Here is a 66,433-nt window from a genome sequence, read left to right on the forward strand (position 1 = left end):
TACCTATCAAAGGGACCATACTCAATATAGTGAAAATAAAGGTGTTATTTATTGGACGTTGGCATACTATGTACCACAAGTGACATTTCCTCTTCTCAGAGGGTAATGAAAATGTTTTTGAATTGAAGCTCCTGGTCTCTCTAAGTTATCCTTAGTGCCTTCCTTGTCACCTTGGGAACTTCCTTAGAGAGGAGGGTGTCTGCATTTTGACCTGGGACTCCACAAGGCTCGAAAGTCAGAAAAGCAGTGACTCGACTCATATTAGATGAACCTTGTCTGCCATCAATCCTGAATTTCTAGAGCGTGCGGCTGACTACTCCAGGCACCTAACGTAGGAACGATTCTCTTAACCTCTTCCTTCCCTCTCCGGAAAATTCCAGCATGGAATGTGCTGCTTTAGCACCCTCCTCGAGAGGGAAGGAATTTCAGGCTAAGGCTCTGGGAGGACTCTGGGTCTTAGCCTAAGGCGTCTACTAATTTACAGGAACAGAGGCAGTTTTGACGAGTTCCTAGGGAGCTGTGCTGGACTTAGGGCAAGCATGTGGTATTGGGTCCCAGGAAAGGTGTGCAAGACAGCATTTTATCCTGCAATGGGATGGGAGGTGCGTCCAGGTAACTAATGGTAACCGGGCGGGGCAAGCTCACGCCGCAGGAGCTCCGCGATGGCGAAAAACTACGGCTCCCATGATACTCCAGGGCTGAGTCCGGCTTTCCGCCCGCCCACTGGCTGCCGTTCCCGCGAGCGGTGCCGCCGATTGGCCCCGGCGGAGCGGGGGCTTCCCCGCTAGCAGGTTAGTGGGCGCCACCGGCAGCAGACGTTGACCGGGCGCGCGATGGGGGGGGCGGGGAGGATTGGGGCCCGCGCTCACTATTCTGGAAACTGCCGGGCGCCATCGCCGTAGCGTAGCCGGGGACCGCGAGGCGCGGGGCGGGCGCAGAGACTGCGTGGCGCAGGCGCAGTGCGGGGCTTCTCCTGGGTCCCCAGACAGCTGGAGGAGATAAACAGAGGAGGAGGAGGGAGGGGAGTGCGTGTGTGAGAGCGCGCGAGGGAGTGTGAGTGTGTGTGAGCGCGGGTGTGAGGCGGTGCGCAGGGGCGGGTGGAGGCGCTGTCCGGCCCCGGCCAGGCGCCAGGCGGGGAGCATGGGACGAGGCTAGAGCAGCCCGGGTCCCCAGCCCCCTTCCCGGGATCCGCGCCCCTGCTCCCGGGAGAGGGGCCGGGCCCCCGGACCGTCATGGGCTCCTGAAGTTGCGCCGCTGCTGGTCCCGGGAAGAGACCTGACAGGTACGGATCGCCATCGCCCCATCCCCGCTGCAGGCGCCGAGTCGGGGACGTGCTCCAGCAGCCCCAGCACACGGGCCGCTTGCTCTGGGCCGGCTCCCGTGCTGGGGGCCTGAGCCCGACCGTCTCGGGACTTCGGGGTGTCCCGAGAAGGGGGCAGGCCTAGGCAGAGTGGGCCGGGGGTGGTAGGCTTGCAGAGGGCTGGCTGGGAGGTAGGGAGCAGGCAGTAGGGGTCCCGGAGGCCCCACCGGGGCAGAGGTGGAAGTCGTCCTATCACGGGACTTTTATTTATTTATTTTTGCGGAGTTTTTGACATCTGATCTGGTGCTGGTCACACTCAGGAAGAAAGAGGCAGGTGGAAGTTTCAAGAGGTCAAAGACCTGACCTGCTCTTTCCGTGTGTCTGTCTCTACCTCTCCTCTCTCTGTTTCCCCCTTGCCCCTTTTCTCTCCCTCCTTCCCCCTCTCCCTCGTGTGTGTGTGTGTGTGTGTGTGTGTGTTCGTGTTCGTTCAGGCTTCTGGCAGCCGCAGATGCCTTCAGTGGCTCATCCTGGCACCAAACTGAACTTTGCCAAGGTGTTTGCATCATCGACTGTAGCGCCCAGTACAAAAGGTCTCTGTTTGGGAGTGGGCTGTTAGTACTCATCTCTAAGGGTAAATAAGTATAGAGACAGAGAAACTGCGTATCAGCAGAACCCCTCTCTGAAAAGCTTTAGTAGAGCTCACCCCCCCTCCCCGCCCTCCCCCAATTTGGTGGTTGGAGTAACTGGGTGACTTCTGGTTTGCCCTTCTCGGCAGGTGCATAATCACCACTTCTAGAAAACAGGTATGAGGGGGGTTACGACTTGTCTTAGCAGCTGAATGTATTTCTTCCGAAGGTCTCTGATTTTCTGAAATCTCTTGAGCTGTAATGTATTGGTGGAGCAACTTGAAAGTTTTGTTCTCAAGTTTGAGTTTAGAAGCTTGGTGACAGTGGCCGTAACTTTTCCATTCCTCCCAAGGATGGGGTGGGTGATTGGGATAAAATGTCAGGTAAGTGCTCTTTTTGTGTCTGCCTTTTAAAACAAGATCTGATGGAGCCCAGGCAGGCCTCGAAGTCATCATGTAGCTCATGCTAGCTAGCTTTAAACTCTTTATCCTCCTGCCTCCATTTCTCAAATATTGGGATTATAGTGGTATTATGTCACTACACTTGGCCCAAGTGTTTCTTTTCTATGCTTGCTTGCTTTCTTCCTTCCTTTTTTCTTGGATCTTTGAGACAGGGTTTCTCTGTGTAATAGCCCTGGCTGTTTTCGAATTTGCAGAGATTGCCTCTGCCTCCCAGGTGCTGGGATTAGAGGCTTGTGCCACCACCACCTTTCTAAACAAAGCCTGCTAGATCTCTGGGAGTTTGAGGCCAACCAGGGATACATAGTGAGACCCAGTCTCAAAAAAAAAAACCCAAGTATAAATAAATGAACAAAGCCTGTAACAGTTTTGAGAAGAAAATGATTCTGGGTATCTTCTGAGGTAAGGATATTATTTATATTAGCCCTACGCAGGACACAGGTGTGCTCTCTGAGTGGTCAGTCTGTACTCATACAGTGAATGAATGAACCCTTTGGACTATTTCTGGTTTGAGTTTTGGCTTATTTTTTCTTGTAGGTCTTGTATCTTATTAAGAATTGAATTTTTGCTGTTGAGTATAATATTCAAGTTTTGTGGGTATTTTTTGTTTGTTTGTTTGTTTTGGGGACAGGGTTTTGCTATAGCTTTGGAACCTGTCCTGGAACTAGCTCTTATAGACCAGGCTGGCCTCAAGCTCTCAGAGATCCGCCTGCCTCTGCCTCCCAAGTGCTGGAATTAAAGGCGTGCACCATCCACTGCCAGGCGTACCCATGTTTTTTTTTTTTTTTTTTTTTTTTTTTAAGATTTATTTTTTCTTTATATGTTTGAGTCTTTAGCCTGTATGAAAGTATGTGCACTGCATGTGTGTGGTGCCCATGGAGTCCAGAAGAGGGTGATGGATCTCCTGGAAGAAGAGCTACAGAAGGTTGTGAGCTGCCGTGTGGGTGCTGGGAATTGAACCCCAGTCCTCTGCAAGAGCAGTCAGTGCTTTTAATCATTGAGCCAGAGAGTAACTAGCTGGACTGAATCTGAGGCTTAACAGTTGATTTCTTCATTGTTAAGCTGTATTTCATTTTCTCTTTTCTTTTGAGACAGGCTCTTGCTGTGTAGCCTAGATTTACCTGCTCAAGGCAGATCCTCCTACCTCCAGCTCCTTGAGTGCTGGGATTGCAAGTGTGAGCCATTATATCGGGCATAAATGGTTGGGTTTCTCTCCTTTTAAAGACTGTTTTTAATATAGATTTTAAGCATGAACACGGGTGTAGTCTTTGGTTGCCTCTTTCCTAGTCTTAGGTTTTAGTGTAGTTTTGGCACTGGGGGGCCATGAGCATGCTAGGCACGCCCTCTGTACTGCACAGCTGTATCACCAATCTTCTGTGTTTCACTTCTTAAGAAAATTCACTATCACTCTGAGAGAGAGCTGTGTGTGCACACATGCATGAAGGTACACACCACTGCTTGAATGTCCCGTCAGTGTGTGAAGCCAAGTGATCAATTCTCTACTTACTGTGGGTTCCTGGGATTAAACTCGGCTTGTCAGACTTGCACAGCAAGCACTTCTGCTCTCTGAGCCTCATTGCTGGCCCTTTAGAAAATCTCGAGATAGACTCTTGGTCAGTTGCTCCTTCTGGGTTTACTGGTCCACGCAGGTCTCGAACTTGTGCTGTTCCAGCCTCAGCTTTCTAAGCAACACTGGAGTTATAGGCCTGCTTCACCAGGTCCAGCAAGTTGTCTTTCACTGGCACACTAAAGACAACCCTTTCTGTCACGATTTGGATTAAACCGAATGTAGGTTCATATCCTTCCCTCTTTTCATCTTGGGAGCTCGTACCTTAGACACATCTTATGGAGGGAGTACTACTTTGGGGTTACTTTGGCAGAATAATACAACAATAGCCTTTATTTCTTCCTGGGATTCCCTCCCTGGTGGCCACTGAAGGGAAGAGAGCATATATGATATTCTGACTATGATGGCAATGTTAACAATATTTGGCCAGTTTTGGAATTGTCACAAGTGGCATTTTTCCCCCTTTTAAACAGAAAAGCCTTATTTTGGGTTTTGGTTTCTGGGTGTTCAGTCATGACTGCTTGGTGGGCTCCATGGTGGCAGGAGTAAGTGACAAGGTTTTTACCTCATGGCAAACAAAACGGAGCAGAAGGAGGGTGCCGGGTAAAGGGTAACATGCCTACTGCAGGCCTCCACTGACCTCTTTCCTTCGGTTATGCCCCACCCACTTGTTTCATCTACCTCCCAAAATAGTGCCACCAGCTGGGAAGGAAGCAGTCAACACAGGAGCCTGTGGGGGCTATTTCTTCTTACTCATAACGATGCACAGACTCATGGCCTTTGTATGCAAAATTCATTTAGTTCATCTTAAAGAAGTCTTCACATCTCAACATGGTTCAGAAGGCCCAGTCTGAACCAGTGAAATGGCTCAGCTCCTGCAGGTGCTTGTCTGGCAAGCCCGACTACCCTGAGCTCAATCCCCAGATCTCTGACGTCCAAGTGATGCTCACGCTCACACATATGCACATTAAAAGAATGAAACTGAAAACACTTCTGTCTCTGCCTCCCAAGTGCTGGGATTAAAGGCGTGCACCACCACTGCCCATCTATTTTTGCCGTGAAGGCACAGATTGGAGACTTAAGAGACTTGGTTAACCCGAGTGGTGGTGCACAGCTTTGAGTTCGAAGCCAACCTGGTCTACAGAGCTAGTTTCAGTATAGTCAGGGCTGCACAGGGAAAGGAAACCCTGAAAAACAAAATCGAAAACAGAGAAAGAGTTGTTTAAATTCACACAGCTAGTTAGAGGAGAGCCTGGAGTGCTCTAGCACTGGGCGTCCTCTGTAACTGGTCTAGGACAAGAGCTAAAGAGTAGGACTGAGACTATGGGAAAGGGACCTTCTCAGCATCCTACAAGGTAGACAAACTCTGAGACTTGGCTTTAATTTGCCTTTTTTTTTTTTTTTTTTTTTTTTTGCCAGGAGGGTAGGGATGGAGGACAGACAGAGTGGAACCGAGTCTCCGGTATCCCAGGCTGGCCTTGAACTTCTTCTGATCCTCCCACCTCTATCTTAGGAATGCTGGTATTATAGGCGTGGGTCACCACAGTTGATTCTATTTGGTGCCAAGCATCAAACCCATGACTTAATTCAGAATAGGCAAACACTGTGCCAAGTAAGCCATGACTCTAGGCCTCTACCCACCCACCTTTGAGACAGCTGGTCTGTCTAGGTGGACGAGGCTGGCCTTAAACCCATGGGTAAGCCTCTGCCTCCTTGGTCCTGGAAGTACAGGCATGCACTTTATTTTATTTTTTATTTTTTATTTTTTTTTGGTTTTTCGAGACAGGGTTTCTCTGTGGCTTTGGAGCCTGTCCTGGAACTAGCTCTTGTAGACCAGGCTAGTCTCGAACTCACAGAGATCCGCCTGCCTCTGCCTCCCAAGTGCTGGGATTAAAGGCGTGCGCCACCACCGCCCGGCCCAGGCATGCACTTTATGCTCAGTAGAAAATTCAGCTTTCTAAAACCCAAGTGTGCTGCCGTAAAAGCAAGAACTTTGCCACTTTTGTTTTGGTCTTTTGAACTGAGCTCAAAGGTGACTTTCACCTTGTAACCCTGACCAGCCATGACTCATCTTTTTATTTAGCTTCCAAGTGCTCAGAGAGCCACCTGCCTCTGCTTCCCTAACCTGGGATTAAAGGCAAGAGCCACCATGCCCGGCTTGTCACTCGGGTCTTCTAGAGGATTCAAATTTAAGTAATTGGACTAAGCAGTCTTTGGTATTTTTAAGCTATTTTCCCATGAAACCATCCTACCGCTTTCATTTTGCTCTGTGAAAAGCTGACGTGTATTGATTTTCTGCTTTTCTGGACACTTGCGAGACACTTCTCAAATACCTCACTCAGTCCTTTCAGAGCCCCTCCCTGGAAAGGTAGACAGGATCATCATTCCTGCCTGAAGAAACGGGCTCCACAGGGTCAGGAACTATCCCAGAGGTGGCACAGCCAGGAGTGAGGGGCTGTTGTTCGAACCCACGTTTGCCTCTTGTTAGTTATTAGAGAGGACAGAGGTCCTCTCTGAGCTGCAGATGCAGGTCCCAGCCTCTGAGAAGCTAATGGGTTGAAATGTGAAAGTGTTAACAGGGTCCTTTTCCCTGGACCTCCCCGGTTTTCCTCAGGAGCCAGGCTTGGGCTTTAAAGGGTACCACTCTATTGGCTTCCTCGGGGGTGACGTCAGGCCTGTGTGGAGGAACCCTGAAAGCCCTGGGCTAATTCTTTGTACTCTTAGTAATAGCTTCAGACTCAGCTTCATGGCATTAGTGAGCAAGCCTGAAACCTTGAAACCCGAGTAAGGGAAGGATGCAACCAGCAGGTCAAAGTGTGAGAGGCCTGGTTTCCAGAACGTTCTCAGCCCAGCCTGGTGGTATGAGCCTCCTGTCCCTGCTGCATGAAAGGCTGGTCTGGGAGGATCGAAAATTTAAGGCCTGCTTGGGCTCTAGAGTGAGTTCAAAACCAGTCTGAGCAACCTAGTGTTTTCAAAATAAAACAGTGAAACCGGGCTGGACATGTAGCTCGACGGTAGAGCACTTGGAGGAGGTCCTGGCCAGGTGACCAGGCCCTGGGACTGCTAAGGAAGGAGGGGAAGAATAGAAAATTTCCAGACATAGTTTTTTTGTTGTTGTTTTTTGTTTTGTTTTGTTTTTTCGAGACAGGGTTTCTCTGTGGCTTTGGAGTCCAGACATTCTTAAAAGTGAGGTGGCGCACGCCTTTAATCCCAGCACTCGGGAGGCAGAGGCAAGCAGATCTCTGTGAGTTCGAGGCCAGCCTGGTCTACAAGAGCTAGTTCCAGGACAGGAACCAAAAACTATGGAGAAACCCTGTCTCGAAAAATCAAAAAAAAAAAAAGTGAGGGTCAAGGGTCACTGTAACTTTTTTATATTAAATACCCTCTTTTAGGATAAACACACTCACAAGTGCTGGAACTGTGCCAGAGCCGGATGCCAAGAATAATGACCCTTAATCTTCCCTGTAGCCATCAAGGGAGGGATTAGCCCCATTTTCTTGCAGTGGGGGCGGGGAGCAGACTAGGACCTTGGCCAGGGAGTTAACCCAGCGACTCTTAGGCACAGAACTACAGGTTCTGTTAGGACCAGAACCTGGTCAATGTCTACTTTTATTTACTACCCCATGTTCTGTTTTCAAGCAGAATAAAACTGCTTTAGGGAATCTCTTTCAGAATGGGAACCAGGCTGTTGAGCAAGCTTCCTCAGTCCACACCTTGGTGCATGGGTGCCGGCAGCTTACCTGGTTCCCTCTTGAGTCCCACATCTGGACGTAGCACGGCTTTGAAGGGAGTGTTTCCAAGACCATCGCCGACTTTCCTCTGACCCTTTTGCAGACTGGAGTTAGAGGGTGGAACTTAGTGGCTTCCCTGCAGGAGGTAGGAATTGTGGCTGGATTTGGAAAGGCACAAATTAAAGACCAAATCCAAAACAGGCTGCTCATAAACCTTATCAAAACATGCTTTCTTTTTTTCTTCTTTGCTGTCTTCTACCGCCTCATGGTACCTAAGATATGGGCCACAGAAGGTGGACTGGGTAACTAGGAAAAGCAGAGTTTTGAAGACTCAGGGAAATGCCCACATGGCTCAAATGGCGTTATAAAGCCCATTCGGGCGAGGAGATGTCAAGGTGAGTTTGCTAGCTGCTTCCCAGACAGTGAAACATTCCCTCAGATGGACTTGTGCAGAAAAAGCTGCTGTCAGTCTCCCATGGACTCTGAACCAGGAGACTACGATGTTTCCAGAGATGCTCTCTGCTGATAGGACTAGTCTACAAGCCGTTTTCTCCAAAACTGTCCTTGAATTGATCATCCATGACCCTAAAGTGGCATGTTTTCTGATCCTAACCTCATTTTATTTGATACAGGGTCCTTCTGTATAACCTAATGAGCCCTCAAAGCCCCAATCTTCCTGCCTCCAGTTCCTAATGTTGGGGTTTTGTAGGCTTGCACTCCGTGCTGGCCTTTTTTTTTTTTTTTTTTTTTTTTTTGGTTTTTTGAGACAGGGTTTCTCTGTGGTTTTGGAGCCTGTCCTGGAACTAGCTCTTGTAGACCAGGCTGTTCTCGAACTCACAGAGATCTGCCTGCCTCTGCCTCCCGAGTGCTGGGATTAAAGGCGTGCGCCACCACCGCCCGACTTGGCCTTTTCTTTTCAGAGGCAGCAGTTCACTGGATAGCCTAGGACAGCCTTATACTGGTGATCCTCCTGCCTCTGGAGGATGTGCTGATACTAGAGGCCTGAAGTAGCACTCTTTAAATTTACAGGGTTTTTTTTTTTGTTTGGTTGGTTTTTCAAGACAGGGTTTCTATGTGTAGCTTTGGAGCCTGTCCTGGAACTTGCTCTGTAGACCAGGCTGGCCTCAAAAACAAAGAGATCCACCTGCCTCTGCTTCCTGAGTGCTGGGATTAAGGGTGTACACCACCACTGTCTAGCAAAATTTGTGTTTAAGACTAACAAAACCAAGATAATTGTTTTTTTCCCGGAAGTGTCGATACTGGGAATTGAACCAGGGTGCCTCATGTTCTAAACAGTTTTTTATTAGTACACTATACCTCAGCCAAGGTAATTTTACCTTCTTACTTTTTTTTTTTTTTTTTTTTTGGTTTTTCGAGACAGGGTTTCTCTGTGGTTTTTTTTTTTTTTTTTGGGGGGGGGGTTTCGAGACAGGGTTTCTCTGTGGTTTTGGAGCCTGTCCTGGAACTAGCTCTTGTAGACCAGGCTGGTCTCGAACTCACAGAGATCCGCCTGCCTCTGCCTCCCAAGTGCTGGGATTAAAGGTGTGCGCCACCACTGCCCAGCTTACCTTCTTACTTTATCTAGTAAGAGATAGCTGGGTAGTGATGGCGCAGGCCTTTAACCCAGCACTCAGGAGACAGAATCAGGTGGATCTCTGCCTCCGAGAGAGCTAGTCTACCTACCCTGGTCTACGAGAGCTAGTTTTGGGACAGCTTGGGCTGTTACACAGAGAAACCCGTCTTGAAAAGCACAAAAGAATAGTAAGAGATGACATTCATTTTAGGCAACTGTTCAGACATGATCTGATTAAAGATGATAGAAATAGTTGTTTTATGACCAGTAGCCCGGGCTCTAGTGTGGGACTAGGTTGACTTCCCATTTAATGACTTAGTGACTGGCAAATTGACTTTCCTGCCTCAGATCCTGCTCTGGGGTAAGAGTAACACCTGTCCCAGGGATTGCTAGGAGGGGTCGAAGGTAACACCTGTAAACTGTTTCGAAAGCTGAGTAAATTCATTTAGCAGCTCAGTTTCAGAACTTTTACCTGTGTACTCTCCCATCGCTGGTTACCTGGCAGATTAGGAAACTGAATCTTAGAAATGCCGTACAGAAAAAAGCTGGGCTGTGGTGGCGCACACCTTTAGTCTCGGTACTCGGGAGGCAGAGGCAGGCAGATCCAGTTTGAGTCCAGCCTGGTCTACAGAGCCAATTCTAGGATAGGCTCCAAAACTACACAGAGAAACCCTGTTTGAAAAGAAGTGCTGTACAGAAATTAGATTGTAGAGTTGGGATTTGAGCCTCGGGTCTGTTGGATTCCACAGCTTGTCTCTCCATCACGTTTTGACACTTGTACCAACCTTCCAGCTGGGCCCTTGTGACGTTGCACACCCCTGTGGGATTGCTCCAGCAGGGACACCACTGCAAGCGGAAGAAAAGGAAACTTGCATACATCTTTTGCACAATTCATAATGTTGAAAGGGGTCAGCTGTCACTTGGACTGGAGGTGCCTCCATATTGTGGAACAGGCATGTCCGGGGGGCCTGGGAGTACGTGTGGTTGAGGTTCCATCTTTCTTCTGCAGCTAAATTGCAGTGTGTCCTGAGAATCATCAGTTGTTGGAAATGGTTTTGTAGCTCATCTCCGAGGCTTCCTGTTTATTTTGTGTTTGTGCATGCTCGTGTGTATGCACAGCTTTGGAAGTTAGTCCTGTCCTTTCACCTCATGGGTACCAGTGATAGAACTCAGGGCATCATACAAAGTGGTAAGTGCCCTTAATTCATTGAGCTCTATTGCCATCTTGCCAGCTCTCTTTTTTTTCTTTCCTTCTTTTTTTTTTTCTTTTTTTCCCTTCGGTTTTTTGAGACAGGGTTTCTCTGTGTAACAGCCTCGACTGTCCTGGAAATTGCTCTGGTAGACCAGGATGGCCTTAAATTCAAAGATTCACCTGCCTCTACCTTCTGTGTACTAGGATTAAAGGTGTGCTCCACCGCCATTTGGTTTAGTCCATCTCTTTCTCTCTTTCTTTCTTTCTTTCTTTCTTTCTTTCTTTCTTTCTTTCTTTTTCTTTCTTTTTGGTTTTTCGAGACAGGGTTTCTCTGTATCTTTGGAGCCTGTCCTGGAACTAGCTCTTGCAGACCAGGCTGGCCTCTGCCTCCCGAGTGCTGGGATTAAAGGCGTGCGTTACCACCGACCGGCTAGCCCATTTTTCTTTCTTTTCTTTTTCGTTTCCTTTTTTGAGAGGGTCTCATGATGGTTTAAATGAGAATGGCCCCCCAGTACTTGGTCACTGGTTGGAATTATTTGGGAAGGATTAGTAGGTGTGGTCTTGTTAGAGAAGGTGTGTCACTGGGTATTAAGCTCATGCCATTTCTTGGACCTGTGGATCAAGATGTGAACTCTTAGCTACTGCTCCGGCACCATTTCTGCTGCCATGATGGTTATCATGGACTCTAACCCTGTGGAGCCATGATCACCAGATCAAGTGCCTTGCTCATGGTGTTCTGTCATAGAAAACTAAGATAGGTCTTAAGGTAGCCCAGGCTAGCTTCCAACTCACTCTGTTACTGAGGCTGGCCTGATCTCTGCCTTCCTCCCAAATGCTGGTTTTATAGCTGTGCACCACCACTCCCAGCTAATAATTCTCATTTTATAGACAGACGAAAAATTGGGCAGAGTGCATTCTCTCTCAGTTCCTATCAGTTAAGGTAGAAGCTGGCCAAGGGCATGATGGGGATAGATAGGATCCCAGCCCCTCCTGGTCCTTCCTCAGCACCATGGAGTGTGTGCTTCAGTCTTCCTTAAGTGGGGATGAGAATAGCCTCATGGCTTCCTCATGGGATTACTGTGAAGCAAATTAAAAGCATGAGCAAAGGTAGTTGGGCAGGCATAATGCATTGTGTACACAGCTAGCCACGCTGTTTATTCAGTCGTTACTGGCATCTGCCAAGTTCAGTCTTGGGAACATTATGAGATGAATCAGGTGAAGAGCAGGCCTTGAAGGAACAGAAGCTGCAAAACCACAGTTCAGGGAGGAGATGGGAGGAGTTAAGAACCAGCTTTCTTTCTGAGTTGTGATTTTGAAGTGGAAAGGAAAAGAGTTTGAAAGCTTTTTTATATATAGTTGAAATATTCAGATGCCAGAAATAAAATGACATAAAAATTATAGTTCAGCTGTTCTTTTTTCATTAGTTTTTGTTTTGTTTTATTTTGATTTCAAGACAGGGCTTTTCTCTGTAGCCTGGGTGTCCTGGAACTCTCTCTGTAGTCCAGGCTGGCTTCAAACTCATGGAGAGGCCGGGCGGTGGTGGCGCACGCCTTTAATCCCAGCACTCGGGAGGCAGAGGCAGGCGGATCTCTGTGAGTTCGAGACCAGCCTGGTCTACAAGAGCTAGTTCCAGGACAGGCTCCAAAACCACAGAGAAACCCTGTCTCGAAAAACCAAAAAAAAAAAAAAAAAAACTCATGGAGATCCGCCTGCCTCTGCTCCCCCCCACTAGGATCAAAGGCATCTTCTATCACTGCCCAACTAGAAAGAGGTTTTTTTTTTTTTCTCTGTGTAGCTTTGGAGGCTGTCCTGGAACTCACTCTTAGACAAGGCTAGCCTCGAACTCACAGAGATCCGCCTGCCTCGTGAGTGCTGGGATTAAAGGCGTGCGCCACCACCACCTGACTAGAGAGAGTTTTAGAGGGACCTGAGATGAAGAGCTCCAGTCTTTGTGCATGCTAGAACTGGTCTACCCTGAGATGCATCCCCAGCCAGGGTCTCTTCACAGCAGCCAGTAGATGAGCACATTGTATTGTATCAGTATAGTGGAATACTGTTTAGCCAGAAAAAGAAGTGAAGTACTGACAGTGCAAAATGGATCTTAAATAAAATTATGATAAATGAAAGAAACCAGACAGCCATATATTGCTAATGAAACATCTGGAGTATAGAGAAGGCCGTATAGTGCTAATGGAACGTCTGGAGTAGGTAGATCCGTCGAGACAGAATGGAAAATGGTGTTTGTCAGGCTTTGGGGATGGAGGGGGATGGGAACTGACTACTTGCTGGGTGTGGAGTGATGCAGATGTTCTGGAAGAAGCTAGGGGTGGTGGTTGTACAACAGTATGTGTGCTGGAGACCGTTGACTTGTGTATCCAGAAATGATAAGTCTTCTGGAATTCTGCTTCAATTTAAAAGGCCACATCCTTTTGCTGTCTTCTGTTCTGCCATCTCTTATTTCCAAGCTCTAAACATTTCAAGGATTAGATCATATGACATCACCATTTACTGGGATCTTTCCAGAAGCTTATTCTTTGGCTAGTGAGTTGGTGGGTGCACATGTGTGCTGTGGTTATGTGTGAATGTGTCTTTTGAGTTATATGTGAAGGCAAGAAGTCAGCCTCAGGTGTGGCCCACTTTATTAGAATTTTTTGTGTGTATATGATATGTGGAGGTGTGGTCACAACCATGCCATGTGTGTGGCTCAGAGGACAACTTAGAAAAGCTGGTCCTGTCCTGTCCTCTGTGGACTCCTGGGATACACACGAGTTGTCAGGCTTGCATGGTGAGCGCTGTACCTGCTCTGACGCATCTCACCTCATGTTGTACCCTCACAGCCACCACTTTCTGAGGTACAGTCTAGGCCAGCCGGCTAGCAAGCTCCAAGAATCTACCCGTCTCCCCTATCTCGCAGCCTTACAAGAGCATGCCACTCCACACAGCTTTAAGTAGATTCGGGGGATGGAACTTGCAAACACTTTATTATTGGGTTATCATCACAGCTCCCCCCACTGTGGGTTTTTTTTGTTTTGTTTTGTTTTTTGTTTTTTCAGATAGTGTTTGTAGCTCAGGTAGCCTCCTGCCTAAGCCCCTAAGTTTACAGGCATGCACTACCAGGCCTGGAGTTTTTTTTTTTTTTTTTTTTTTTTTTGGTTTTTTGAGACAGGGTTTCTCTGTGGTTTTGGAGCCTGTCCTGGAACTAGCTCTTGTAGACCAGGCTGGTCTCGAACTCACAGAGATCCGCCTGTCTCTGCCTCCCGAGTGCTGGGATTAAAGGCGTGCGCCACCACCGCCCGGCCAGGCCTGGAGTTTTTATTGCTTTTTTTTTTTTTTTTTTTTTGTCAGATAACCATCTCTACATTTGATTTATCTATCGAGGCATTGAATTGCTTTTCTTTTTGTCCAGCACTTCTGTAAACATCACTGCATGAGGTTTTGTGTGGAGTTTCCTTTTTAAAACAAAGTTACAGTTTTCCTTCTGATCTCCCAACTCAAAGCTATCAGTAAGGACACCAGGCTCTGTCACCTACAGTCCTGTGATGGGATCCCCAATGTCAGCTTTCTTCCTGATAGACGGTGTAGCAGGACTTCCCGAGTCCAGGCACTGTTGTGTACGTTCACACTCAGAGCTGCCCACTGAGGTAGGTATGCCTACTCTGTTTTCATTCTGCAGATGTGCAAATTGGACCTCACATTGAGAGGGCTGGAATTTATGCCTAGGTGCATGATTTTCTTTTATGTGAATCGGTGTTTTTCCCGCATATATGCCTCTAAAGGGATCAGATCCCTTGTAGTCGGAGTTACAGACAGTTGTGAACTGCCATGTGGGTGCTTAGAATTGACCTGGGGTTCTGTGGAAGAACAGCCAGTGCTCTTAACCACTGAACCATCTCTCCAGCCCCAACATGCTACATTCATAAAATCCATTTTGTGTTATCTGTTCTGCTACATTATCTAGGCAGACAAAGGACTATGACCAACATAAATGAGTTGTTCTTTATGTTTGCGTGTTAACATAGTCCTTGGTTCCGGATGGGTAACTCCTGTGACTTTCTTCAAGGCTCGCCAGCCTCACCTCTTGTATTGTTGGTACCCTTTCCCTTTGCATTAGGAGTAGATCGTTTTCTCACCAAATCCAGCTATTGTTATTTTACTTAGTATTTAGTATGTGCATATGTATGGTTACACACACACACACACACACACACACGGTTATATGGGTGTGCACATGCCACAGTGTCTATGAATGTCAAAGGACAACTTCATGAAGTTAAGATTTCTTTTTCTGTGTTAAGTGTGGGTTCTAGGAATTGAATTTAAGTTCCAGATATGCTTGGCAAGTCCCTTTACCTGCTAAGCCATCTTGCTGGCCCTGAATATTAGTTTCTTATTAGTGTTGTCCTCATAGAAAAAAGTTTTCTAGTAGCCAAAGCTAAAAAATTGCAGGTAGGATGGGGTTAAAGGTGACATGCTAGTGATTTTCAGCCCTTGGGAGAATGCCTTCAGAGAGGTGTGACATCTGCATAGCCGCTCAGCTCATTCTTCTGTTGGCCATTATGTCATGCGTTTTCCTCTTGCTGGCCCGCCTTAGACGAGTCACTTTCTCCTCCTTTCATGAGTGTCTGTTCAGGCTGCCCTGTAGCATCCTAATTACAGATCATATCTTGAAAACCTTTGTCCTCTGGCTAGAGAAAGTCTTTACTGAGCTTTCATTTTCTCTAAACAAATTAGCTCTCCATGTTCTTCCAGCTCTGAGCGTGAAAGTTGGGGTGTGGCACTCAGCACCCCGCCTCAGAGTGGGGAGAACATGCTCTCCTTTTCTAGTGGCTTCCACACTGTCATGCTCTTCCCCGTGGCTAATGTCTTGTTCAGTGCTGGCTCTAAAACGTACGAATAAATTAGTATAAGTAAGATTCAGTTAATCCTTCCAAGTCCACCTCATTAAAATTCTTGTGCTAAAATTCTTGAAATTATTAATTTCAGCTATTATGGAATTTGCATACCTCATCTGAGAATGAATTCCCGTTAGTGCCGTCTTTAGTGTTTGATCATGATGTCATGTATGTCGCTGCTGGGTGTCGGTGTCCCCCTTTCCCAAGCTTCTGTACCTTGTGATTGTTTGTGATCTGAAGATCAGAGTGCGGAGTTTGCTACTGGTTAGCCATAGAGGCCAGACAGTGGTGGCACACCTTTAATCCAGCACCAGGGAGGCAGGGGCTGATGGATCTCTGAGTTCAAGGCCATCCTGGACTACACAAGATTGATTCTAAAGGAGAAACAGAGCTCATACCTTTAATCCCAGTGCTAGGGAAGTGAAGACAGGAAGGGAAATGAGGAATATAAGGTAGGAAGAGAGAGGAGCTCAAGCATTCAGTCTGAGGACATGGAGAGACAGGATACCCCATTTGGTCTGAGTATTTCATATTCCATAGTGGCCGACTGCTCTGCTTCTCTGACCTCTGACTCAGGTAGTAAGAATTATTACTAGAATTTGAGCTACAGTAACTGATCTGTTGACTCTCAAGAATGTTCGCGGAGGTAGCACTGAAAAGTTGGCCATGATTTCATCTTCTTATTTCATTATTTCATCTTGAAATAAGTTTTGATTTATCAATCTAATTCTTTGTTTGAGAGACTTTTGGGTGGAAATATGAAACTAGTTGTGCCCTTGGTAGATAAAAAGGCATTTCTTCCTCTGTAAATCTTTTATCAAGTTAGGTGTGCCCACCAAAATTTTGTGGGAAGGCACTCTTTGTTGGTTTTGTTTGTTTGTTTGTTTGTTTGTTTGTTTTGAGAAAGCCGGGCTGTATTCCAGGACGGTTTTCCAGTGTGTTACCATTTCTTCTCAGGACAGGGCAGACATGGTCATTACAATGCTAAGTAGGTATTAGTTGTATCAAAGTTAACGGCTTTAAATCCATATTTTTATTTTACCTCCTAACTGACTGGTTTCCTGTGTGTCTGATTTTTTTTTTTTTTTTTTTTGGATTTTTCAAGACAGGGTTTCTCTGTAGTTTTTGGTTCCTGTCCTGGTACTAGCTCTTGTAGACAAGGCTGGCCTCGAACTCACAGAGATCTGCCTGCCTCTACCTCCCGAGTGCTGGGATTAAAGGCATGTGCCACCACCGCCCGGCTTCTGTGTGTCTGATTTTATTCCTCCCTTTTCTATATTTCGAAGCCACACATGAATCTTAACTAAAATCGTTTGTTTTGATTCTGAGCTCTGTTGTAAGTGCTGTTTCTTTCTCAGTATTCTCCATGTTAAACACCTGGTTACTGCTGCAAAGGAAGCTGTGATTTGGTTGGCTCTTTGGATTCTCATGGTGGCCTTTGCTGTGGAAGAGAACATAGCATTGTGATTAAGGACACGGGCTTTGAGCTGTCAAGCTTGGGTTTGAGGTCCTTCACTTGTGACACTGAAACAGCTACATGCCCCTGAATCTGCTTGCTTCTGTTCAAAATGACAGCAGGAAGCTGGGTGGTGGAGGCGCATGGCGCTAATCCTGGCGCTTGGGAGACAGAGGCAGACAAATCTCTGAGTTGGAGGCCAGCCTGGTCTGTAGAGCAAGTTCTAGGACAGCCAGAACTACATGGAGAAACCCTGTCTTAGAAAAACAACAAACAAAATGAAAACAACAATGTGCTTACCAGCTTTTTGCCATACAGAGGTTGAAAAAAAGCCATCCCAAGCTCTAAGCAACTTTTGGGGGTTTTATTCCTTCCTAATTAAAACTAAACATGCCTTGGTGAGTAGACCCGTGGCTTGGTTGTTAAAGTACTGGCCGTGCAAGCAGAAGGCTCTTCAGTTCCTTTCACCAGAAACCCAGGCATGGTGATACCCACCAGGAATGCTAGCACTGGGGAGGCAGAGACAGGAGAGTCCCTGGTCAGCTAGTCTGCCCATACAGTGCGCTCTAAGTTCAGTGAGAGAGCCTGTGTTAATAAAAAAAAACATGGAAAGCTATAAAAGGAAGATACCCAATACCAATCTCTGGCTAACATGTGTTCCTTCCCCTTCTCCCTTTCTAATGCTCGCAACCTTTTAATATAGTCCCTCATGTTGTGGTGACCCCCAACTGAAAATTTATTTTGTTGTTACTTCATAACTAATTTTGCTACTGTTATGAATGTAATACAAATATCTGATATGCAGGACATCTGATACTCGACCCCCAAAGGGCTCCCGTCCCACAGGTTGAGAACCACTGCTTCAGAACACTTTGAAAAGTAGAATGAAAAAGTCTTATTATAACCCCAAAGTAGTGATATTTCACTTTTAACACTTAGCTGAGGTATAGTCTTTAAGGGCTGCACATAGCATAGACATTTTCCCTTCATGGCTCTCATTTCTTTTAAAAAAAAAACACAAAAACTTTATACTGCATTGATTTTTATGTGTGGAGTGTGTATATGTGTGTGACTGCACACCTGGTGGCTGGAATTTCTCTTTCTATCATGTGGTTCCCAGGGATTTAATTAAGGTTGTCTGTCTTGGTGGCAAGTAACACTGAGCCATTTTGATGACCTGTGATTATCATTTCTAATCTCTATGATGTTATGTGGCAGTACATTGTTTTGACAGACTGCTAATATTGAGAACTGGTGTGTTTTTTTTTTTCAGCAACAAAATCTGTGATGAATATACTTGAATTTTCTTTTTGCATTTGTGTTTCCTTTTGCTGTATATTAAAGAATTGGATTTCTTGCTCTTTTAAACAGAATTAGATGGTATAGGAATAGATATGATGGGATAAAGGCTAACTATGCAGATACTGAGGAAGAATTTCTTTTATAGTTTATTTATTCTTATTTTATGTACATTGGTGTTTTGCCTGCATGTCTGTGTGAGGGTGTCAGATTTTGGAGTGACAGACAGTTGTTAGCTGCCATGTGGTTGCTGGGAATTGAACCCTGGTCCTCTGGAAGAGCAGCCAAGTGCTCTTAACCTCTAAGCCATCTCTCCAGCCCCTAGGAATTTATTCAGTTGAATCATGGGCTTTGTCATTGCACATTTCTTGCGTTCTTCTTTTTAAAAAAACCTTTTCTGGGCCAAGGACACCACAAGAAAACCCACAGAATCAACTAATCTGGGATCCTAGAGGCTCCCAGAGACTCAATTGCCAACCAGAGAACTTGTGTGGCACTGACCTAGGTCCTCTGACTAGGTTACAGTTGTGTAGCTTGGTCTTGTGGGACTCCGATCAGAGGGAGCAGGCGCTGTCTCTGGCTTGGACCTGCTTTTGGGACCCTATCCTGTTGAGTTGCCTCATCCAGCGTTAATAGGGGAGGATGTGCCTAATCTTTCTGCAAGTTGATTTGCCGTTACTGGCTGATATACATGGGAGGCCTTTGCTTTTCTGAAAAAAAAGGAGGCGTGGATAGGGGGAGAGAAGGGAAACTGAACAGACTGGAAAAAAAATTGACAAAAAATACTTAGACAAAAAAAAAAAACACCTAAATCTCAAAAAAAAAAAAAAAAAAACCCAAAAAATCAAAACATTTACTAGGGACTGGGGAAATGGCTCCATGGTAAAGAGCAGGTATTGCTCTTCCAGAGGACCTTGGTTTGATTAACACATTGGTGACAACTGCCTGTACCTCCAGCTTATAGAGATGTGACTCATGTGTATGTGCCTACACAGAAGCACACACACATACATAATTTAAAATAATAAGTTTTTTTTAATTAGTAGGTAGGCCTGGAGAGATTGCTCAGTGATTGAACCCCCCCCCCCCGAGAACCCAGGTTTGATTCTGTGCACCTGTCGCATGGCAGCTTATGACCCACCGCAACACCAGTTCCCCGGGGATCCTGCAGCTCCTGGTCTCCAGACGTACATGCAGGCAGAATACCCCTACATGGAAATTTTTGTTTGTTTGTTTTTCGAGACAGGGTTTCTCTGTAGCTTTGGAGCCTGTCCTGGAACTAGCTCTGTAGACTAGGCTGGCCTCAAACTCACAAAGATACATGGAAAATTTTAAAAAATTATTGGATCTGGGAGGCAGAGGCAGGAGGATCTCTGTGAGTTCGAGACCAGCCTGGTCTACAGAGCTAGTTCCAGGACAGGCTCCAAAGCCACAGAGAAACCCTGTATCGAAAAACCAAAAAAAAAAAAAAAAAAAAAAAAAAAAAAAAAAAAAAAAAAAAATTATTGGATCTGGGTGGCGGTGGCACATGGTTTTAATACCAGCACTTGGAATGCAGAGGCAAGTTATTCTCTGAGTTCCAGGACAGCCAGGGCATGTTACACAGAGAAACCCTGTTCCGAAAAACTAGAAAAAAACAAATACTGGAGCTGGTGAGATGGCTCAATAGGTAAAGCTCCTGCCACACTAGTCTGGCCACCCGGGTTCCTGAAGCTCACTTAAGGTGGGAGGAGAAAGAAGCAATTCCACAAGGAGATCTCTGTCTCCACATACACGTGCCCACTGCTAGTCACAGAGTAGCTGTAGGAAAGCTGGTCTAGTATAAAGGATTTTACAAAGGATATAAACAAATGGGTGTATAGGGCAAGACCTGGAAGTGGGCCTGGAACTTCCCTGTGTCAGTTCTCTGGAAGCCCCCTTTTTGAGGTTTTGATTTTGTGAAACTGTTTGTCTATGGTACTGATTTGTGGGAGAGTCTGGCTGAGGGTCTCAGATCTAAAGTGTGATAGTTCAGATCGTTCGCCACTGGTGTGATGGGACAAGTGGACATCGACATTTGTTTTCCCATCTTCCTTCCTGCATCCACAGCCATTCCTGGTGAGGCATCACGACTCTTCATGTGCTTGCTTAGTGCTCCCTGTGGTTATGAGTCACTGTGCTTCATCTTTACCCACTCAGGGGTTCTTGAGTACCGCTGAGCAGGGCCAGCCCCCCATGTCATAAATTACTGAGTGGGCTAGTGGGCTGTCTTAGGAGTGGGACCAGGCTTGTGAAGGTACCTATTCCATTCCCATGGCTTGATGGCACTTTTTGTTTTCCTTGCAGGTAATTAAATGCTTGTCTTGTGGACCTGGGCTTGGTTGGAATGTGCAAGGGTCTTGAAGATCCTTCTATAGCTTCCTTCTGTTGAACCATTAAGAGAAGATGGCAAAAGTCAACATTACTAGAGACCTCATTCGTAGGCAAATCAAGGTAAGCAGCCCGGACCTTCTAACCAGTGCCTTAGACACTTTTTTCTCCTACAGTGGTTCTCAACCTTCCTAACGCTGCAACCGATTAATACAGTTTCTCTTGTTGGGACCCCAGATCCTAAAATTATTTTCATTACTACTCCTTAACTGTAATGTTGCTTCTGTTGTGAATTGTAGTGTGAATCTCTGTGTTTTCTCGTGGTCTGAGGTGACCCTGTGAAAGGGCCATTCCAACCCCAAAGGGGCTGCAACCCAGAGGTTGAGATCCACTGCCACCCTATAGATTCATTTAAAGATGACCCCCCCAAAAACAAAACAAAACAAAACAAAAGACAGGTCTACAGTGGTGACTTACCTAAAATCACATAGCCTGCTAGTAGCAGACTGAGGACAGAATCAAGGTCTCCTGTCTTCTCAATTTTTTTCAAGTACATGGAATTCATGGAGGCTCCCCTGTCCCCATATTTGTGTCTCCATTGCTATGATTAATGTAGGCTGGTGAGCCATCAGTGTGGGGGTGCACATGAGTATAAGTTCTAGCCTCTTCACTGCTGCAGCTGCTGAGTTGCAGACATACTAGAACCTGAGGCCAATCTTCTTTAAGGTTCCCTTGCACTAGAGCCTGTCCTGCAGTCTCCATGTGAAGGCAGCATTACCTGTGAGGTGCGAGACTGACTGGACAGGTGGGTTCAGTTAGCGAGGCAGCTCCAGCTCCAGGGAGACTCCAGAATGGGACGACTGAAGCTTAGAATAGTGTCGAGCAAGGCATATATACACCTCTGGGAAGAACCCCAAGAGCCTGAATAGTGGAACTGCCTGAAGACTGGTCACTCTGTTTGCCTGTACTCTAATGTTTTTGTTGTTGTTAAGTGATAGTACCTTTGAAAAGGTAAATGCTAGAACTTTCTTAAACTAAAAAGAAATTCAATTACATAGGAGTCAGTGGGGTGTGGTGGTACACACCTTTAATCTCAGCTCTCAGAGCAGGTGGAGCTCAGTGAGTTCAAGGCTGGCTTCAGCTACATAACAAGTTCCAGCTAGGACTACATACTGAGACCTGTTTTCAAAAGCAGACTTATGTAGACTTCGGTGCATGGAGTTTCATGTGGATGAACTGAGTGTAATGTGTGCCCCGATAGGAGCCAAGAGCTTGGTGTACATTAGTCTGCATTTGTCTGCTTCATCTGATATTGCTGAATACTTAATTTTGGTTTAGGAGGTCTTTGGGGGATTTTGTTGGACTGGGTGGCCAAGACAGGAACTGTTTTTAGGGTTCAGTATCAGAAGGCAATTTTGTATACGCATGTGTATGCACTTACACGGTGTATCCTAGAGGCAATGCTCTTCCATCCAAAATATGGAAACATTCTGTTTTCTTTTGTTTTTGGTTTTTTTTCCTATTCTTTCTTATCTTTTCTGTTTTCTTATAGTGCCCAGCATAGGGTTGATAGTATAGAAAAGTTAAATATATTGGAGACTGGAGAGATGGCTCAGTGAGTTTAAAGCACTAACTGTTCTTCCAGAGGACTTGGGTTTGATTCCCAGCATCCATATGATGGCTCACGGCTGTCTACAGTTTCAGTTCCAGGGGATCCAACACCCTCTTCTGACTTGCACCTAGCAGGCTTGCACATGGTGCATAGATGAACATGGAGACAAAACACCCATTCACATAAAACACATTTTGAAAAAGAAAGCTAGATATTAAATAATATTGAACCAAAGAAACCACAACTTTGTTTCTGTCCCTAGGAGCGGGGTGCCCTGAGCTTTGAACGGCGATATCATGTCACCGATCCATTTATCCGGCGGCTGGGCCTGGAAGCAGAGCTTCAGGTAAGAGATCCAATTTTCAGCTAGGCGGTGGTGGCGCATGCCTTTAATCCAGGCACTTGGGAGGCAGAGGCAGGCAGATCTCTGTGAGTTTGAAGCCAACCTGGTCTATAAAGCGCATTCCAAGGACAACTCCAGGATTTACATAGAGAAACCATGTCTAACACCAAAAGAGAGAGAAAGAGAGAGAGATGGAATTTGCATCCTAGATCCACACGGTCTGTTTCCCATCCTCTGTGTTCAGGTCCACCTGCTGTGCCAGGGTTAAAGGTGTGCACCACAACACTTAGCTGGGTTTGTGTTTTTAATTAGGTGTATGTGGGTTCATGTGTGTACAGTTAGTTACTCTTGGATGCCAAAGCATCAGATTCCTCTAGAGCTGGGGTTATATTGTGAACCACCCTAAGTGAGTGCAGGAGCTGAACTGACAAGTCTTCCAGCCCCGGATTTTCTTAATATTATTCTTAAATTACATGTATTATGCAGTCATCCCCTGCTATGCTTTGGGAGGAAGGGTTTCTCGAACTTCTCACAGGTACAAGTATCTTCAAATGCTCAAGTTTTTGTACAAAATGATGTGTCATTTGCATATAACCCACAAACATACCCCTGAATACTTCAAATCTTTAGATTGTTTTTAATACCTAATACAATCCTTTATCATTTTAGGATAATGATAAGGGAAAAAATGTCTTTACATGTTCAGCACAGATGCAGATGCCATAATCCTGACTCCTGTTTTCCCCCTGTGCCTGGTTGAATCTACCCATCAGGAACCTGTTAGTACTGGAGCCAATTACGTATCTCACCTCCTCAATTTGCCTTTATTTCTTTTCTCTTGTTACTATTTCTGAAACAGCATTTATTTGTAGCCTAGATTAGACTTGAATTTACCCAAGACTGTTGTTGAACTTCTGACCCTTCTGCTTCCATGTCCTGTGTTGGAGTTGCAGGTGTGGGCCACCAGGCCTGGTGGTGATTGCCTTTTATTTGTGTTTTGTTTCTTGTGTAATTTGAGCATAAATTCAAATTAGACGGAGTCAAGTTGGCATGTCAAAGAAGCGCTGTAGCCTGTATATAAACCGTGGCATGGAAGTGGCAAAGTGGGCCTTACAATGTCTGTGTCTGTACTGCTCCGGGTTGTCGTGCGCCCGTTTTTGTGTAGAGACAGAATTTTAGATCTTTTTGTGTACCTAAGAGTAGAGTAGCTGACTTACAGCTACTCAGTATTGTCAATTTCTTGGGACAGGATTTCGCAGTACACCCCAAAGCTGCCCTTGAATTTCAGAACCTCCTGTCTCAGCTGCCTGCTGCTGGGATTAGACACAGACCCCAGCAACACTGGGTAGCTGCTTAGTTTCTTTTTTAAATTTTTACATTTATTTATTGTGTGTGTGAGTGGGGCACACACACCTGTGGAGGCCCAATGACAACTGGAAGGAGCCATTTCTCTCTTTCCCTGTGCAGGTCCCAGGGACCAAACTCAGGTGCAGGCTGGGCAGAGGGGTGCTGACACCCTGAGTCCTCCCATCTACCCTGTTTTTTTTCTTTTCTCACCTTGCTTTCAGTGTTACATTTATGTCATCATTGCTAATTCAAGGTCATGAATTTTATATTTGTGTTTTCGTCCAATAGTTATATTGTTTTAGAGAATAGGTGTAGGTCTTTGATCCATATGTATGTGTATGGAAACTAAATTCAGTAAGGAGATCCATTGAGGTAGGAATCCCAAAAATAAGGTCCCTAAGGTGACCCAACTTCATCCTTAAGGTTTTAATTGTGAACCTAGCCTTGAATACTGAGGCATCTCTCCAGCCTGACACTAAATTCTTTAGTTGTTCATGATGGTGTCCTGGATCAAGCCTAGCACTTGCACATCTCAGGCAAGTGCTGCGCCACTGAACTGCATCCCCATCCCATGCGGCGTCCAGTTGTCCCAGCACCATTTGTTGCAAAGACAGTTGAATTGTGTAAAGCTTTGACCAAAATATCTGTCCTTATCCCAGTACCACTGTGAAGCAACTTGGGAAATTAGGGCATGTGAGCCTTCCAACTTTATTCTTTTGCAAGATTGTTTAGCTATTCTGAGTTCTTTGCATTTCCATATGAGTCTCAAGTACACTGCCACCTGTTCTTATAAATAAAGTTTTATTGGAGCACAGCCACACTCATTCATTTATGTATTGTCTGTCTGTTTTAGTGATTCAACAGCAGAATTGAATGATTCATACAGAGACCATATGGTATACAGAACCTAAAATATCTATTGTTTGGCCCCTTACAAAAAAAGTTGTCGACGCTTCCTTTATATAATGAAGTAAATTCATGTTGTAATCACCTGAGAAGGAAAGTAGGAAAGCGTCTCTAATTCCCTCATGTATTCAGGCAAACAGTGTGCACTATATGTGCGGGCGATGTATGTAGACCCTGGAGGGAAGCAGCAGTGAGCACGGCCTGTCAGGAGAGGCAGTCGCGAGGTCCCAACACCTGTTTTATGGTTTCATAGCACTCAGCCACTGCCTGACTAACTTGGCTGACCTGTGTAGGGATTTTCCTCTCTAGAGTTCCCTGTATTATTTACACAGTAGCACTCACATGTAGAAACATGCCTACTATATGCTCAGTGCTTGGTAGAAGTAAAACGTAAAAAGACTGCAGGGGTATGAAGTAGATGCGGGCTCAGTAGAAGGAAAAAGCACCTGTTGCGAGTTAGGACTGTTGCCTTCCCTACATGAATTTCTGTTACATCAGGAATTGAAGTATGTAACTATAGATAGATCATTTTTTGTGGAGTAATGGTTGATTCTTTTTGTTTTGTTTTGCTTCGAGACAGGGTTTGTTTGTGTAGCCCTGGCTGTCCTGGGACTCACTCTCTAACCAGGCTGGCCTTGGGTTCACAGAAATCCTCCTGCCTCTGCCTCGTGAATGCTGGCATTAAAATTGTGCACAACCACTGCCTGGCCCAGCATATGCTAGGCAAGTACTTTATCACAGAAAGAAAAGAAGAAAGAAATAGATAGATAGATAGATAGATAGATAGATAGATAGATAGATAGATAGACAGACAGATAGATAGATGATAGATAGATAGATGATAGATAGACGATAGATAGATAGATAGATAGATAGATAGATAGATAGATAGATAGATAGATAGATAGATAGATAGATAGACAGACAGACAGACAGACAGAGATTGGTACTATTTAGTTGATATATATGTATATTTCTCTTTCTCTTCTTCACTCCTCTCTCCTTTGTAGATCATAATGGCACAAGAGTCATTTAATATCTCTGAGATTTAGTCCTTATTTATAGAAAGGAGTACTGAGATCATAACTAAATGCCTATGACTCTACCTAGCATCATCATACGTGGGTGCTGGGAATTGTACTCCGTTGCTCTTAACCACTGAGCCATCTCCCCAGCCCTTCCTCTGCATTGTTTTTTATTGTCTCTCTATTAAGTCCAGACTGTCCTAGAACTCATTATGTAGATCAGGCTGGCCTCAAACTCACAAAAATCTTCCTGTCACTGCCTCCCCCAAGTGCTGGGGATTAAAGGCATGTATGTGCCAACAAACCCAGATTTCCACATGAGTTGTTGAAACAGGGTCTCTCACTGAACCTGGAGCTCCCTGATGAAGGCTAGATTGGCTGATCAACGAGATGTTGGAATCTGCCTGTCTTTGTCTTTGCCCTTCCCTCTACCTGGGGCTATAGGTAGGTGCCACCATACCCTGCTTTTACATGGATTCTGGCTATCTGCCAAACCTGATCACCTAAGTCCACTTGGTGTAAGGAGAAAATTAACTTCCATGAGTTCTTCCAATCGCTCCATACCTGTGCATGGCACACATGTACACACGTATGCACATATCCAAACATACATGCTAAATGATTGTCTGTGTTTGGAGAAATGTCTCAGTGGGCAAAGTCCTTTGCTACCAAGTTCAAGGAACTGGAACCCATATGGTAAAAGAGAACTGACTTGAGAAAGTTGTCCTCTGACCCTCTGTGGCCCATGTCCCTCCCAGAAAGTAAATACATAAACATACCTTTTTAAAAAATGAGTAAATAGCCAGCCAGTGGTGGCACACACCTTTAATCCCAGCACTTGGTAGGCAAAGGCAGGCAGATCTCTGTGGGTTCGGGGCCAGCCTGGTCTACAGAGCAAGTTCCAGGACAGCTAAGGCTTTAGGACGGAGGAGAATTTCTTGCTATTCCCAGTTTCTTAAGGCAGCTGCAACCTTGGCTCCTGGCCCTTTGCCCTGCCTCGTAGCCAGCAGTGGCTGGTAGTCCTTTCGCGCCTCATCTGCCTACTTCTCTGTAGCCAGCACAGGTCTCTGAATGTAAGGATTCGTGTGATTGATTGAGCCCGCCTAGACGGTCCAGGATCATCTTCCCATCTCGGAGTTCTTCACTTTAACCACATCTGCAGAGTCCTTTTTAAAAAATATTTATTTATTATGTGTACAATATTCTGTCTGTGTGTATGTCTGCAGGCCAGAAGAGGGCACCAGACCTCATTACAGATGGTTGTGAGCCTCCATGTGGTTGCCGGAAATTGAACTCAGGACCTTTGGAAGGGCAGGCAATGCTCTTAACCACTGAGCTATCTCTCCAGCTCTGCAGAATCCTTTTTGCCACCTAAGATAACACTTGCAGGTTTCAGAATTATGGCTGAACATAACAGGAGGCCATTATTCTGCCCACAAGTACTCAGCTTTGCCCTCACTGAGTGACAGTCATTCAAGGCCCTGGGTGGAGAAACTCTGACTTCAGGCACAAGGATAGAAATGATTTTGACCCAGATACAAGTGTGGGGTTGCAGCCAAGAGAATGAGAAGGCAAGAGGCCGTAGGTCAGCGGGTGGCTGACAGGCTCGGGCAGAGGGTATTTCAGTGGTGTGTTCAAATGCGTGGGGAGGGAGGAGGAACCTGTGCCGGGAAGAAGACAGACTCAGGCTCTTCTGCGTGGACAGCAGGGATAGATGTGTCCATACCTCTTAGAGCCCCTCACTAGTCCCCTGCATTCATTCGGTCAGTTAAGCAGCAGATACCTGCTAGGCACTGTGGCTGGCCTTGGAGATGCAGTACAGTCCACAGAGCCTGCTTTTGTAGAAGGAAACAGTCCCAGAGCTGCAGAGCCCTATTGCAGGGTGGCAGTAGGCTCTGGCAGGAAAGGCAGTCGCCACAGCATAGGCAGGGCATCATGAAGGACATCTGAAGAACATGTTGGAATCACTGGTTTGGATGCTTCGAACTACAAGTAATTGCCCACTTTTAATTGTCTTCAATAAACGAACTGAAGAGATAGGCGGTGGTGGCGCACGCCTTTAATATCCCCCCCTGCGCCCCCCACACACACACTTGGGAGGCAGAGGCAGGTGGATCTCTGAGTTCTAGACCAGTCTAGTCTGCAGAGTGAGTTCCAGGACAAGCTCCAAAGTTACAGAGAAACCCTGTCTCGAAAAACAAAAAACAAACAAGCAAAACAGAGGGGCAGGAGGAAGTAGGTGTCAGAGTTTGTTGCTGTAGTCAGTCTGGCTTCATTTTAGACTATGCCCTCAGCTAGCTTCTGGGTGGATTTTGCCCTCGGGCTACTTTCCCTCAAGGTGGCAGCATATGCCACAGTTTCAGGAGTCAGTCACAGACACACCCCTGGCCCTTGTGTATTCCAGCTCCTCCGGGAGGGGAAGACTTTCTCTAGTAGTGCCTGTCACCTGTTTCCATCTTGACATCTGATTCAGGGTCCGTGTTCATCTCTCAGTTGATCACTGTGGCTAGATAAATGTTACTATTGTCTACATACTGTTTGGTTTAGGCCTAATTCCTGAACCCTTCACTGTGATGAGAAAAATGGATTTGTGCTTCCCAGGACGCTTGGTCTGATTTCAGGCAGGAAGCAGATAGCCCAGTTGCATTCATGGTCTTAGGGAGGAGGGGGTGAAGGGACAGAAAGATTGCCTAATCATTTCATTTTTCTGCTGTGAACTCTGGGGCTACCCCTTCTTACCATTTCTCCCTGCGCTTTCATCATTCACTATTGTCTGCCTCACTTTCTGTTTCTTTCTTAAGATTTATTGTTTTATTTCATGTGTATGAGTGTTTTGCCTTCATGTGCCTGAGGTCAGAAGAAGGCACCAGATCCCCTGGAAACTAGAGTTACGGGTGGCTGTGAGCCACCAAGTGGGTGCTGGGAATCGAACCTGGATTCTCTGCAAGAACAGTAAGTGTGTGTCCACTTTCTCTCCAGCCTCTCTCTCTCTCTCTCTCTCTCTCTCTCTCTCTCTCTCTCTCTCTCTCTCTCTCTCTCTCTCATTAAAGTAAAACCCTCAAGATAAATACTCTAGCCCAACTTAGCTTTCTGTGTTAATCTCTAGGTTTTCTGACTTTGGTAGGGAGTGAGGGTGGAGGAATAAATGAATGAGACATGGAACTGCAAAGATACCACAAACATTGTGTCCCTGAACTTGTCCCCTGAGGGAGCTGTACCTGTGCCTTCCAGGGATGGGGCAGAAGTTTTTGGGTTTTTTATTTCTACTTATTCATGTGTGTTTTTCCTGCAAAATGGGATGATAAAGTCTGCCCTTTATAGCTCAGGTGTTCAGTGTCAACTGAGACTTTGTGAGAAAGTCATTTATATGCTGTGAGACATGGGATATAAAGTTCTGTTTAGTTCTGACCACCACGTGTCCCTTACAAATACTGAAGGAGAGACTGGTTTGCTTGCTTTATCCCACTTCTAGGCATTATGCTTCCCAGGAGACTGTCCAATCAGCTCTCTTCCTAACCCTCTGTTCCCTCCTCCAGGGTCACTCCGGATGTGTCAACTGTCTGGAGTGGAATGAGAAAGGAGAGTAAGTATGTGCTGGAGGGGCCAGAGAAGGGGTCAGGGAGGTTGGGAGAAGAGGGCTCCTCACTTTGGTACTTCTAAGGAGATAGACTACTGCCCATGACTGCCAACACAGTAAACTATTAACCCAAATGCAGATGGAAGTTTAGGTGAACTTCCAGACCTTGCTTTACTTAGGTCTGTGTATTGGGAGAACCTTGGAAAATTCTTAGCCAAGTGAAATAGAATCTACTAATATTTACAAGCTAACCTTAAACTCTGCAACATCTACTGTCCTTTGAGTTCTGTGTGCCTACCTCCTTACCCTCTGGGAATGGCGATAGGGAAGAGGCACCCTGGGAACTTGAAGTCAGAGCTTCTAACTCTGCCCACAGCTTGCTGGCTTCTGGTTCCGATGACCAGCACACCATTGTGTGGGACCCACTGCATCACAAGAAGCTGCTCTCCATGCACACGGGGCACACAGCAAATATCTTCTCTGTCAAGGTGAGTAAAACACACCCCTCTGGGCAGAACTGGGCTGTGGACGTGCTGTGATGGTATAGTGTGTACTGTGGATCCTAGACTTGAAGCTGTCCCTGTGGTCTGAGTATTATAATGACAGTGAAGCTTAAAGCCTGTCTCTTTATGTTCTTCTGAGAACCAACTGGCCAGCTCAAGATCCATTTCTATTTATTACATTTTTATCTTTTTGTTTGTGTGGCGGTACACGTGTATTGTGGTTTACACGGGTGTCCTGGTACATGTGGAGGTCACAAGAAAACTGGGTGGAGTAAGTTTTTGCCTTTCACCCTGTGGGTCTTGGGGTTCATGAAGATCATCAGGCTTGGTGGCAAGTACCTTTACTCACTGAGTCATCTTGCTGTCCCTCCGTCCATTTATATTTATGTGAGTAGCATGCCTCCTGGAAGTTGTAAGAGCAAATTCCTTGTCTTTTCTAAGCCCGTTTCCTCTAATGAAAAAAAAGGAGCAGCTAAGGAATGTCTTGTAAATTCATGAACAGATGAATGAGTAAGGTGACAAATGGGCAGGTCGGACTGAGAGATGGCTCAGCTCTTAAAAGCACCTGCTGCTCTTTCAGAAGTCCTGGGAATCCAGCTTCCAGCAGCCCATATAGTGGCAGCTCACAGCCACTTGTAACTCTAACTCCAGTATATCTGACCCCCTCTTTTGGTTTTTGTAGTCTCTCTCTCTCTCTCTCTCTCTCTCTCTCTCTGGTTTTTGTTCTCTCTCTCTCTCTCTCTCTCTCTCTCTCTCTCTCTCTCTCTCACACACACACACACATTTGAATTTTTTAAAGAGATTTTTATTTGTATTTTATGTGTATGAGTATTTTTGTCTGCATGTATTTTTGTGTACCACATGTGTGTACAGCACCCAAAGAGGCCAGAAGAGGGCATCAGATCCCCTGGAACTGGAGCTACAGAGGGTTGTGAGCCACCATGTGTGTACTGGGAATCAATCCTGGGTCTCTGGAAGAGCAACCAGTGTTCTTAACAGCTGAGCCATCTCTCTAAGCCAATATTCTTAAAACCTCAAAATATTTTTTAAGATGGGCATAGTGGCAAACTCCTTTAACCTAGCACTTAAAAGGCAGAGGCAGGCCGATCTCTGAGTTCAAGGCCAGCGTGGTCTACAGAGTGAGTTTTATGTTTGTTTGTTTTTGGTTTGGTTTGGCTTTTGGAGATGGGGTTTCTCCCCTGACTGTCCCAGAACTCACCTTGTAGATGAGGCTGGCCTTGAACTCACAGAGATCTGTCTATCTCTGCCTCCCCAGTGCTGTAATTAAAGGTGTGTGTCAATAACATCTGGCTAAGATTTTATTGTTGTTTGATAAAAGAATAGAGCCTGAGGGCTGGAGAGATGGCTCAGAGGTTAAGAGCACTGGCTGCTCTTCCAGAGGTCCTGAGTTCAATTCCCAGCAACCACATGGTGGCTCACAACCATCTATACTGAGATCTGGCAACCTCCTCTGGTATGCGGGCATACATCGAGGCAGAATGTTGTATACATAATAAATAAATAAATCTTTTTTTTTTTTTTTTTTTTTTTTTGGTTTTTCGAGACAGGGTTTCTCTGTGGTTTTGGAGCCTGTCCTGGAACTAGCTCTGTAGACCAGGCTGGTCTCGAACTCACAGAGATCCACCTACCTCTGCCTCCCAAGTGCTGGGATTAAAGGCGTGCGCCACCACCGCCCGGCTAAATAAATCTTAAAAAAAAAAAGAATAGAGTCTGAGAGATGACTCAGTGATTGGGAGAACTTACTGCTTGTGTAGAGGACCAGAGTTGGTTTCCCAGTACTTCTGTGGAGCCCACTATTGGCTGTAACTCCAGTTCATTGGATCTAACTCCAAGGGCAGGCATACGGTTTAAAAAAAAGCTCCTCTATATAAGATAAAAATTAATCTCCTAGCATAGATCTTGTAGCTTTGCTATTCTGCCATAGGAAATTAATCTTCACCCTTGGTCAGAGGGAACTCAGCTGAGAAGAGGTGGGCAGGAGTCTATAGACCTTTGAAAGCCCTGCTATGTGAAATTTGTCTTTTTTCTTTGAGACAAGTCTCATGTAATTCCAACTGGCCCCGAAACTCAGCTTGTAGCTGAGGACGACCTTGAACCTCCTTCAAGTGCTCTATAAGAAGTAAGTTTATTTGGTGCTGGGATGGAACCTAGCACTTGGCAGATGCTAGGCAAGTACTCTACCCACAGAGCTATAGCATGAGTCTACAGTCCGCTCCTCCCTGGAAACTTGCTGTCTTGATCCTAGAGAGCAAACCTAGAAGTACGCATGGGGCTTTAGAATCACGTGTGGAGATGGAAAAGGACTGTCTGCTTGGGGCTCCATGAAGAAAGTTGTTTATTTTTTTAATACAGGGTCTCACTCTGTAGACCAGACTGCCCTTGAACTTATAGGAATCCACCTGCCTCGCCTCCTGCATTCTGGGATTAGAGGCATTTGCCACATGTCTGGCTGAAGAAGGTTGGACAGCCCTTTGGGTGTTTATCAGGGTGCGGGGGTCTCTGTAAGTGTCAGACAGGTAAACGAACCACGGTGAGGCGAGAATGAGAACTTGGTGTAGATTGACCTCGTCAGCCCGGATCAAGACTTTGGGGAGTCTGATGCCAGGTGGTTTATTCACAATAAATTTAAACATGGTATAATTTGGAAAAAAAGTTTCCTGCTGTAATACAATTCCTGGTGCGCAAGGAGGCATAGTTGCATGGAAACTCAACTCAACTCAGGGTACATGCCGTCTCTTCTAAGAAGATGGGTTCTAGAGATAGGCTGCCTGTACTGACTAGCTTATAGGCATAGGGAAGGCTCTGACCTGGTCTCAGTCATACGGATATCATAGAGGCCATTTGGGCTATTGGCCACTGCTGGTCCTGGTTGTGGGAGTTTGGGGGAGCCTCTGGCTATACAGTATTGCAGGGTCATTTAGATTATTAGGTATTTTCCTTGAAGCAGAACAGCTACAGCTTGGCTCGTGACTCCACTGACCAGCCCGTACTGTATAGTAAGACATACATACACTTACTAGTCCTTGGTGCGAGACACAGCTCTTTATCTGCTTCTTCTGGCATTTTTGATGTTTTAAGAATACATTTTCGGCCGGGTGATGGTGGCGCACGCCTTTAATCCCAGCACTTGGGAGGCAGAGGCAGGCGGATCTCTGTGAGTTCGAGACCAGCCTGGTCTACAAGAGCTAGTTCCAGGACAGGCTCCAAAACCACAGAGAAACCCTGTCTCGAAAAACCAAAAAAAAAAAAAAAAAAAAAAAACATTTTCGCTGGGCGGTGGTGGTGGTGTATGCCTTTAATCCCAGCACTCGGGAGGCAGAGGCAGGCGGATCTCTGTGAGTTCGAGGCCAGCCTGGTCTACAAGAGCTAGTTCCAGGACAGGAACCAAAAGCTACGGAGAAATCCTGTCTCAAAAATCAAAAAAAAAGAATACATTTTCAAAAGTATGTTATTTATGTATGTATGTGATATGGGAGAGGGGCATGGGTGCCACAGCAGGTGTGTGGAAGTCAGGACAGCTTCTGGGATTGGTTCTCTCCTTCTTGTGGGTTCCTGGGATTGGTCCCAGTTCACCAGGATTGTTTGGGAAGTGCCTTTATCCACTGAGCAATCTTGCCAGCCCTAGTTTTTCTGTTTTTATGAAAAGCAGAGAAAGGACTCTTGGTTTTTCGAGACAAGGTTTCTCTGTGGTTTTGGAGCCTGTCCTGGAACTAGCTCTTGTAGACCAGGCTGGTCTCGAACTCACAGAGATCCGCCTGCCTCTGCCTCCCGAGTGCTGGGATTAAAGGCGTGCGCCACCGAGGTAGTCAAAACACCAACCATAGGCACTACAGTATTTCACCCATGTGCTCCCCCCAGTGGCAGCCATGGTACATTACAAATGCGGCTGCAGTGAGGGCTCACCTGTCTGTGCTGTGGCTAGCTAGGATCTGCTACCTCCAGGCAGAAAAGTGTAATTTCTTCACTCTTCCAAATAAAAACTAAAAAGAGAGAAAGAGAGTTGGGGTCTAGCTCTGGTCAAGCCCTTGCCTAACATTCTCCGTGCAGGTGTCTGTCCCCATTACAAGGAAGGAGGGGGAGAGATACTCAACTGATAGCCACGCCAAACCCTATCTTCCCCAAGTTAGGAAGATAAAGCTGTGTCCTATTTGTCCACGAGGCCACGTTTGCAACTGCTTTGTTCTTGCCACGTGTCATCTAGAGTGCTGTGTTCTCCACTTCACTGGGCCACTTACAGTGGCCAGACCTTCCCCACTGTCCGTCCTCTAAACTCTAACTACTCTTTGTCATTGTCAGGAGTGCTATGCTGAGCACTTTTGCCCAGATCTTTTCTTTTGTTTTATTTCTTTGAAGTGAGAGTTTTAGGTCAAAAGAAAGGAATAGTTTTGTTGTAGTTCTGGTTTTGTTGCTTTTTGTCTTTTGAGATGAGGTTTTTCTGTGCAGTTCTGGCTGTCCTGGAATTCATTCTGTAGACCAGGCTGGCCTGAACTCACAGAGATCCGCCTGCCTCTGCCTCCCAAGTGCTGAGGTTAAAAGTGTACACCACCACTGCCCAGCAAGATAGGAATAGTTTCTAATCTTTGTTACCTGATTCCCAAATTTTTCCGCAGAAGGAATTGAACATTTTTTTTTTCTTTTTCGATACAGGGTTTCTCTGTGGTTTTGGAGCCTGTCCTGGAACTAGCTCTTGTAGACCAGGCTAGTCTCGAACTCACAGAGATCCGCCTGCCTCTGCCTCCCAAGTGCTGGGATTAAAGGCGTGCACCACCACTGCCTGGCAGGAGTTGAACATTTTATTTTTTTATTTTATTTTATTTTATTCTATTTTTTTGGTTTTTCGAGACAGGGTTTCTCTGTAGCTTTGGTGCCTGTCCTGGAACTAGCTCTTGTAGACCAGGCTAGCCTCGAACTCCCAGAGATCCGCCTGCCTCTGCCTCCCAAGTGCTGGGATTAAAGGCGTGCGCCACCACCGCCCGGCTGGAGTTGAACATTTTAAACATCTCTTAGCCCATACCCCTCAAAGGTAGTTTTCTTTGTGCTAGGCTTGGTCTTAGTTCTTACACATCCTGTGTGAATGTTCAGCACAGGACGCACTCCCAGCCTCCCAGTTGTAATGCGGTTGTTTTCGGTGTCAGCAAGGGAACGTGTTGTTGACTGGTATTTGGAAATCCTTAGTAAGTGAAGTGAAGGTTATCGTCCACTCGGTTTCTGCTTGGAGAAGACGCAGAGAAAAGGGGCTCCTTAGGAAAAGCAGCTTAGTGTAAATTGTGACCACCCTAACCACATGAGCTTGTATATAAAATAAGATATCTTCATTTTAACCTTGAAGGCTGGTAGGCTGCTTCCCATCCTAAGTTATTTTGGTGAGTTGATAAACTTATTTTCTTAAGTGACTTGAGAGGGAAAGGACATGCTGACATCCAGGCCAGTCTCCTTCAGTAGCCAGCTCCACCCTGACTCCTGCCAATCATACAATTTTTTCTGAGCAGTTCCTGCCTCATGCCGGAGACAGAATCTTGATCACGGGGGCAGCTGACTCCAAGGTTCATGTCCATGACCTGACGGTAAAGGAGACGATCCACATGTTTGGAGACCATACAAACCGGGTGAAGCGCATCGCCACAGCACCCATGTGGCCTAACACATTCTGGAGCGCCGCCGAGGATGGGCTTATCCGGTAAGTGTCTCTGCGTAAAATGGCGTGTGCTCTGCCTCAGTGGAAATGGCTTGTGCCCCCTGCCATAATGCCACCTTCCACAGACCTGGCACCTCTCCCTACAGTTCCACAGTTCCAGTGTCCTGTGTGGCTGCATATTTGCCTCTGACCTTTTCAGACAAAGATGGTGCTATTGCCCCTCTTTCCTTTTTGGGGTGTTGGGACTCAAACCCAGGGCCTTTTGCATACCAGATAAATTCTGTACCACTGAGCTAAACTACCACCACCCGTTCTCGTGGGAAGGATTGGGACAGGTGTCGCTCTGCAGTCCGGGTTGTACTTGGGCTGGAGATCGTCTCTCCCCAGCCTCTCAGGTGTTGAGACAAGCGTGCTCATTCTCAGAGGCCTCCACTCTGTTGTTTGGAGAGAGAGATGGTCTTTCTGTTACTCAGGCTGGTTTCCAACTCCTGCCTCCGTGGAGCCCCTTTGCTTCCTGAGCAGATGGGGTTACTAGAACAGCCCAGCATGCTCTGTGATAGCGCCACTGCCCTGCTGTAACTGCTTCCTCCAGATGCGGCCTCACAACTTTCCCCTCACTTCTCCAAACTGCTTCAACTGGCCACCCTTTCTTATCTTCTCTATGCTGCTGTAGAGAACCTTCTAAGTAATGTGTAAACTCATAACAGTGTAGTTGGAAGCAGACCTCTGAAGCCAGGCAGAACAGGTCAAATTCTTGTTCTTTCAGTGTTAAGTCTAAAAAGGCCACTTTACCTCTGAACTTTAGTCTCTTCATCTCTAAAATAGGAATAATCATAATATCCCCTTTGTTGATCTGAGTATGACAGTGGAGAACATCATGTAAAACACACGGTACTTGAATGACAGCCTGGGTCAGTGGCATGTTCAAGAAGCACTTGCTGACCTGTTCCCAGGGCCAGCCGGGAGGAAACCAAGCAACCTGAGCATCAAGTAGAAGAATCTTTAGGACCTAGACTAGGCACAGTAGTGGAGACATCCTAGCAGTTACGTGATCATAAGCTGGGCCTTCAAGAGCAGACGAGAGGTGGGTAGGCAAGAGGTGGCAGGGTGGATTTGCCACACATATAGGGAGATAAAAGTCGCATACAAGGTGCAGGATGCTGTAGTGTAGGCTGGGGACCCAACTCAGTAGCAGAGCGCTCACTTAGCATACTTGAAACCCTAGCCCGGGGAGAGGGGAGAGAAGGCTGATTATAACTAGACCACATAGAAAGCTGGTGTGTGAAATTGGCTCTTAAGAGCCGGACTGTGGGCTTTCATAAACTCGGGCTGCAGGCATCAAGTGGCAGAAGAATGATGTCAGACTATTTAGGAAGAGCATTCCAGTTAGGATGGCCTAGGAGGACAAATGAATTGTGTGAGGCAATTAGAGGCGGCTAGGCAAGAAACGGGTGATGCCGCGCCCCATTCTGGAGGTTTCTGTGTAGTGGCAGCAGGGGTGTGCTCCTGCTCTAGATATTTGGGCTTTTCCTTTGCCGTCCAGCTGGGGCTGTGGAGCTGGCCTGGCTTTGGTGTCCACAGGCAGCTCTCAGGTAAGCTTTGTCTCCTTCCTCTCACTGTCCTGTAGCCCTTGTTCCCTGGAAGAAAGTAAGAGGAGCATAACAGAGAGGTGTGGGGGCTTGGAGGTTTTTGTTTAGTTGATTGATTTTTTTTTAAAACAAGATCTTCCTATGCACCCCATGCTATCCTCACTGTGTAACCCAGGCCTTGAACTCATGATCTCCTGCCTCAGCCTCCTGAACACTAGGGTTACAAACATGTGCCATGACACCCTGCTAACAAATAATTTACATGCCATAGTCTTAGCAGGTTGTTCCTGCTCTGTACTTCGTAGCTGTGATACTCCAGATAGTTTATTTGATTTCTTGGTGCCTCTGTGTTCCAGTGGCACAGGGCTGCTGGTTCACATGAAACACTCAGAGAGTATTGGATGAACAGCGCAGTTTCCCGCAGTATTTTTTGCAATCACTGGTAGAATAGCAGTAGCTGTAATGTTGACATTTATAAGATCTGAGCTGTAGTATATACTGTAAGGGATTAATTTAGGATAAATCAGAATGTGTTAAGAAGCCTACTATAAAGCCAGGTGCAGTGGTGCACGCCTTTCATCCCAGCACTTGGGGGAGGCAGAGGCAGATGGATCTCTGTCTCTGAATTGGAGGCCAGCCTGGTCTACATAGTGAGTTCCAGGATAGCCAGAGCTACACAGTGAGACCCTGTCTCAAAAATAGAAGAAGCTTACTATAGGCAGCTGGCTCGCATAGGCACCATCTCCTCTTGCATCACAAGGCCTTGGTTCTCCCTGCTTTCTGCATAAGAACCCTAGCCTCTAATTATGTCTTCTCCCACAGCCAGTATGATCTTCGGGAGAACAGCAAACACTCAGAGGTGCTGATTGACCTGACGGAGTACTGCGGCCCGATGGTAGAGGCCAAGTGCCTCACAGTCAATCCCCAGGACAACAACTGCCTGGCAGTAGGGGCCAGTGGGCCCTTTGTGAGACTGTACGACATCCGAATGATCCATAACCACAGGTACGACCAGTAACCCTGTGGGCCCTTTCTCTTATAGTGATTTGCCTGTAATTCCCTCCCATGAATCGCTGTGTGTCTCCTGATAGTTATCTCACTGTTGTACAGTTATTTACCTGTGTGGGGGTCGGAGGGACATAGTTTCCCAAGTGCCATGGTGCATGTGTAGAGGTCAGAGGACCATGTAGTCCTGGGGTCGCTCGCACTCGGGTCGTCAGACTTGGCAAGTGGAACCATTTCTGCAACCCCAGAGTTAGTCTTGTTTTCTCCCCTCTCCCTTGTCTTTTGTTTTTTGAGATAAGGTCTTGTTCTGTGGTCTTGACTGGCTTAGAACTCACTATGTAGACCAGACTGACCTTGAACTCATAAAGACAAGCCTACACTGCCTCCCACTGCTGGGATTAAAGGCACAGGCCACTACATCTGACCACAGAGTTAAGAATCTTACATGTGTAATATTTTGTATGTATAACTTTATTTATTTATTGTGATACTGGGATTAATATGAGACTAATATGCTTAGCACATGCTAAGCAAGTACTCTACCACTGAATGACATACTTGTCCATATTTTACTTATGAAAAAAGTTCAAAGAGTAGAGCTGGAGAGATGGCTCAGTGGTTAAGAGCCACTCTTACCAAGAACCAGTATTTGATTTCCAGCATCCACATGGTAGCTCACAACTCTAATTACAGGGGATCTGACATCCTCTTCTGGTCTTTTGGGTGGAGCACCTTTACTCACATGGTGGAGCACCTTTACTCACATGGTGGAGCACCTTTACTCACATGCTCATTCCCTCACACAGATGTAGTCACTTCATCTTTCAAGATTTATTTATGTATACAGTATTCTGCCTGCATGTACACTTGCAGGCCAGAAGAGGGCACCAGATCTCATTACAGATGGTTGTGAGCCACCATGTAGTTGGGAATTGAACTCAGGATCTCTGGAAGAACAGTCAATGCTCTTAACCGCTGAGCCATCTCTCCAGCCCCAAAATAAAATATTTTTAAACAGAAAAGAAAAGGTAAAGCCGGGCAGTGGTGGCACCCGCCTTTAATCCCAGCACTCGGGAGGCAGAGGCAGGCGGATCTCTGGGAGTTCGAGGCCAGCCTGGTCTACAAGAGCTAGTTCCAGGACAGGAACCAAAAGCTACGGAGAAACCCTGTCTCGAAAAATCAAAAAAAAAAAAAAAAAAAGAAAAGGTAAAATCATGAATGGTGGCACACTACTATAATTCTAGCACTTGGGAGGTAGAAGGGAAAGGAGCAAGGTTCAAGGTCATCTTTTCTACAGAACTGAGTCTGAAGTTCAGCCTCACCTAACTAATGTGACCCGGTCTCAGAAAAGATAGAAGGAGAGGGCGGCCTCAGACCCAGCAGTCTCCACAGCCTTGACTTTTCCTGATCCTCGGACAGGTCTAGCCTGCTCTACTTTACTGGTGAATATGTCCATAGGCATCTAAAGAGCAAACCTTGGAGCTGCTTGGAAGGAAGAGAGATGCCTTCTCTAGCTCTGGGGACACAGCTGTGGGTGTCCTCTGAAGTGGGACCCACCTAGCCAGGGACAGAGCTAGAGCTTTTTTTTTTTTTTTTTTTTTTTTTTTTTTTTTTTTAAATATTTATTTATTATGTATACAATATTCTGTCTATATATATGCCTGAAGACCAGAAGAGGCCACCAGACCTCACTACAGATGGTTGTGAGCCACCATGTGGTTGCTGGGAATTGAACTCAGGACCTTTGGAAGAGCAGGCAATGCTCTTAACCGCTGAGCCATCTCTCCAGTTCCCAGAGCTAGAGCTTTAACCTCCTGATTTCCTTCCCTCAGAAAGAGCATGAAGCAGAGCCCCACTGCCGGCGTGCACACCTTCTGTGACCGGCAGAAGCCCCTTCCGGATGGTGCGGCGCAGTATTATGTGGCAGGTAGGACCCATCCTGGCTCTCAGGTAGACCGGGGCTCTTTCTGGGGACTGTCCATGGGGGCAAAGGGGAACAACAGGAAATTAAAAAACTTGCCGGGCAGTGGTGGCACATGTCTTTAATCCCAGCACTCGGGAGGCAGAGACAGGCAGAGCTCTGTGAGTTCGAGGCCAGCCTGGTCTACAGAGCGAGTTCCAGGACAGCCACGACTATTACGCAGAGAAACTCTGGCTCAAAAAACCAGTCATCATCATAGAACTCTAGAATCTAAGGAAGGAGGTTCAAAATCACAACACTAATCTGGAATAACTAGTAAGCGTGAAGCCAGTCTGGACTACATAGCGAGACCCTGTTTCACATACAGAATGACTCAATGAGGGAACACGTATAAGTTGCTGGCCATTGCCTATACCAAGTGCTCGATACTGTCTCTGCCTCCATGATGAAGTTGATTGCTAGCATTTTCTATTTGGCTGTCTTTATACTGTTCCCTGCCTCTGTAAGTGAGTGTGGAAGTTTCATCTTAGAGTTATTGTATTCTTCATGACAGGTCACCTGCCGGTGAAGTTACCTGACTATAATAGCCGTCTGAGAGTGCTGGTTGCCACTTATGTGACCTTCAGCCCCAATGGCACAGAGCTGCTAGTCAACATGGGAGGAGAGCAGGTAGGCTCTACTGCCTGGTGAGACTCTCCACCAGCGTGCCATCTGTCGTAGCAGATAAAGCAATAGCTTCCTTGTAAATGGCATTGTGACATGTGAGGGTAACATGATATCATTCAGCTTACAGCAGAGTTACCCTAACCTAGTGTTTATTTTCCTATTTTTAAGTGAACTAGACAGATAAGATATTTTGGATAAGAATGTAGGCTTTGATCTGCTTCATTTGGTCTGCCATGAGAAAGATGGCTCAGCAGTTAAGAGCACTGGCTGTTCTTCCAGGGTTTAATTCCCAGCACCCACATTGCATCTCACAACTATCTGTGACTCCAGTTCCTTATGCCAGTGTACATAAAATAAAAATAAAATAAAATAAAAGTACTTACTGTTGAAGACCCCGGATAGAAAGAAAGAATCAGCTCTCAAGTTACTTTCTGGGACTGGAAATGGTGGTGCACACACCTTTAATCCCAGCAATTGGGAAACAGAAGTAGGCAGATCCTTGGGAGTTTAAGATGAGCTTGATCTTAAATCTTACATCTTGAGTCTCAGGCTAACCAGAACTACGGGAAACAAACGGGGGAAAGTTGTCCTCTGACCTCTGCCCAGGCCCTGTCACGTGCACTCTGCATGCACATGTGCATCATACACTCATGTTTTAACAAGAAGATGAAAGAGAACATACACTTGGAAATTGACAGACCATGGTTAAGGATGTTACCTACTTGACAGAGTGCTTGCCTAGCATGCTCAAAACCCCAGTTTGATCCCTAGCACCACATAAACTGGGTAAACCAGGTATGGTGATATGTGCCCTGTCTGACGGGGCGGGAGAGAGAAGGAGAGAGAGAGAGATGATGGTGGGCTAGGTGCTTGGAACTCAGGAGGCTGCTGCAGGAGATAGAGACCTCAAGGCCATCTTCAGTTTCATAGGAAGACTTGCATCCGATCGATACGCCTGTTCTCAGATGCCAGCCTGTTACTTACTAGGTCTTCACAGTGCCTTCAAGCACTCGCCTGTATTTTCCTGAGCCTCAGGTTCCTCTCCTGCTGTTTTCTAGAAGCAGACAGGGAAGTGAGGCAGTGACCCATTGCAAAGCAAGGTGTAAATACACACACAGGAGAGGGGCTGGAGGGTGGGTGAGCGCTGGCCTGAGGGCGCATGAGGATGAGTGGAAGGCCTAGCTGAGGAGTCAGGGACAGCACACCTACATGGTCTGAGTCCTGGCTATGCTGTCCTTTACGGCCCTGGGAAAGCGTGAGATTCTGAGTCTCTGTTTCTTCATCTGCAGAAAGGATGATGATATTAATAGCCTCTTCAGTTAACTTTCTGGAGCAAGTCCATATAGAACATTTAGCAGAATTCTGGAACAAAATAAGCATTAAATAACACTCAGTAAGTATTAACAACAGATAATGTTTACTTCCTGAGGGAGGTAATTGGCAGTGTCGCTGTTAGGAGCTTTTCACTTTAGGATCTTATTTAAGGACGTGCTCCCAGTTAGTGACTTATTCCAGCCAGGGCTCTGAGTACATCATCCAGCTACCCCAAGAGTCAAGGTTAGGAAGAGTTCCCTGCTTATGAATCTTGCTAGCTCTGATTCCATGCTCAGTGTTCTCAGTGAGTTAAGGACCCTGGTCTTCAAGCTGCCAAGACCTGGCCATTGCTTCAGCTACAGCTCACCTCATGGCCCTGTCTCTTTACTCCAGGTTTATTTGTTTGATCTGACTTACAAGCAACGACCATATACCTTCCTCTTGCCTAGAAAATGCCACCCAGTGGGTAAGTTCTGCCCTTGGGAAACCTCTGCTGAGGTGGGTGGGATCTTGAGTACTGTCACCTGTGGAGAAGCCTCCGACCTGTGTCCATGTACTCGAAAAGGAGCAGACCTTGTGAGAGGATGATCCCAAGAGGTCGGAGAGGTCTTCCCAAGACTTTGTACCCCACCCCCAAGGAAGGTGGCTTGGCTCTTAAGAATTTGAAATAGTTCCCCTTCTCATCCTGGCTAATAGATTTCTTTGGGTTAGAGCTGATGCATGCCACCCCATCCCCAGCTCCTCCCTCCCTCCCCAGAGTCAGCAGTGGAAAATGTCAGATAGAAGTTATGTCCTTTTTAGCCAGCAGAGGGCGCGCGGGCTTTTCTTTATACCATTGCCTGCCTGTCCTGATTTGCTTTCTGGGGCTGGGTTTGACCTGGGAGAACAGTCTCACAATGGAGCCGTCAGATCCTATGATGGAAGCCAGAGGGGTGCAGAGGAAGGAAGCCTCCTCCTGAGTTGTACTTTGCTTTCTTTTCATCCTGCCAGAAGTCCAGAATGGCAAGATGCCTACCAACGGTGTGTCCAATGGTGTATCCAATGGCCTACACCTTCACAGCAATGGCTTCCGGCTGCCAGAAAGCAAGGGGTGTATCAGGTGAGGGCAGCTGACCTCTGTGGCCATCCATGTCTTAGCTGCACCTTTTGGACAGGAGGGAGAAACATGTCCTGTAAACATCTTTTCTGGGGGCTGGAGAGATAGCTCAGCAGTCAGGAGCACTAGAAGACCAGGTTCCATTCCCAGAGCTACACAGCAGCTCACAATTGTCTATACCTCCATTTCCAGGGGATCCAGTGCCCTCTTCTGGCCTGTTCAGGCACTACACACATATGGTACACATTGATAAAGGCTAAACACCCATAACACAAAAATAAATCTCAACAAAAATTTATAACCCACATACCGCTGCCTTCCAGAACCCAGATGTGAATCCCAGATGTTGGAGATTGGGCCAGAGAGGCTTCTTAGAGTGGCCAGTGTTCCTGCTGCAGCTTCTATCTGGGAGAGGCTACCCCCCCAGACTGGAGCTTGTCCTTCTGTACAGTGCTTGGGCCAGGGTCTGGAGGCATTGAGCCTTCCTCCACCCACATGGTCCTCCTGGTTAGAGTATTTCCCATCCCTGAGCATATTCCTGCCTCAACTCTTCCCACCCCTCTCTTGGCCTCAGATGTTGGAATTTTCTAGTCCCTGAGAAGAACCAAACTCTCCATAGAGAGTCATGGGAAGAAGTAGGATGGTCTAGGGTTAATTCAGGTAACATCAGTGGCTGGCACCTAAGCCCAAGCATTTGGTTAGTGATTGCTGTATGCCTGTCCAGGCATCCTTTCTCCTGCCTCCCTTATACTGGCTCACAGTATTTGGATTGTACACATTTTCTCTCGCTGTAATAGGTAGTAACAATCTCAAAGTGAGAGCGGCCTTTTCTGGATAGCAGTGAGATCCTAGGGTCCACAGAACCATGCATGGCCCTTGGATAGCGCTACTAACCTTTAACTGGTCTGGCTTGGCTCTCGTCCCCTTGCAGCCCCCAGGTGGAGCTGCCCCCATACCTGGAACGCGTGAAGCAGCAAGCCAATGAAGCCTTCGCCTGCCAGCAGTGGACCCAGGCCATCCAGCTGTACAGCAAGGCTGTGCAAAAGGCACCTCACAATGCCATGCTCTATGGGAACCGAGCTGCTGCTTACATGAAACGCAAGTGGTGAGTGGGCACCGCAAAGGGACCTGGGTCAGAACGAGGACTGAAGCAAGTGGACCATGGAACCAAATTGCTAAGGCAACCAGAGAAGGTGGCATCGGCAGCCTGCTGCCTCTTGGGGCTCCTTGAATGTAGGCCACTCCTTCCCATCTCTAAGGCCGAAGGTAGCCGGGTCCATATTTTAAGCACCGAGAGATTAGTGGTCGTGTTCACAGGAAATTCAGTGCTTTGTTACAGCGTGTGAATGAAGTAAGGCTTGAGACATTGTTGATACTGATTACTAGAGAATCTGGCCTTGAAAGAACAATGGAATCTCGGTAGGTGCAACTGAGGAGCTTGGTGAACTCAGTTTGTATCCTCAAAAATGATTCTGCAGCTAAATGGTTCTGCATTTGTTTTCTGGGTTCTTGTAGCCACTCACTGGACCAAGTACAGACTAGACCTAGAGATCGGAAGTCAAGTATAGATTGTGTTGGGTTACACTGGCTGGAGGCAAAGGGGTAGGACCATAGCCTAAGAAGCCCCTCAGACCACCAGGGCTTCAGTCCTGCCTATAGTACCGTCAGACAAGCAGGCACGCAGACCCCATCCCCCAGCCAGGGCCAAGACTAGAGATGGATAGAGCTGGGCCCACAGCCATTTCTGCTCCGTCTGGCATCCGTCGGCTCTGCCCAGACAGACAGGCCAGCTGGTGTGCCATCGTCTGGCTGAAACTAGGCAGGCCTGGGGAAGCTTAAGAAACCCACCCAAGTCAGCAGGATGGGGGCGGGGAAGATGCCACACACACAGAAGTCAGCTTAAGCATCAGGAGTTCCCCCAGGCATCGAGTGGCACCCAAATTCAAAAGGACTCTTTGGGGATATCTGAAGTGTGTCGCCGCTCTGTTCCAATGGTTGGGTAGGACGTGGCGGCCCTCATCTCAATGTGACCGGGAGCTCTGCTTCAGGTCGGTATTTTTGCTGAGAAAAGTTGGTGATTTCCTCATTCACAGCTTTTTTTCTAAGCTCCTACTATGTGCTAGGTACTGGGCAAACAGTTCTGTCACTCTGAGTCCCTGTGCCCTGGAGTGCCCAGCTGCTGGACAAGGATAAAGTCTGACATAGTTCAGCATGAAAGCTATGAAAGATGCAGGAGGCAGCAGGGCAGGTAAAGTGCTGTGGGCATCAAGAGGAGTGGAGTCGCCTCAGCTCAGGATCAGGGAAGCCTCAGAAAGAAGTGGTGTCTGAATGGGCTGCAAGTGTGGGCAGCTTACACAAGGAGATGAGGGGGAGGAGAGGACTGTGGGGAAGGACATTGCAGGAGATGAAATGGTGTGAACAAAGGCGTGGGGGCGGGGGACCGACTGAAGAGTCTGCTTCAGAACAGCAAATCCATTTGGCTGGAGGAGAGGGTTCTGGAAAGGACTGGCAGGGGATGAGTCTGTGAGGTAGCCTGGGGCTTGCCTGGAAAGGGCTTGGAATGCAGAGGGTGGCGTTTGGCCTTGATTCAGTGTGTGCCAGGCAGCTACTGGAGAGATTGAGCAGGGGTGTGCCGAGGGCTGTCTTTTCAGGGAGATTGATCTGCCGTGCATCTAGGATGGGTGAGCCCTGGGGCCAGCCTGCTCTTCTTTCCCCATCCCCACATGCCTGCCAGTGACCCTAAGAATGTCACATTCTGTCCCAGGCCAGTCTCCCCAGAGCTGCCATCTGCTCCTGGAAGCAGACCACCCTCTGGCTTCTGGCTGGTCTCTGCTCTGGCTCTTGCTAGGAGCTCAGAAGGGGCACCTTGCAGGCAGTAATTGGGTTTCCAAACAACGCCTGCTCCTTCGTCACAGCCACTCATTCTGACGCAGCACTCACCATCAAAGCAGCTCTGTTTCCTGCCTGCCCCACATTGCAGGTCCCAGTGGCTGCTCCGAGGGCTGAGTGTTCCTTCTGGCGACCTGGCAGGAGCAGGGTCAGGAGGCATCATCTAGGACAGGCTGACTGGAGCCGCACAGGAATACTGTGAACTGTGCCCTTGGTGGAGGGCTTCAGGGTAGGCCCAGCCCAGTCCAGTGGCGGGGTGGGCAGGGGGAAGGCTTTCTTCCCCAGCACTGAAAAAAACAAATACATGTTTCTAAAGGGGAAAGTGGTCCTTGCTGCTGCTAGGCTCTACAGATGACAGGCAAAGATGTGTTTCTGGCAACAGGGGAGGCATGCCTCCTTGTCCTGGCTCAACACAGGAAAACGAGGGCTTCTCCCTTATTCCCTCCAATAAAAAGCGTCTCCCCTACCCTTTATCCACACTTTTCCATTGGAGAAACGAGTAGAGAGGATTTGGAACTCCTGGTGTGCACAGCCCCCTCCCCATCAGCTTCCAGAGAGCTGACTTTGCCAGACAGGCCCCATCCTCCAGCCCCAGGAGGTGGAGGCCACAGCTGCTGCAGATCAGTCAGCCAGGACAGAGGGGGGTCTGGCTGAGGGCTCGCTGCCTGCTGGTCAGACCCTGAGCCCCAGGCCTCGCACTTCTGGCTTCTCCAGACCACAGAACTGTCCTTGAGGGCCCCCTGCCTTGGACATAGCTTTGAAGGCCAGCAGGGGGATTTGAGGAGGTGGATGAAGGAAAAGAGAAGGAGGGCTTGGGGAGTCTGAGGTGGGCAAGATGCCAGGCCTTCTGCTGCAGAGCTGCGGGTGCCTGAGGTAAGCCGTGCACAGTTGCCGTCTGTGCCCAGCAGAGGGCAGCCCGACACTGCTTTTTACTGTCTTAAACCTCAGGGTTTCCCGGCTTGCTCCTTAGCTTGCTCCATCTCCCAGGGAGGGAGAGCCGGGCTAAGCCAATGCTTCCAAGGTTTCCATCTCCTCACCCTGAAGTGTGTTAGAGGTGAGCTAGAAGTAGCCAAAGAAAATGGAGACTGAGTGGGAACCTTGTGTCTGCGGTGTGGTCTCACCTCTAATCTATATTCCTCTACCTTCCCAGGGATGGCGACCACTATGATGCCCTCCGGGACTGCCTCAAGGCCATCTCCTTGAACCCTTGCCACCTGAAGGCACACTTCCGTCTGGCCCGGTGCCTCTTTGAACTGAAGTATGTGGCTGAGGCTCTGGAATGCCTGGATGACTTCAAAGGGAAGTTCCCAGAGCAGGCCCACAGTAGTGCTTGTGACGCACTGGGTCGGGACATCACAGCTGCCCTCTTCTCCAAAAGCGATGGTGGTGAGTGCGGAGCAGAGCGCGCTGTGGATTACCTACTTGGGGCTACATGATGCAGGTAGGGCCTGGCTCTGCGATCAGATCCCTGTGGCCTAAGAGAGCCTGCCGACCCCTGAAACTCACTTTCCACACCTGAAGAGGGGGATGGATGGTCAGCACCTCCCCTTGAAAGCCTCTGCTGAGGGGAGTGAGAGCACTCATGACAGCAGGTACCGAAATCATCTGAGCCCAGTCAGGCCTTCCCACCTGTTCCCAGGCGGGGCCTTGGCAGCTCACTGGGCTGAGAGAGACGAGTGCTGTTTGTTGTCTTTGTTGCAGTCTGTGCTAGTGTGGCAGGCATGGTGTCAAGGACAGTGGAAATACCTTCGTTCCCCACTCAGCTCCACTAGGTAGAACTGTGTGGCCACAGATATGGCACAGCCCCCAAACCAGTGTCATCTGCAAAGGGCCCCAAAGCCTGCCTGGTTCCTCTCGCCAGAGTTGTAGGGGGAGCTGGGTCATGGTGATGTGGGCCACAAACACGGAAAATGGACTCACTGGAGGCAGATAACTAGCATGGAGTTTGTCCTTTCGGTGAATGCTCTTCAAGTGGGAAGCAAGACACATGTCCATCCCTACAGCTTTCTCTCAGTTTCCAGAGTGAGGGTGCAGGCCGGCTGCCTTATGTTGCCAGTACTGGGCTGCAGACCACTCAGAGCTAGAGGGAGCAATGAGGAACCGGAGAGAAGCCTCTCACCTCTCCTCAATTTCTGCCCCCAGAGGAGAAGAAGGCAGCTGGCGGTGGTCCAGTCCGCCTTCGGAGCACAAGTCGCAAGGACGCCATCTCGGAAGATGAAATGGTGCTACGGGAACGGAGCTACGACTATCAGTTCCGCTACTGCGGCCACTGCAACACCACCACAGACATCAAGGAGGCCAATTTCTTCGGCAGGTCTGAGGCCCTGAACAGGAGGAGGGTGCATATCACAATTGGCAGCGGGAGTTGGTGGGGTGGGGCCACACGGGAGGCGAGGCGTAGACTTTGTGGCCACTCACTGCCTGGCTCCGCCTCTGTCCCCTTGGGTACCTCTGCTGGCCTCTGTTTCTTGGTCTATTCATGAAGCCACGGGAGCCATGATGGACTGGTCTGAGTACAGCATCCAGCGCTGTCCTGGAGCAGTCTCCTCCACCCTCCCCACTCTGCCTGTTCGCTTTAGCCGGACACTTAGAGCTTTCTTTGCCACTGAAAGGGGAAGTGAGGACCATGAGAGGCTGGGCACCGTCAGCAGTAGGTGTGGGCCGTGTTGTGAATGTACCGCAGGATTTGGTAGTCTCAAATCGCTGATGGATGTTCTTTTTTTTTTTTTTGGTTTTTCGAGACAGGGTTTCTCTGTGGTTTTGGAGCCTGTCCTGGAACTAGCTCTGTAGACCAGGCTGGTCTCGAACTCACAGAGATCCGCCTGCCTCTGCCTCCCGAGTGCTGGGATTAAAGGCGTGCGCCACCATCGCCCGGCTCTGATGGATGTTCTTAGAGACTAAGATAGATACCAGAGTTGATTCTACACCAAGGATGTAGTGATGTACCATGAGGCTCTGCGGCACCATCTTGGAGGGACTCAGACAGTCGCTGATGTTGGATTTTGTTTTGTTTTGTTTTGTTTTCTTTGTTTTGTTTTTCGAGATGGATTTTTCTGTGTAGCCCTAGCTGTCCTGGAACTCTCTTTGTAGACCAGGCTGGCCTCGAACGCACAGAGATCTGCCTGACTCTGGCTCCTGAGTGCTGGGATTAAAGGTGTGTGCACCATTGCCTGACTGATGTTGGGTTTTAATACAGTACTGACTAGTACCTGCAGTGTCGAAGGAGGAACCCCATTTGCTTGGTAGGGTTCTGAGTATGAGGACCTGAGTGGTCCCAGGCTTCATCCTTTTCCTCAAGCCTTTACTTGAGACTTTAGGGGAGTCTCCAACCTGACCTCCCTGCCCTTTGTCCCCTGCCAGCAATGCTCAGTACATCGTCAGTGGCTCTGATGATGGCTCCTTCTTCGTCTGGGAAAAGGAGACCACCAACCTAGTCCGAGTGCTCCAGGGGGATGAGTCCATTGTGAACTGCTTGCAGCCGCACCCCAGCTACTGCTTCCTGGCCACCAGTGGCATCGACCCTGTTGTGCGACTGTGGAACCCGCGGCCAGAGGTGAGGACACAAGCAGGGTAGCCAAAGCCAGACCACAAGAAACGTAGGGACTGTGTTTAGAGCCTCTTGGTTGAGCATCAATGCTGGGGAAGTGAATAAACCACACAGGCTAAAGCTGCTGGGGAGGTGGGAGCCCTGGGCCCAGGAAGCCCTCAATGCAGTGGGGTATTTCTGGGGGGAGCCTGGCTTCTGCACTCTTGGAGACTAGTCTTGAGCTAGCCATGAAGGTGAAATGAGCATCCACCAAGAGCAGGGGTGCAGGAGGGAAGACAGATCAGCCCCTCATGGGGTACCTCGCTTTCCCTTCCTGTGCAACTGATGTATATGCCCCAAAGCTGGTTTACGGGCTGACTCCTCAAGTCCCAGTGAGGTCCACAGACCTTGGGAGTCTGGTAACCTTAAGTCTGAGCTCTACCCTTTTCGCTCACCCCGGGGGTGATGCAACTCCAGAGGACACTGCCAGTGCAGCTGGCAGACGAGTTCCCAAGGTAGATCTCACCAGAACTGACTTGCTGTGAGTTATAGAAGGGGGCCCCATAGGACCCTTCCGTGAGGGAGCAAAGATAAGGGGCTGTTAGGGGTAGGGGACTGCATCTGGTCCCCAACCCAACACATGTGCTCTCCCTACACACACACAACACACACACACAGGAGGCACCCCCCCAACATGTGTTCCCCCTCCCATGTGTTTTCCCTTCCGTGCACCGTAGATGCTCTAGTGTGATCTCATATTCTGAAGTGGGTATTTCCTCTTATATCCTAGTGTGTGTTCTCCCCAGCCCCTGTGCATATGCCACAGGACATGCGCCGCCCTCGAATCCTGCTGGCCCTCCCTGAGCCCACTACAACTGCCTTTTCTTGACAGAGTGAAGATCTCACAGGCCGAGTTGTGGAGGATATGGAGGGTGCCTCTCAGGCCAACCAGCGGCGCATGAATGCCAACCCCTTGGAGGCAATGCTGCTGGACATGGGCTATCGGATCACAGGCCTGAGCAGTGGGGGTGCTGGGGCCTCTGATGACGAGGACAACTCTGAGGGCCAGGTGCAGTGCCGGCCCAGCTAGATGCTCCCAGCCCAGTCCCCAGTCCTGTGCAGGAGATCAGAGGGCTGGGTTCTGTTTTGGTTTGTCTTCCCACCCCCATTTTTCATTTCCCCTGTTTTGTTTGTTAGTTTGGCATTGTGGGTGGGGATTGCTGCAACTTGCTGGCTTTCAGACTCTTGGGGTGATTGTCCCTTGACTATCCCCAGCCCTGAGCAGAAAGGCAGGAGGGGAAGCCTCTCTGTCTGCCCTCAACTCCTGCTTCTGTGTCTCTGGAAGACTCTTGGCCCTTCTCAACCCCTTCTGCCTCCAGTGGGGCAGGAGCTGAAGTTGTCTTCAAGGACTGCCCTGCCCTTCAGTTGCAGCAGAGAGGGAGTGGAACTCCCCGCTGGCAAAGGCTTGCCTTGGCCTGTTGCCACTCCTGCTCCCCGCCTACAGGGCTAGCTCCCTGTGGTCTTTCTGGAAGGTCCCTTCACAGCCACCAGTGTCAGGGTGAAAGCACAGGAGGGATGGGAGCCCTGGCGTGGCAAGGTCAGGCCACCTGCCCTGGTGGCAGTGGAGCTTCCTCATCCCCTCCTGGCCTGTTCCCCTAGGCTGTCTTGGGGGCTTTGCCTTTCCTATGATGTGGCAGGAGGTGGGGCACCTCATCCCACCCACCTGCCCATGCAAGTACTTCTGCGCCATGGCCACTCTCCTGGGGCGCTTCTCGGCCTCACTGTGACCTTTCTGCCAGAGCTCCCAGCCAGGCCCACTCTGCTGAGGTGGCGCTACCTAAGGACCCTTCTCGCCCTCTCTGCCCTCCTTCCCACCCGTGCGCTGAGCCGCCACAAAGACCAAAGAAGTGATGGCTTCTCTCTGTCCCTGCTGCTCTGGGGGAGGGGTGGGAAAGTCCGTAGCTCAGCCGTCCCTCCTCAGCAGCCCCCCAAGCTTTACACTGGACACAGCACCACCCCACCACCAAGCCTCCCTCCCCCTCCTGCCCCCGCCCTGTTCTCGAGGTGGGAGTTGGTTCATCCCTGCCTCCCCCGGCCCTGTGAGCTTCTGGGCTGCAGCCCTCCAGCTGCAGCCTCTGGGGAGAAGCAGCCTCCCTTCTCTCCCCTCCTTCCTCCCTCCCCCCCCCTCCCTCGCCCCTGTCTCTGCCAGGTGCCTCCTCTCAGTCAAGCTTCTGAGCGGCCTGGAGACAGGAGGGCCATGCTAAAAGCTTTTTCACAGTTTTAAGAAGACTAGGGGGGGTGAGGCTAGTGGTGGGGGGTCTGGCACCATCTCATTGCTTTAATCTCAGCGACACAGGTGGCAGCTTCTCCCCCTTCCTGCCCACCCCAGGCCCTCTTCCCACCCCTCTCTTGTAGCTTGGTAATGAAGTGTGTTTATTGGTGAAGGAGCCAGCAGCTGCTGCTGCTCCTGCTGGGGGACTTGCTCCCCTGTCTCCTCCTCATGACCTTTCTCAAGCCAGGGAGGGGGAGAAAGAGTGTTGGGCTAGGCCGTGGGGCACAAGAACTGGCCAGGGTCCCTTTGCTTTCCTATGTTCAAGCCACCTGCCATTTCCTCCCTCCACGCCTCCTGTCTCCCCCCCACTTGCCTAGCCTGGGCCCTGCAGTGTGGAGACACATAAGCCTTACTGTCCTCTGGGGGCAGGAGCCGAGCCTTTTTGTTGCTCTGCTCCCAGGAGAGTGAGGGTGACGCAATTGATTAAAAACCATTTTGTTCTAGTTGCGACTAGTGGCATTTGTTGGGATACACGTGGGTCTTGAGTCCTCCCCCCCCAAAGCTCTCTGACTGGAGCAGCCACACCTCTGCAGAAGGAAACCTGCCTTGTGAGGGTCTCACTGAACAGCAGCCACTCAGCCCAGCAGGCCAGAGGGAGGGTTTGGCAGTAATCAGCTTTTCCTCTCTGACTTTCTCCCTGTGAAATGAGGGATTTCTCAGATTCTTTAAACTAGAACCAAATCAGAAATATACATTCTTCTCCAGGATCCAAAAGGCACGTGTTTCTTGTATGTGTATTCTAGGGAGCAAATGTTTCACACAGTGTTACCCTGCTACATGCTGTGTGTTCTGTGTGTGTCCTTTGCTCTAAATGGATTTCGGCATCCACAGAGTTTTTTTCCTGTGTCCTAGATTTGGTGATTTCTTAAACCAGAAGATTCCATAATTTCTTAGCTCACAGACTTATCACAACAGTAATTTTCCATGGAGCCCCCACCCCAAGTAAAAACGGCTGAGATCAATGTATTAAGTCTATATGCCAAATCACTTAGAGTTTTTATGTCTTAGCAAATAGCTATATTTTTAAATAATACACATAAATTTGGAGAAATTTTTGAGACAGGATCTCTGGCCCAGGCGGGTCCTCCTGCCTCCATCCCCTGAGCAGTGGGATCACAGGTGTGTGCCACCACACCCAGTTAATGTGCTGTAGATTGTTGCATACCAGGGATGGAAGGCAGGGCATCGGGCATGCTGGGCAGGCACTATCTAGCCAGTTACTGATGGGATCTGTGTGCGGCACAGATTCTCAAGCTTTTATCCAGAGCAAACGCCACCACTCCAGTCCCACACTGATCTGTTTTTTAATCACAGTGACTGCTAAAAACCCAATTTTGTTTTTGTTTGAGACAGGGTCGATCTATTATGCATCCCCGTAGACAGAGATCCTCCTGCCTCCATAGTGCCAGGATTAAAGGTGTGTGTTACTGCACCCAGCTAAAGCCCAACTGCTTGGAAGGATGTAGTACACCACAGTAGTACACCACAGTCTCGTAAGGGAGCAGGCCAAGGCAGTGCGCCGCAATCTCAAGGAAACCGCAGATTACCTCAAACTGGTCATTTGCTCCATGGCCAGTAGATGTTGGTAGCTCTCAAATTTAAATACTCCTGTTTGCTGTCGACACCCCGCCCGGACACCATAAGGTCCCTTGATACAATTCAGGAGCTCTTAGTGCCACAGGAACGGTTCCATGGTGAAACTTGAGAATCTTCTCTTAGTACCTTTGGGAAGAACCAAGCTGGGCTAGCTAGCTGTTCATCAGGTCAGGGCACAGACTAGACAGAGGTCCTCTGTTCCTAAATTAAGTCTCCAGAAACCTCCAGATATTTCCAGACCATTTGTGAGAGGCATGACCTCCCGGGGCAAGGAAGTCATGCAATGTGTGTTTCTCTGTGGACCCAGGTTGAAGATGGTGGGCGGGGGGGGGGGGGGGGGCTAACTAGAGGAGACCATGTTCTCAGTGAGAGACTACAGGCTTGGTCCTATAGACAAGGAGGAGCCATTAGAATTTACCAAGATAGTGGGAGAGTTGAGTGGCATTTGACCCTGCAGACTGGACTCTACCCAGCAAACATCAGCCGTCTGTAACTCCAGTTCAGGAGACTGACGTGATGGGCGCTGGGCATGTGATGCACAGACATGTGCAGGCAAACACCTGTGCACACAAAATAGAAACGAGTAATCAAAAAGTGAGACACTTTGTGGTACTTTTTGAGACAGGATCTCCCTGTGTAGCCCTTGCTATAGGCCAGGCTGGCCTTGAACACAGATCCACCTGCTGCTTCTGCCTCCTGAATGCTGGGATTAAAAACCACCAAGCTCAGCCGGGTGGTGGAGCACGCCTTTAATCCCAACACTTGGAAGGCAGGTGCTGGTGGATCTCTGTGAGTTTGAGGCCAGCCTGGTCTACAAGAGCTAGTTCCAGGACAGGCTCCGAAACTACAGAGAAACCCTATCTCGAAAAACCAAAAACAAAACAAAAACCAAGCTCAGCAAGGAAGAAATTTTAAGAATTGTACCAGGAGCTTCCTTTTATCTGGCAATGGTACTCCTCCCCCTAGAGTAGTTTTAGCTTACAGAAAGTTGAGGGGCAGGGGGATGACCTAGTTGGTAAAATCCATTCCACACAAGCATAGAGACCCAAATGTGTCATGCAGCTGTAGTCCTAATTCTGGGGTGACAGAGACAGGAAGATCCTGAGAGTTCGTTAGTCAGATGGTCAAGTTGAAATGGTAAGCTTCAGGTTGAACACAAAGACTGTGTCTCACAACAGAGCAATGGACCAACCTCTGGTCTACACGCATGCGTGTGTGTATACCACACACACAAGAGCAAACTGAACATTGAGCTCCGTGCATCTTCCCCTGGATGGTTCCCTACTACTGATCCTTGTTCTAGGCTATGCCAGTCTAGTCCAGTCCGTTGCTCTGACAAAATACCTAAGAAAAATAAAAAGCAGAGGGAAGCTTTAGTTGATGGTTTCCATAGGCTTTGGGTGATGGACAGACAGCTGATCCCATTGCCTTTCAGACTGGCAGAGCAAAGACATGGTGAGATAAGGGGCAGAGGGAAGGTGCCCACCCCGTAGTAACCAATATCAGTGCCACCTAGCTGGGGATTTCTTTTCCAAGCTATGGCACTGGCTAACATTTGTTGCTATGGACAAACGGGTATTGACTGCATTTCGATTGTTAGCACCGTACAGAGGCACACTTGAGATACACACGCACCGTTACGCTGTCACACAGGGCAGTTTCGCTACTCCCCAAGTACACTGTTCACCTCTTCACCCTGCAGCAAGATTTTTTTGTTTGTTTTTGAGACAGGGTTTCTCTGTGTAGCCTCGACTTCCTGGAACTCCTTCTGTAGCCCAGGCCGGCCTTAAACTCAAAGAGTTCCACCTGCCTGTGCTGGGATTAAAGGTATATGCCACCACTGCCTAGCTGATATATTTAAAGATTATATATATTTTAATCTTTAGGAATGGGACTGCAGAGTTGACTCGGTTCTAGAGGAATGTAGTCTGATTCCCAGGACCCTCCTTGGGCTGCTCAAACCTCCCTGACTCCAGCTCTAGGGAGTCTGATACCCCCTCTTCTGGTTTTCACAAGGCAACTGCCTATCTGGCATACACACAAAAAAAAAAAAAAAAAAAAAGAGAGAGAGATACATTACTAAATTAAAATTCTTATCTAACAAAATGTACAAAGTGAACACACACGCTTGCTAACACATTGTGTTTTGAGACAGGGCCTCACTATGTAGCCTCGGCTGACCTGGAACTCACGATGTAGACCAGGCTGGCCTCTAGTTGTAAAGATCCACAGCTTCTGCCTCCCAAGTGCTGGGACTGTAGGCATGTGCTACCGTGCCCAGCTGTATGAGGTCCATATTATAAAAATTCAAAACTAATAATATTAAATTTAGTGGATAGTTCTTAGATTTTTGTTTGTTTGTTTGTTTTTTGTTTTTCGAGACAGGGTTTCTCTGTGGTTTTGGAGCCTGTCCTGGAACTAGCTCTTGTAGACCAGGCTGGTCTCGAACTCACAGAGATTAGTGGATAGTTCTTTTGGATAGGAAAAGTCAACATTAATGGGTCAGCTATTTCTGACTTGATCTATAACTTCGGCAAATAATATCCAAAAGCCCCAGCAAGTTATTTTTTTAATATTTATTTATTATGTATGTATTTATACAATATTTTGTCTGTATGTATGTCTGCAGGCCAGAAGAGGGCACCAGACCTCATTACCGATGGTTGTGAGCCACCATGTGGTTGCTGGGAATTGAACTCAGGACCTTTGGAAGAGCAGGCAATGCTCTTAACCACTGAGCCATCTCTCCAGCCCCCCCAGCAAGTTATTTTATGACTATCAGCAGAGTGCTTCTAAGGTTTATATGGAGAGGTAAAAGATCCACATTAGCCAAGGCAATACTGAAGAACCAAGATAGACTAAAAACTACAGTAATAAAGCAGTACAGTATTGGCAAGGAATAGGTTAACAGACCAAAGAAACTAAGCCACCAGACCCACATAAGTATAGCCAACTGGCCTTTGGTGAAGGAACAGCAGGTTCAATGGAGAAAGTAGAATCTTCCTATAATCCATGTGCATTAGAACCGGACATTCACATGTCAAAAATAAAAACCATCTAAAGCTTTATTTTATTTTGTGCACGTTTCTGTGTGCCACATGAATGCAGGTGACCCCAGAACCAGAAGAGGGCATTGGATTTCTTGGAACAGGAGTTAAAAGTGGTTGTAAGTTGCCATGTGTGTGCTGGGACTTCTGCAAGAGCAGTAAGCACTCTTAACCTCTGACCTATATCCAGTCCACCTTTAATCCCAGCACTCCAGAGACAGGCAGGGTGATTTCTGTGAGTTCGAGGCCAGTCTGGTCTACAAAGCAAGTTCCAGGACAGCCAAGGCTGTTACACAGAGAAACCCTGTCTCACACACCTATTTATACACACACATTCAAAATCTGAGCATGGTGGTTTATGCCTGTAATGTCAGACAGACACAAGAGGTTGAGGCAGAAGGATCTCAAGTTTGAGATCAGCCTGAGCTACACAAACCTTGTCAAAAACAGTAAATTTTACAGAGAATCTATGTGACCTTGAGTTATATAATGATCTGTAGATACATCAAAATTATGATCAATGGGGAAAAACTGATCCATAAGGTTTCATCCAAATTAAAAACGTTGGTCCAGCAAAGAACACTGTTAAAGAAAGAAAAACCAGGGCTGGAGAGATGGCTCAGTGGTTAAGAGCATTGCCTGCTCTTCCAAAGGTCCTGAGTTCAATTCCCAGCAACCACATGGTGGCTCACAACCATCTGTAATGAGGTCTGGTGCCCTCTTCTGGCCTGCAGACATACACACAGACAGAATATTGTATACATAATAAATAAATATTTAAAAAAAAAAAGAATGAAAAACCAAACCAAAGATTATAAGGAAATAGTGCCAAAACATCAGGTAAAGGACTTAGGTTTGAAATATGCAGAGAGCTCCCATAGGCCAGTTCTTGGTATTTTCAGGCTGGCCTTGAACTCCTTGATGTTTGCCTTCACTAGAATTGCAGGCATAGACCACCAAGCCCAGCTTGCTGGTTTTGTCTTGTTTTTTCAAATGGCCTCCCACCATGTAGCCTGGGCTGCTCTGGTGCTCTCAGCAATCTGATGTGCTGAAATCGCAGGCATGCACCATCACACCCAGCTCCAAAGAACTCAGGAATTTTGAGCCCGGTGTGGTGCACTCAAGCCTGTAATTCAGCAGTTGAGAAGTAAAAGCAAGAGGGTCAGGAGTTTGAGGCCAGCCTGAGCTACTACAAGACCTTGTCTCAAAGTGCAGGAACAGGGGGCAAAGATCTAAACAGGAGCTAGAGAGAAGGCTCAGTCGTTAGGAGCACTGGCTGCTCTTCCATAGCACAATGGGTTCAGTTTCCAGCACCTACATGGTGGCTCTTAGCTCTAATTATTGGGCATCCGATCCCCTCTTCTGACCTGTTTGGCCACTGCATGAACATAATGTCCATACATATACACAGGCTGACACTCATAAAAATACATATTTAAAAATAACCAAGCATGGTGGCACACTCAGCACTCAGAGGCAAAAGCACCCAGGAGGCAGAAGCAGGCAGATCTCTTGAGTTTGAAGCTTGTCTGGTCTACATAGTGAGGTCCAGGACATCCAGACCTATGTATAGAGAGAACCTGTCTCAAACTCCACCCACTCCAAAAAAGATCTAAAATGATTCTTCACCAGACATGTTCTATAGGCATTGCAAAAAAGATAGTTAATAAGATGGGGTAGGGTCACACGTCTCTAATCCCAGTATTCAAGAGGCAGAGACAGGAGGATTGCTGGTTTGAGGATAGCCTGGTCTGCTTAAGGAGTTCCAAGCCAGCCATTTCTACATAGACCCAGTTTTGTTTTGTTTTGTTTTTTTTAAAGTCATTACAGCATTTCAGTGTAAAATAACAGAAAACTCCACACTATCAGGATGGTTTAAGCAAATGATAATACTAAATGTTGACAAGGATGTGGGGCAATTGGAACTTTATTCATTGCTGATTTAAAAAAATGCAAAATTGTGTGGGGGATGGAGGTGGGGCATGCCTTTAATCCCAGCACTGTTTGCAGCTTTTTGTTTTGTTTTTGTTTTTTGAGACAAGGTTTCTCTGTAGTTTTAGAGCCTGTCCTGGAACTAGCTCTTTTAGACCAGGCTGGCCTTGAACTCACAGAGCTCCGCCTGCCTCTGCCTCCTGAGTGCTGGGATTTGAGTCATAAGTCATCATCACCTGTCCAGTTTGCAGTTCTGACAAAACCAAACACAGTCTACTACATAATCCAGATTAACTCCTCAGTATTTATCGAAATGAGGCAAAAACCTGTGTAAAAGCATATATACTTACATATGGATAAAAACATACGCTTGTTTATAAGTGTTCTGTTCATGATTGTCCAAACTGGAATGGGCCAACATGTGCTTCAAAAGGTCAGAGAATAAACTAGCTACAACCATACAGTGGAATGTTCCTGGGAAGGAAGGGGGACGCCATTTTTTAATACGCATACAAATAAACATAAATAAAAAAATGCTAGGCACAGTAGCACTTAAGAAGCAGAGGCAGGCAGATCTGTGTGAGCCACAAACAAACAAACAATAAACACATAATGGGGAGCTAGCTGTGTGCTGTGGTGTGCACCTGTGGTCCCAGCCACTGAGGAGACTAAAGCAGGGTGGCCTGAGCTCAGAGTTCATGGCCAACATGAACAGTACTTATCTTCCTTCAGAAAAAAAAATGGGCTGGAGAGATGGCTCATTAGTTAAGAGTCCTGGCTGCTCTTCCAGAAGATAGGCCAGATTCAACTCCCAGCACCTACAGGACAGCTCACAACAGTCTGTAACTCCAGTCCCAGGGGATCCTATCCTCTCTTCTGGCCTTAGGAGTTTCCAGGCTCATGTGGTGGTACATAGACCCAAGCAGACAAAACACCAATACATATTGTCTTAGGCTTTTTTATTTTTTATTTATTTATTGGTTTTTCGAGACAGGGTTTCTCTGTGGTTTTGGAGCCTGTCCTGGAACTAGCTCTGTAGACCAGGCTGGTCTCGAACTCACAGAGATCCGCCTGCCTCTGCCTCCCAAGTGCTGGGATTAAAGGCGTGCGCCACCACCGCCCGGCCTAGGCTTTTTTATTTTATTTTATTTTATTTATTTATTTATTTATTTTTGGTTTTTCGAGACAGGGTTTCTCTGTGGTTTTGGAGCCTGTCCTGGAACTAGCTCTTGTAGACCAGGCTGGTCTCGAACTCACAGAGATCCGCCTGCCTCTGCCTCCCGAGTGCTGGGATTAAAGGCGTGCGCCACCACTGCCCGGCTTAGGCTTTTTTATTGTTGTAAAGAGACACCATGTCCATAGCAACTCTTACAAAGACAACATTTAATTGAGGTGACAGCTTACAGTTTCAGAGGTTCGGTCCATTATCATCATGATGGGGAGCATGGTATCGTGCAGGCAGACATGGTGCTGGAGCTGAGAGTCTTACATCTTGACAGGCAGGCAACAGGAAGTCAACTGACTCACTGGGTGGTATCCTGACCATAGGAAACCTCAAAGCCCGCCCCCACAGGGACACACTTCCTCCAACAGGCCCAAACCCACTCTAAAAAGTCACACCTCCTAATACTGCCACTACCTATGAGCTTATGGGGGCCAAATACATTCAAACTATCACACATATAAAATATTTTAATGTGCATAGAATAAACGCATAGTGAAATCAGTAAAGGCAAAATGTTTTGTGATTCAACTATGTGACTCTGGAAAAGGCAACAGTATAAAGGCAGGAAAAGCTCAGCCGTGTTCCATTTTTAAAGTGTTCTGCTCCCATGACTCATCCAGAGCTCCTACTGGCCTCACTGATAGAGAGCCTGGAGCTCAGCCAGGCCCACGTGGTGAACATGCACGGCAAAGCAGACGTGACACATGGAGGTGTCTGTTTATGGTGGGCAGGTGTAGCCCCAGAGGCCTGCGAGGGCCTCCCTCCTTAGAGACCCTGCCCAAATGTGGTTGTAGAACCTAAGAGACAAGTTAGCTACTTCATGAGTAGCCTGGCTACTTGAGGCCTGGCTATAATCTGGACCACCTAGGATCTTTTAAACATTGTCCTTGTCCCCTACCCAGAGCTTCCATGGTGATTTGTCTGAAGTAGAGCCCAGGCAGCCATGCATTACTTGGAATCGTTCCAGGTTGACTCTGATGAAGCCAGAGGTAAGAACTATGAATCTATAATGTTCAGATTATATATAAGTGTGGACAACGAATTCCAAAGAGAAAAGGAAAAGATGCTTTGCCCCAGGCCCCACAGTGAAGGAAGCAGTTTGGAACTAAATCCTGATCTCTGGTTGTTGGGACGGAGAGATGGCTCAGTTCCAGCTGGGGAACTTGGAACTGACTCCCGGCACCCGCATGATGCTCAGAACCATCTATAACTCAAGTTCCAGGGGATCCAATATCCTCTTCTGGCCTCTAAGGGCACCAGGCATGCACATGGTGCCCAGATAGACATATAGGCAAAACACTCATAAAAATATATCTTTAAAAATAAATCAAAAAATTAAGTCATTTTAATTTTTGATAAAATTAACCTTGATAACCAAGGCCCTGGTTTTATCTTTATCAAAACTACATTTTTTTTTTTTTTTTTTTTTTTTTTTTTTTGGTTTTTCGAGACAGGGTTTCTCTGTGGTTTTGGAGCCTGTCCTGGAACTAGCTCTTGTAGACCAGGCTGGTCTCGAACTCACAGAGATCCACCTGCCTCTGCCTCCCAAGTGCTGGGATTAAAGGCGTGCGCCACCACCGCCCAGCTTGACAGACATTTTCTGTAGTTGGAGGCTGCTTGTTTGTTTCCCAGCTGCCCAGGCCCGAAATAATCACACAGAAACTATATTAATTGCAATACTGTTTGAGCAATAGCTTAAGCATATCTAGCTCTTACATTTTAAGTTAACCCATTTCTATTATGTTTTTGTTTTTTCGAGACAGGGTTTCTCTGTAGTTTTGGAGCCTATCCTGGAACTAGCTCTTATAGACCAGGCTGGCCTCGAACTCACAGAGATCTGCCTGCCTCTGCCTCCTGAGTGCTGGGCGCCACCACCGCCTGGCCTAGGCATTTCCTTTGGATGGTCTGTTCTTGGGTGGTGCTCAGGTAATCTCAGTTTGTGGTTCTTCCTGCAACCAGGTATTGCTTCAGGGTAAACTACTGAGACTCTATTAAATTTATCAATGGCTGAGGCCTACTCTGGCAGGTGATAATGGTGGGATGTAAAGAGCTTCCTTGGGTGGTCAGCTTATCATGGCTGACTCCTGCAATACATAAAACGTCAGGACAGTTTCATTCTCCTCTCAGTTTCGGAAAGTGTCACAATCCTAATGGGGACGGCAAGATGAAAAAAGGCAGGCGAGAGAGGAAGCGGGAGAGAGGGGACAGAAAAGAAACCTATGCAGTCTTTAGCAGGCAGAGCGTAAAGGGGAGCTGAGCAGAAAGACTGCAAAATCCAAAAGCCCAAGATGCTGCCCCCTGGTGTGCCACACCCTGCACCCAGCCTAGGAGCTCCTCCAAGCTACAGCCCTGGCAGCCCCAGCAGGGTGCTCCTCCACCTTTGCAGGTCTACTAATTGCGATGCATCTTCCCCAGAAAGGAGACCATATATGGTCAGTGAACAGCTCCGAGGGCATTCCCTGAGCAGCCCCTCTCTGCCGGCTGACTATAGGGACCATTAGATCCCGTCAGTCCCTTTCTCAAGGAGTTTTACAGTCTCCAGGGGGAGACAGACGTGTAAACAGCTAATGCTAATGCAAGCACACATGAATATTCAATAGGTGGAAACAGTCCTCTTGCTCTGGAAGCTTAGAAGCGTTAGCCTTAAACCTTGACCGTGGTGCGGAAGAGGAGGAAAAGGACATTCCTGACTGAGGAACAGGGCAAGCAGAGACTATGAGGTACAGTGAGGCCAGCATCACAAAATCCCAAGGACACAGAGGAGTCTGGGAAGGAAATTTGGGACCAGCCCAGGGAGAGCCTTGGATGCCAGAATGAGTGAGGTGCCCTGAGAGAGAAGGGTTGTGAGCCCTGAGGAATCCTACATGGAGTCGCTTGAGGAGGTGTCCTGACTCCCGCCAAAACAGGGAGCACCCTAAGCTCACTTTCTAAGGGGCAGCATCTTACCGCCAAAGGTTTACCGGCTTGACAGTTCCCACTCTGCCATCTTCCCCTCCCCCCCAGGCAGCCCCATAAATGGATCCAGATGGTCATTCCTATTTTGGGTAGTGTATGTGTTGGGGGAGGGGTGGCTCTGAACCCCATCAGTCCTCAAACAAACTCTGTGTAAGAGGAGCCTCTTCCAGGCCCTGCTGTGATCCTCTGAGCCTGGAAGGCAGTGATAGTCTTTGATGGAGATTATCCATCTGGCTGGGGGGAAAGGGAAACAGGCAGGCGAGGCAAGGACACAGGCCAGGGAATTGAGCGCTCTGGGTGAGAACCAGGTGATGCCTGTGAGAGAAGGGGCTCTGGGATTGCTCGGAGTGGAAGCCAAACCTGGGAGACAAGCCCCCCCCCCTCCCGCAGGAGTCAGAGAGCTGGCTTAGCCACATGACCTTTGCGTCCTGCCTTCTGTAGCTACCCAGGGCAAAGGGAGGATAATGTAGGCTATAAGAGGAAAGCTAGGGGTCTCTCTGAGCATAGTACTAAAAAGCATAGTACTAAATCACTGTGCCCAGCAGCCTCCAGGAACCCTTCTTAAAAGGGCTCAGAGCACAAGGGAGTAGCAGACGATAAGCTAGGTCCCTTTGCTCAGTCTGTTACCAAAATATTATGCCAAGCCTAAAGTTTTTGTCACCGATCCAGTTTAGTGAATATTGGTTAACTAACACTATACGAGGCATGGGTTTGTAGAAATGAAGACAGCCATTCCTCCCCAGGGGAGGAGGCGAACAGTTCATGGCTGTAAATGTGCTGTGGAAAAAGGGTGTTCCAGAGGAGAGTGACAGGGACTTTCTAATTCAGACTGGAAGCCAAAAACTGGCTGGCTGAGAAGATGACATTGCATCTAAGTGTAGATAGATGAATGGAAATTAGTTGAAGTGGGTAGAGGGCAGGGGGTGGGGTGTGTGCATGTTCCTCAGTATGAAGAGATATGGAAGGAAGTGATCAAAGGTTAGGGTATCAGTGGTGAAGAGGTAAGAGAGAAGACACGATCTGGAAGGTACAGAGTCTTGTAAATTAAAACATGGTAGATACAGTAGGGCAGTGGTGGCACACACCTTTACTCCCAGCACTCGGGAGGCACAGGCAGGTGGAGCTCTGTGAGTTCGAGGCCAGCCTGGTCTACAGAGCGACTTCCAGGGCAGTGCAATGGGAAGCCACTGAAGCTTGTCAGATTACATGTGGCATTTGTCAGTACTGCCAACTTTGTGGCAGAACCCCGAGACTTGCTTTGGTTGTTTACTCATCCAACCATACAATCAATGGTTAAAAGACAGCATGTAAGTTAACAGTGCTGGCAAAGGAATTGCAAAGACACACACTTGCCTTGTAAACCTGGGGCACAGAAGAAGTTAGACAACTATTGTGACTGAGTCAGGAACTAGTGTGACAGCGCATCTATTCTAAACTGTGCTGGAGGGGTGCTTTCCTCCAGGGTTCTCACAGCATGGAGTTCACACCACACAGGGTTCTCACTGCACAGGGTTCACACAGCACAGGGTTCCTTCCTTCCTTCCTTCCTTCCTTCCTTCCTTCCTTCCTTCCTCCCTCCCTCCCTCCCTCCCGCCTCCCTCCCTCCCTCCGTCCCTCTTTCTTTCTTTCTTTCTTTCTTTCTTTCTTTCTTTCTTTCTTTCTTTCTTTCTTTCTTTCTTTCTTTTGTGTACAGTGTTCTGTCTGTCTGTATGCCTGCAGGACAGAAGAGGGCACCAGATCTCATTACAGATGGTTGTGACCACCATGTGGGTTCTGGGAATTGAACGCAGGACCTTCTGATGAGCAGTCAGTGCTCTTAACATTGAGCCATCTCTCCAGCCCCAGTACAGGGTTGTCAACACAGAGGGGTCACACTGCAACAGAGTTCACACCACACAGGATTCTCACTGCACAGGTTCACACTACACAGGGTTCTCACTGCACAGGGTTCACATTCACAGGGTTCACACCGCACAGGGTTCATACTGCACACGGTTCACACCGCACAGGGTTCATACTGCACATGGTTCACACTGCACAGGGTTCATACCGCACAGGATTCACACTGCACAGGGTTCATACTGCTCAGGGTTCACACTGCACAGGGTTCACATCACATAGAGTTCATACCGCACAGGATTCACACTGCACAGGGTTCATACTGCTCAGGGTTCACACTGCACAGGGTTCACATCACACAGAGTTCACACTGCACAGGGTCATTCATGAAAGAAGTACAAGTGTGCTCAAAGGATTTTTTGTTTTGTTTTGTTTTTTTGTTTTTTGAGAAAGGGTTTCTCTGTGGCTTTGGAGCCTGTCCTGGAACTAGCTCTGTAGACCAGGCTGGTCTCGAACTCACAGAGATCCACCTGCCTCTGCCTCCCAAGTGCTGGGATTAGGGGCCTGCGCCACCACCACCTGGCTTCAAAGGATTTTTGAGTGGATTAGACTTAGTTTCAGCTATGCTTCTAGTGAGGTTTTTTTGCTTTGTTTTTTGTTTTGTAATAGGATTTCTATGTGTATCCTTGGCTGAACTAGCTCTGTAGACCAGGCTGGCTTCTAACTAGCGGAGATCTGCCTGCCTCTACTGCTGGAGTGCTGGAATTAAAGGAATTAAACCACTTAGCCCAGTGAGATCTTCAAAGATATCTAAATCGAGGTACATTCCGTGTACATTCAGTAGGGACATACACAGTTCTGGGAGCATCAGTTACATGAGGAACTGTGTAGTCAAAGCCATTCGGATTCTACACAGTACAGATGAATTTTTAAAAATACATTTAAGCATCAGGACAGCAGGCTTTTCATAGGCCACCATTAAAGAATAATTTGGTGGAAGATCTTCTCAAAGGGCGTAGTTTTATCCTTCCTTAGTGCATTTATCCATACCTTCTGTAGGCTAATAGCCTCAGGTCATGAGGAATCAAGTCTGGCTGGACTGTGCCATCGTCCCTAGCCAGAAAGAGTGACTTAGCTCTAACCTGTCCAGTCTGCTCCACCTGCAGAAACAATATGGCTAGGCATGGAAAACAACTCACTCTGATTCTAGACAAACCACACACACAAAAAAGTTGGAACTTCCTGGTATCTACTTATGTGCAGATAAATGTCCTCCAACCCCACTATTCCAATAAAGCAGCCTCAGCCCATAGAGGCGATCAGCTTCTCTGCCTCATTTTTCACACACGTTTTTGTAGCCTGGTTCCCTTCTTGTCTTCCAATCTTCCCTTCCCACTGCCTCACAGTCCACTTCCTTGTCTCTCTGGGCATCCCTCTAAGAGCCAAGAGATCCCAAGACTGGATCCTGGCCACTCTGCTGCTCTGTTCGTCCCTCTTGTCGTCATCCCCCCCCCCCCCCCGGGGTCTTAGGTATGATCTTATACAATTGCTAGCTACTGACAGCCTCAGTTTTCCTATTAAACAAAAAAAGGACCTGGCATAGTGGCACATTCCTTTAATTCCCAGCACTTGAGAAGTAGAGTCAGGTTGATCTCTATGTGTTTGAGAACAGCCTGGTCTACAGAGTGAGTTCCAAGACACTTAGAGCTTCTTAGTGAGACCCAGTTTTGAAACAAACAAACAAAAAAACCCCACCGTCCCCAAAACAACAATAAAATGGTTCTATCTAGCCGGGCGGTGGTGGCGCACGCCTTTAATCCCAGCACTCGGGAGGCAGAGGCAGGCGGATCTCTGTGAGTTCGAGACCAGCCTGGTCTACAAGAGCTAGTTCCAGGACAGGCTCCAAAAAAAAAACCACAGAGAAACCTTGTCTCGAAAAACAAAAAAAAAAAAAACAAAAAAAAAAAAAAAAAAGGTTCTATCTACGTATCCTTTGATTTACTCAACCAGAATGATAAGCTTTCTTTCTCCTTAAGCAATGACCCTCTCAGCTTTCCTGTCTTTGAATACCTATCTGCATCCTTCGTGC

At 47.6% G+C, this 66,433-nt stretch overlaps 1 protein-coding gene across 4 annotated transcripts; it reads left to right on the top strand.

Moving 5' to 3' along the window:
* The first annotated feature begins 755 nt into the window (after window positions 1-755).
* Wdtc1 (WD and tetratricopeptide repeats 1) lies at window positions 756-52,329 on the top strand. 4 transcript variants are annotated; one of them, XM_057784395.1, is made up of 17 exons: window positions 897-1,282; window positions 1,792-1,890; window positions 20,420-20,566; window positions 22,318-22,401; window positions 29,213-29,259; window positions 29,630-29,741; window positions 35,267-35,454; window positions 37,824-38,006; window positions 39,839-39,933; window positions 40,481-40,596; window positions 42,301-42,373; window positions 42,898-43,006; window positions 43,935-44,108; window positions 47,043-47,278; window positions 48,035-48,206; window positions 49,253-49,445; window positions 50,311-52,328. In XM_057784395.1, exons 3-17 carry the CDS (start codon window positions 20,519-20,521, stop codon window positions 50,506-50,508), a joined length of 2,028 nt encoding a protein of 675 aa, XP_057640378.1. In that variant the 5' UTR covers window positions 897-1,282; window positions 1,792-1,890; window positions 20,420-20,518; the 3' UTR covers window positions 50,509-52,328. The 4 variants fall into 4 exon arrangements, with proteins under 4 accessions (XP_057640379.1, XP_057640380.1, XP_057640378.1 ...); XM_057784396.1 differs by lacking the exons at window positions 897-1,282; window positions 1,792-1,890 and adding an exon at window positions 756-791; XM_057784397.1 differs by lacking the exon at window positions 1,792-1,890 and having other exon boundaries at window positions 896-1,282; window positions 42,901-43,006; window positions 50,311-52,329.
* The last annotated feature ends 14,104 nt before the right edge of the window (window positions 52,330-66,433 follow it).

The sequence above is a fragment of the Chionomys nivalis genome, chromosome 11 (assembly GCF_950005125.1).
Source record: "Chionomys nivalis chromosome 11, mChiNiv1.1, whole genome shotgun sequence".
Taxonomy (NCBI): Eukaryota; Metazoa; Chordata; class Mammalia; order Rodentia; family Cricetidae; genus Chionomys; species Chionomys nivalis.

What these genes read in the sequence shown, in the direction of transcription:
- Wdtc1 (XM_057784396.1), top strand. Translation starts at nt 20,519, where the DNA reads ATGGCAAAAGTCAACATTACTAGAGACCTCATTCGTAGGCAAATCAAG. An exon ending in GCCGAGGATGGGCTTATCCG is followed by an intron (nt 35,455 to 37,823) that starts GTAAGTGTCTCT and finishes CTTCTCCCACAG; the next exon opens with CCAGTATGATCTTCGGGAGA. An exon ending in CTTCTCCAAAAGCGATGGTG is followed by an intron (nt 47,279 to 48,034) that starts GTGAGTGCGGAG and finishes TTCTGCCCCCAG; the next exon opens with AGGAGAAGAAGGCAGCTGGC.